The following is a 72,089-nucleotide window of genomic DNA, read 5'->3' as shown; positions in this document are numbered from 1 at the left end:
TTGATATAACTGAATATACGTCCTTTACTGCACTTACCAGATTTAAAATCAATAATAACAAAGAAAAGAAATTTCAACAAAAGTTCAATCCAATTTCAAATGACTTTCTATATGCTATTATTCTGTGTACAACCAAAACAGAACTTAATAATATTACCAAGGAAATTATCAGAAAGTTTCAAGATACCTACGAACGTACCTTCTTCAAAAGATCATCAATACCCATTATAAAAATCAACTGGTGACGAAAGAACTCCGCTAAGTCAAACACAAAACACGAGCATTACGAAGAAAACTGAAATCATTGCAAACTGATGAAGAACGACTCAACCTACTTCAAAAATACAAAAAACGAAAAGCCTCATATAAAAAGCAAATAATGTCTGCAAAGCTTTAAGCATGGTGCAACTATTGTTCAAACAACCAGTATACGTATGGCTCATTGTACAAAATTGAAACCAACAAAATCTTCCACCCAACGCAACTTACAGTCACTAATAGGGGAAATAATGATAAAAATGTTACGAAGATCACTTTAGAAAACATTCTAGATGTTATTCTACCAAAACAAAACATATATGATGATTTAACTGAACAAAGATTAATTCGTTGTAATCTACTTCCAAGAAAATGATAACACATTTACAGCCATGGAACTCAATCTATTTATTAAAAAACTCAATAATGAAAATGCTCCTGGACCAGATAGAATCTGCTATCAAATTATACATAAAAGTAATCCTAAGCTAATTCTAATCTGCAATAAATGTCTCCAACTTGGTATTTTTCAAGACTGCTATAAAACAAGTCAAATCATACTCTTCCTCAAAAAGAACAAAGCTCATGAAAATCCTAATTCCTATCGGCCAATTAACCTTCTACCAGCCCTTGGAGAAAATCTAAAAGTTGTACTATAGGAAGACTTGAATACCATTTTCACCATCATAAATTCATTAATGAAAATCAGTGTGGATTTAGGCAGCAAAAATCTACCATTCATGCAACCAGTGCAGTCCTAAACCAAATCTATGTTAATGAAATCAATAACCTACACTACGCAATAATCAGCTTAGGTCTCAAATCAGCCCTTGATTCATTATGGCGGCCCTCAATTAAAGAAGCACTTAGAAATATTGAATGTACTTATAATATCTATTAAATTATCAATAATTTCCTTGATAATCGGCATAGTCTCATTTTATATAATAATACTTTAATCAGAACAAAACAAGTTCGTGCATGTTCACAAGGCGCATGTATAAGCGCAGAATTATGGAATATTACATTTAATAAAATTATAAAAAGTGCTTGGCTTCCTTTTGCTAAAATTACTGCTTTCGCCGATGATGTCGCATTTGTTATGAGTGGAAGGTCCCATTTAATCCTTCGAAGAAATTGTCAAGAAATAATAGCCATATTCCAGCAAGAATGCAAGAAAATTAAACTTGAAATTTCATCCTCCAAATCTAGAATCATGACAAATAATAAACCTGGACAAAAACTTACTAACCAACTTTCTGTTAAAATAAATGGCGAAAAAAATCAAGCATACTAAATTCTTTTCTATTACTTTTAGATCTTCCCGTTGCTTCAAAAACTACCTTATATTCATCTAACTGATTTTCTCATTAATTCGTCGACATATTGTTAGGTAACAGAATTTCAAATTTAAAGGATGGTGGCAATTCATATCGGCCATCGGAAAGAAAATTTAATATCTCTTTGAATTGCTTAACTGTGTTGGTGTGAGCAAGTTCTAGTTTAACATCTTCGGTTGGGTCTGTTATGCCAATGGCATCTAAATTCCAGAGTTCGGTTACACAAGATTAGAGGAATGCAACGACACTATATTGTTGAACAAATTATTTTCCAGTAATGCTAGAATAGTAGCTGAAGTAGGTTCTTCAGATAAGCTGTTTACTTTACCAATCACAGAGTATCCGAATTCGGTTGCCACTTCAGACACACCCGAGTTCAGTTTCAGAGAGCTGCCAGCAATAATGTCCCCGATGGCATCTGCTCCTAAAAGTAATTCAATGTTATATTCCTTAGCTTGCAAATCAGACAAGGTGATATTTCTACCTTTTAATTTAGGGTATTGTGATCAACTATTTTTGGAACAGATTCGCATATTTTCTTATGAGTATGTACTTCAATGTTATGTTCATACGTTCCCTCAAAATTTTTTAAATTAACATCAAACACTAAATGGCAATTAGGACTTGTCTCTCTCTCCCCAAGAATGGTTTGTTTCGATTTGGGACGCAGTTGCAAAAACGTGATGACCCTTTCTGAAAGATAAGATTATGTGAAATACCGTCGAAAATCGTACGAACTGTAAGTTGTGTACCTTCGAAAACTATTTTTAAATCAAATGTTTGCAAACACACATTTTTATTAACAGTTGGTTGATTAGACAATGCATTACTTGAAAAAATAGTACTTTCAGTTTCATTTCGCTTTACAGTTTCGCTATTAGAGCACATATTGGTATAGTGAAATTTATACACATGTTAAACATTTTACTTTTTTTCTGAAGGCCTGTGAGCTATGTCCAACTCGTGAATTGTGGGATTTCTAACAAAAAATACAACCTAAATTATGCCTACCTGTATTGCCTTGGAAATTTACGAAGGCAGCAGCTGTAGATCAATAGGGAACATCAGAATGTGGACGTGAATGAGCAGAAAGGGAAGCTCCCGACCCGGTTACGTGCGAGCTTATTCCTTTCCTCCCTTTGCACTTGGTTTCGAAGAAAGCACAAACGTTTATCCAAAGACCCCGCACTATCTTGCTGGGACGAAGTATCATTCATTGAACATTTTCTGGTAAGCAGGACTCAACAAGTGGCTCCAAAAATTCAGCAAATTCTTCCTTAGTTCTACCTTTGAGCTTTCGAGGGCCATGAGCTTGCTCTCAAGTAAATCATAAAGTTCAGCTAAATCTCATTTAATCCGACCAGCAGCATTTTTCGTTACCATGGAAAATGGATCCCGTACATAAATCTGAACCAAAAGTTAATCTCTCTCTAAGCCATCTTTAAGTTGTGCAATTATCTTTGAATAGTTTTCATTAGTTGGCGGAAATCTTGTCACCAATCTTGCCGTTTTAAGATCTACTACCACACATTGTAACAGATATTGAGATTGGTCTTAATCCACAATAGCATCATCTTTGTGAAATTGTTTCAAACTTGGATTAAAAGGCAAGAATGTCTTTCGGTTCTCCACTAAATTTCCTCAATTCTAGTTTCGGAAGTTTCAATTTCCCTTTTTGCTCGCTTTTTGTTCCTTCCGTAGCCGAATTTCCCTTCTTTGCATTTTTTCAACAGCGAACCAAATTAAACAGAATTTGTCTCGGTATTCTTCCACTTTCGAAAGTTCTTCGGAATATTCATCTTGAAGCGTATTATCATTTAGCAACGAATTCGAAACTTATTCTTGAGTTGTTTGTTAAACGTGCGAATTTTCTCCTGAATTTGTTTAAACAACGTACTGACTTCGTCACTTTTAAAACTTTCGTTTTCAATCTTCTGAGCTATATCTGGGCGACTAATATCTGTAACCTAAATGCGATTTTATTCTAAATCTGCACCCTAAATACGACTGAGCTATTTCTGTACCCTAAATGCGACTTTCGTTTTGCTTTCAAAATTTTGGTATCCGTACTTAACGAAAAATAAAATCGCGGACTCTATGTTCTCGAGATTCAATATATTGCAAACCACTAGGTTACAAAGTGCAAGTTACTGTTGAAATAATCGGAGCACGGATCATTCAATGTCGAGACCTTTTTCGATATTTCACACAAGTGGAAATGTTACATTACTCTAATTTATAGATAGACATAAAAAGAGATTTCCCCGTTTTGTTCGCAGAAAAGAAAAAAATGATAATAATGAAAACTTATCGAGTCACAAGCCTCTCTCCTTCTGTCGAATCCTCCGAGCAGATCATCCGTAATTGTCTGTCCGAAGCAGCCGTTTCCAACATTTTGCTCTCAAATTTGCTCTCAGATTGGATTGGATTGGATTATTCAATTATGGCAAAGCACACGAGAGCTATCTGCCTAAAGTGAGGGATGCTTTCGTGGAGGACTTTCTAAGGGAAACTGGCTCGTATGCACGTTACACATGGGGAAAACCACGAAAACGCCCATGCAGCCAGCCCGTTCGCGGGATTTGAACCTTTAAATTTGCATCCGATTTTTTATTTTAAATTAACTTTACGAAACACTCGTTGAAGTAGCACTCGTTCATAGTAATCTCATTCCTAAATATTTTATTTCTAAATCTTTGCTTCTGTCAAATTTTTCCTATTCACCACTGCATCGATATTGAAGGTAGCTTTTCTTATTTGTTTCCGCTCGACCACAATGTTAAGTGACTGAATTTCACTGACAGTTTTAGTTGAAATGGGAAGGAATAAAAATAATGCTTTAAAACTGCAATACGAGAGGAGGAAACTGGAAAGTGTAATAGTACTAGTTATTTCACTTTGTAAGAAAATTTTATCCCGGAATAAAACTACATCAATTTTCTGCACAATTCCTTCTCGCTCTGCCACTTAGAATTTTGCATAAAAAATTCAGGTTTGCTGAATTATGCAATAAATAACTGCACCGGGATCCTGAATTTGGGAATAGTAAAGCATTCTTAAAGAAATTTAGTAGGAGTTTCATCTGTAAATTCAATGTCAGCGAAGATGTCAAAAATACGCTAGTAAACGGAAGTCGGCCGTTTGCAACACATCTCCCAAGGAATCTTTCACTGTTTATTCGGCTTCCCTCTTTCATGTAATTTTATTCAGATTTATGTTCATCCCATCATCTCTAATCTACACAGTTTAATTTTTCAGCGTCAATAAGCAAGGAAGAACAAGAACGGAGTCTAAATTGTGGGAGTGGAGAGTTCAAAATTAAGCAACTTTTATAGCAATTTATTGTCTGCCTTCTTCCTTTCCGCCATCGACACAACAGCTGCTTCACTGGGTTACGTGCTCATTAGCCTTCTTAATCCCCGTAAATGGAACAATAAAAAACTGGAGCTTGGTGCAATGTCCTCCGGGAAAGAACGTTTCGCAATAAAACGTTCAAATCGCTGAAATTTTTACTTCATGAAGCCGGTCGGGTTTACCCATACTTTTGAGAAAAATTTCCTTAGATAAGAATTTCGGAAGTTTCTTATAAGTTCACACATGTAACACTAAAAGGAGAAATGTCGGCACTCACCTTTCCAACAAGTTCGGATATATGTTACATAAAATTACTAATCACGGAAAAACATTTTCTCCACACCAAGACATTACAAAACCACCGGTTTACATCTAAGAAGCAATGCAGTTTCATTCAAAAAAGTAAAACAACTAAACTTAGAAACTAAATGTGTCCTGAGCAAGAAAGAGACAAACTTTTATACCGTATAGGCGGACGAGAAAACTGGTATGCAATAAGCGGGCAATACTTTCTATATATAGAGTACAAGATATGTTTATTTAATATTAAAATACAATGCGTCTACGCTGTCTTCAGAAATTCCCTGTGTTGCAAACTACGGCTTTATATTCTTCGACATCAACCTACGGATATTCACGGACACTTTACTTAAATTACCGTATTGGGTTTGGGGTGAGCCTGGATATAATAACTATAAAAATATGCATTCTCAGAAATAAAAGCAATGCAATTGTAGAGCCATATACTAAGGCAAAAGTTTTGTTATTAACTGCAAAGGAAAATTAAATATTTATATTAAAATATCAAACGTGTGGATGTTGATGTAAACAGCGGCATAAAATCTTGTTTATAAAAACCTATAATATTGATAATTTCCTATAAAGGAACACTACTAATATAGTAGTGTCGTTTCGATGACATCGATTTATTGCATCATCATCTAGTTTCTGATAAAGTTCACTTGAAGTGGAAAAATTAGAACACCATGAAATGAAAATGAACAATGCCTGGTTTCCTATTTGTGAATTTCGATATGAGAAATGAAAATTAAATGTTAATTTTATCGGAGTCAGAGAAGTGTTTAGCATTTTCTTAAATTCTTGACACTTCATTCGATCTTATCAAATCTATTTCAAAAAATTTTAATGAAATAATATAAGTTCCCATACAAAAGTTTTATAAAAGATCATTAAAGGAAAAATAATTAAAAACATGCATTGTCGACTGGTAAGCAATCTCTTTCTTTCATGATGCGGCTTAGTATGAAAAATGAAAACAAATTTAAACTATTTAACAGTACCTTAATAAACGGAAAAAGTTAAAATATCGACTTAGTAGCCTAAACGATAAAATGAATTTAACAAATATTAATTCCGCTTTGCTACAAACATTTATAAAATAGCATCTCTGAAGGCTACTAATTTTTCCAAGAGCACTCGATACGTATAATTCTAATGTTGATCTTTGCAAGGCCCCTCTCTAAATGCGCTGTGGCTCTAAAAATATATATTAAGTATTACGAAACCCATATTAATTTGGATATCAGACTTGCAAGTCAAGAAATACTCTTGTGAAACTGAAAGAGCCCTTTCCTGAAGAAACACTTTCATACCAAAAATCTTTTCGTATATTTCCGAAATTACTTAACTTATTGGTAAAATGTTTGCGAGTCGTTTGACACAAGGGACTGTTTAAATGATTAAATGCATTCTTGCACTGTTTACGAATTCTGCTTGTACAAATTGGATATTATACATACAACAATAGCTAATAACAGTTAATAAAGGAAATTTACCATTTCAAATATAAAAGTCAAAACATTCTCAACCTCGCCTGTAGCCTAATCACCTCCTCCGTAATTACACGTAATTTGGTGTCATCTCTTTTTGCGATTGAATCATTCTCTTTTTGCGATTGAATTCTCTACAATAGCTTTTTTTTTGCTAATTTTGCAATTGTTTCGCATATTGTACTTATTACCCCAAAATGGACGTTTATCATGAACGGGATATCAGTCTCGAAACGACAGTTTGATTCGAAACATTTAAATGCGCTGTATCAGTTTTCAGATTATTCCCACCAAATATTATCGTACTGTATTTTATTTAAAGGAATTCAATAAGAAGAATCTGCGTGGATGTACGTAGGTTTTCCGCACTGTGAAGAAACAACTGTTCCGATAACCATCAGATTTAGAGTAGCGCTGCCCTTCACCCCAGCAAGGCCCCATGGAAAGCCGAATTTGGAATTATTACCTATTTCATATTTTGTAAAACAAATTTTTTATTAACAAACCCAGCGAGCAGTGGCAACACTGTACCGAATAAAACATTTTTATTTCCAGCACGCGAGACCGTTTATCGGATATTCTAAATTTATGCTGCTGTGAAATATATTGTAATTTTGTAGTTGAATCCAATTTTAGGTGGTTTAAGGGGCAAAACGTATCATATTTAATAAATAAAGCAAACGCACAGAGTGTTAATATTAAGAAGGCAAAATAAGTTTTTAAAGCCATCTTAGTAAGAAAACTGAGCGTTGAGGTGATTAGCTGAAAAACGACTGAATAGAAAAATGAAAATATATATATATATATATATATATATATATATATATATATATATATATATGCCACCGGTTAAGACTGCATCGCGATTTTTAAACGCATGTTTTTATATATATATATTTTTTTTTTTTTTTGCAATTTAAAAGTAAGGTATTTCTATTAAAAAAATTAGCTAAATATTAAGTTAGCCCAAAGGCTGCAGAGAAATTATTAACGCGAAGTTCACTGAATCATATACGAGGAGGACAAGTACTGTTGCCAAGAATATACAACAATAAAGACAGACTGCTATCGTAGAATTTGAACTGGTAATGTGTCCTTCAGCAAGCCGTACACGTTCTAGTCTAAAACCTCCCTTAATACTACCTTTTTCTACCTCATTTAAATACGCACGAACTAAGGTTTACATTTTGACAGGGAAGAGGTAAGAGAGAACTCACAGTAAAGATGCGTAACCATAAAATACCTGGTAAATTAAAATGAATAAATATTTTACAACTTTCATCTATTTTACCGAATCCCATGTCGACAAAGTGACTATATCTAACAGATTATATTCTATCGTTTACAGATTAGGTCAAAAGTTTTCTTTGATGTAGAAAAAATTAGCTCTTGATTTAATGATTGACTTCAGTTTTTTCTCCTTTCCGAGAATCTGACAATTTCCATTTTCAGACAGCCATTTGGGTTCAGAATTACATTGGATTGGCCATGCCACCTGATCTGTAATAAACGTTTCCCGGAAAATTACGTTTGTTTCAACAATATTATATCTTGCCAATTTATATACATCCAGCTTCATTTATTTCACGCTCTGATATAACTTACGAGAGGTGAGTATCTAACTGCTACTGTTGATGACATGAGTAAATATGTTTAGGTCATATTTTGAGCTTGCTTTATTTCATGCTCTAAAGCCAATATACCAAAATATGAAAATGATGGAAGATTTTTCATCATCCAGTCCAATTAAACCAGTTATTACATTTTCTGTAAATGGTTACAAAGAAGTTATCTTTCGATTCTTGTCCTTCATTCGCTCGTTGCTTTCTACATTTCTTTAACGCATACAGATATTAATTTAAAGTGACCGCAACATATATTAAAAAATCGAGCGCATAGGTCAATGAATATTTTGAACGATACTTTTATATATTAACGTGTAATCTTAAAATATGGGCAGACAATGACCAATGTTTAGAAGAAAAAAATAAATGTAAAAGCCAGCCGTATTTACACGTAAATCATGTAAGAACCTGCCAAAAAGCACTAGCGGTATTTTTTAACAATGATCACTGTATTTTCCACGCCGTTGTGGAAGGTACGGCGGTTTCAGAGCCAAACATTAAAACAGTTTTCAAGTTTTAGTGAATATTAATTGTCATGCAATTACCAAAACCATTAGGTTTGTTAGGTAAACATTTAAATTTTCTTTCTTTGCAGCCAAAGTGAAATGGGCCAAATGTTATGCACACAGTTTTATTCTCTTATTAAGTTGCTTGCCATTGACATTAGCGGAATGATTGCTGAGGATATGTTTTGGATGCCAAGTTCTTTCTATTGCAAATCGAGCCCTTCAAATACGCCATGGAAACATTTCATTGCAATGGACATCTAAGTGTAAACAAGCCAACCACTGTACTGTTTCGAAAACTTGTTTTACAATTTGTGTTTGCAGGCTCTCAGTAATGTATTGTTGCGTGTGTACGAGTTCGTTATGAAATGAATGCACAAGTCCGATGAGAAATGAACAAAAATTTATTATTATCACAACAAAAATGCTTAATTTTTCTCAAATTATCATGCAGTATTACAATATCTCACAGTAGTTATCTTTTAACTACTCAAATGTCCAATAGAACGTAATTCAAAACAGCTAAAGAACGCTAATCCGCGAATTCGCTACAATCAACAAGAGCAGTTTTCTAAACAACAACAAACTAAGCAACTACTGCGAACTGAGACGTTTTCCTCCTTTTATAAGATTTTAAAATCACGCGCTAGAATTTTCCAGTACTTTCTCGAAATCAAAAAGAGATATTTATTTATTTAATGCACGCGCTCTTGTATTTTCAATTTTCCTGCTTAGCTTTCTTTTAATATTCGTCACGCGCTGCACTGCGCGAGAAATAAAACCATTTAATTTATAATTGAACTACCATTAGCTTTTTAAATACCAAATTCGTAACACTGCTCCCTTCCCAAGGACTGCACGTCCCGGGCAGTACAATCCCTGGACAGGAAGCTAAACTTACAACTGTGGCATACATGCATTAATAAGCATTACATTAGAATAATGAACAACATGAACAATAAATGCAATAAATAAAATAAATCAAATGCTCTCAAATACAAATCAAATACTAAATGCAAATCAAATACTAAATGCAAATCAAATACTAAATGCAAATCAAATACTAAATGCAAATCAAATACTAAATGCAAATCAAATACTAAATACAAATGAAATCAAATATACATTTAAAAACAAAAAGGACCATGGTCTTATACTATTTACAATTATTTACATTACGTGCTATGGCCATAGTATTGAGCTAACCTGTCGTAATGAACGACTTTAGAGTTCGAAGGTTTTTTAGGTTTAGAGTTCGAAGACTTACGAATCCGAACCACGACATCATTCAGCCTATTTAGGACTGTGTACGGGCCATCCCAAGGTGACTGTAATTTCGGACAAAGTCCTTTCCGTCGAGTCGGATTCCACAACCACACCTTGTCTCCTTCGTGGAATTGATGTTCAGTAGCTCTTGTGTCGTAGCGGGTCTTAATCTTCTCTGTCGCCAATTTTACTCTCTCTCGTGCAAAGTTGTGCATCACTTCAAACCGGGCCTGGATATCTTGAATATATTCCTCAGACGATGAAGGAGAATCCGGAGGGCGACCAAACAATAGATCACAAGGCAGGTCACGACCGAAGGGCATCTGTGATGGGGAATAGCCGGTAGTCTCGTGAGCAGCACTGCGGTAAGCCAGTAAAAAGAGTGGTAATTTCTTGTCCCAGTCCTGCTGGTTTCTGGAAACCACTAATGAGAGGTTATTAAGGATGGTTCGATTGAACCTCTCTACCATGCCGTCCGACTGGGGATGGAATGGCGTCGTTTGGGTTTTGTCAATGCCGAGTAGTTTGCATAGTTCTTTGATTACTACCGAGGTAAAATTCCTTCCCTGATCGGAATGTAACTGAAGAGGCACCCCGAACCTGGAAATCGAGTGCTGTATCATCACCTCAGCTACTGTAACAGCCTCTTGATCAGGAATAGGATACGCTTCAGGCCACTTGGTGAAGTAATCAATGACAACGAGTATGTATTTGTTACCATCAGCAGTTCGTGGCAGAGGTCCCAAGATGTCAAAGGCGATACGTTCAAACGGCGCACCTACGTTGTAACGTTGCAGCTTGCTTCGGCTGCGTTTCCTTGGTCCTTTCCGACCAAGGAAAGAGAGATAACAAATGGAAGTGAGTGTTTATTTTCAAAGTCATATCTCCGCTGCTAATTACTTTAGCGCTTCCAAGCTAATTTTCCCATAAACAGCATATCGAGTGGAACCGAAGTTTCTAAAATTGAAGAAATTCGGACTGTTAGTTCGAAAACTCCAAGTCTAGCTTTTTATACAGTTTCGTTCGAACTTTTTACACAGCGAAGGACACCACCAACTCAAAATTCAAATTTGACGAAATAGTAAGTTAATTGGTTTTAGTGATTTAAGCAAATTTTTCAATGACAAGCAATTATTTTTCAACACTTCTAAATTTACGTTTACATCTGTGCGGGAAGAGTGTTCTAGTCTGAATTTTGCAAGCCGATCTATACATACAACTAATAAACTTCAGTTAAATTAGTGACTACATCTGTGTGTACAGCGTTATAGAGTGAATTTAGGCAAGGCCATCCCGTGTTCCGCTACTAGATAATACCCAGTCAATTCGGGTAATTACATTAGTGTCTGTGTTTTCAGTGTTAACATTTGTATCTGCGTGTTTTATCTGTGGATTCTTATGAAGAGAAGAATAGATGTATATTATCATAAGGTAGGATTTTAAAATTGTTTATTGCATTGGAGCATTTTTGAGTTTTCATCTTGCATGCGACAGTTTACTATCTCTCTGCTAAAATCTACAGTGTCGCAAATTTTGCAATAACTCCGCAACGTACGTTCAGTGGTCTCGTCCGTCTTGTATTATTGTACCTTTATTATTCTACATTACATAGTCATTTTAATTCTCAAACATTGTGCTTATCGAATATTATAATTTTAATTATTGTATTCTTTGAATATCCCTAGTATATGTTGCACTTATCATAATTTAAACATATTAATTCTCAAATATTGTGCTTATCGGTCATCGTAATTTTAATTTCAGTGTTATTTGAATATGCCTAGTATACGCTGAAACCATCATAATTTAAACATTTCAATTCTGAAACATTGTGCCTATCGGATATTATAATTTTATTTTCTGTATTATTTGAATATTCCTAGCATATGTTGCCCATCATAACTCGTGTTAATACTCGTGTAAACACACTCGTGTAAATAACACGAGTTGAGTACGTGTTGAGTGTAAATTGTGTATCTCAGTTCTCCGTAGTTTTCTCTCATTTCATTGTACTTTGTATAATTGAATTAATTCTTTGTTTTGATATTTTTTTGGTATTGGGTTATCTTATATGTAGCTGTTTAATAATTTATTAACGCTGTGCATTTCCCCTATGTTTTGTTCTGAGCTATTAGCTCATACTTATTATGCAATTTTTATAATAGTATTTAGTGTGTTCAGTTAAGTTAAGTTACTTCCAACTGTTTAATTCTTAGATTACCTGTATATGCTTTTTTAAAGGGGCTGGCGGTCGAGGCTCTGTACCCTACTGAGAGGATCTCTCAGTGCGACGGTGCATATAATTCTACGCAATTACCATCCTAGTGCTGAGTTATACCTACTTGTATTATATTACTTGATGAGTTAAACCTACTTGTATTGTTTATGCATGATAATTTCTAGTCACAAGAATGTGCTCGCAAACTCCAAAATCCCAAGCAAACTCAGATGGTGCTATGATTAATGTGAACGCTTCCCCTCCAGCTGAGACGCGTACCACTACTATCAATTCACCAGCTTCCAGAATCGAGACCATCAATCATCTTAGCGACCAGCTACATTCATTTTTAATGCAAACAAGAGACAGCCGCAAATTCAGCGTGAGCGAGAAAAAACTGCTTGGTTCATTAATTACCTCTATCCGCAATACTTTTGCAGAACAAGAAGTGCACTGTGCAAGTCTGCAAGGAAAAATTCAGCTGCTGCAACAGCAACTCAGCGTGAATGATAATCGTTCTTTAACAGTTCCGGCCACACCAGAAGACATTCCAGAACCGACGGAAACAGAAGAAACCCCATTTACCGAAGTCAAAAAGAGAAAAAGAAAAGCACGAACTGCGCAACTTAACAAACAGTTATCAGACCACGTCCTCCTATTAAAAGCAAAAGAAACAGATAGAACTCCAGAACAGGTCAGAACACAACTGACTACTGAACTTAGTGCCGGGGAACTGGGCATTACTGTTGAAGAAGTGCGGCCCACACGCTCTAACGAACTTTTAATTAGGTGCAGCCACAGACAAAATATAGAAACTCTCAGGAAAGCGATTGAGGAAAAGCCCTCACTCTCAGCAGCAGTCACGCTCAGAGAGCCCTCTTTCAGAAAGTTCACAATAATAGTCTTTGGTACCCCCCCATCCGCAACAGCAGACGACATACGTGAAGCTTTTGCGAGCCTGGTGCCCTCAGCAAGTGAAGAACAAATACATCCAAGAAATCCTATTCGCACAACTATCGGCTCACTTGGATCGTCGACCTACAGCAGAATCTGTACGAGGATTTTAAGGACCTTAGAAGAATTCTTATAGGATTCAGCTCTTGTGCTTTCAGAAAATACTTTCAAGTTTCAAGGTGTTTTAATTGTCAGCGGCTAGGACACTTGAGTCATTCTTGTAAAGCAGCATTGGCCTGTGTAAACTGTGGACAAGCTCATAGCCAGGATAACTGCAAAGCAAAGACTCCACACTGCGTCAACTCACAATAAATCCAAAGGCACTAGCTTCGACACCACACACCCGTCTAGTGCAAGACAATGTCAAGCCTACAAGGCAGAACTGTTCAGAATGAAATCAACGGCGCAGTGGTAGCTGAACAGCAGGCTATTGCATATCCAAGTACAGTACATGGTTTTGCAATTCTTCAAAGCAACTTGCAACGCAGCCAAGCCGCAACTGTCCATGCAGCCCAGGTTATTCTAGAAAACAATGTAGATCCAGCCGCACTACAAGAGTTTCATTCCATTAACAACAGGATCACAGGATTCAGCAACTTCAAAACTTACCATTCAGTAGGCAATCAAGCAGCCATCGCCTACAATGGTCCACTCACGCCCCTGCTAATGCATAAAGGAGATTACACAGTTACTGTACAACTGGAAGGGCCTTATGGTCAAATTGCCATCACCAGCGTGTATTTTCCTCCTTCGCACGACATTGTCACTGCACTCCAGGAGCTGGAACAAGTCATGATGATTCCGACTAGGAATAAGATAATCGCTGGGGACTTTAACGCTGCTAGCCCTCTATGGGGTGCGCCAGAGGAAAACAGGCGTGCTTGCCCTGTCCTTGACTTCATCACTTCTCATAACCTTGCAGTCGTCAACCCCACCGACAGCCCTCCTACATACTGGACTACCAGGGCTCAGGGGTGGCCTGATATCACTTTAGCCACCACTGGTATTCTTAATAATATTCACAATTGGAAGGTTAGCGAAACTCCCTCGTTCAGTGACCATCGCTACATTGAGTTCAGAATAGATTCGGAGCACCAATTTATAACAAAGAACAGATGGAAAACGAAGTATATAAACCTGAACAAATTTAAAGATGCACTTTCAACCCATATTGAAAGTCTCGTGGCACAATGTAACAATTGCAACAGTAGTAAAGACATCGACGCCATGCATGAAGATCTTATGCAAACACTGCTCTCAGTGTGCGAAAAAGTCTTGAAAAGGAAACATTACGCAGCCCCGAAATGCACTCCTTGGTGGAGCACCACGCTGACTGCTGAACGCAGCAAAGTCCGTGCCCTAAGGCGCAAAATGCAAGCATGCAAGGATCCCTTAGAAAGATAGACACACTCGCTAATTTTTCGAAAGCACAGAGCTGCTTACAAAAGACAGATTGCAAAAGCGAAGTTTTCATCCTGGAAAGAGTACTGTACCAACACTGCGAATAAGTTCGGAACTGTCTTCCGTATTGCACATGACAAGATGTTTACACCTACTAATCTTACTGCCACAATAAGCCACGGAGCAACAACTAGCACAGAAGTAGTTGCGCACATTCTGGACAATATCTTTAGACCTGATAACGCAGACACAGATAATCCCGCACAAAGAAATATCAGAGCCAGCGTCGAGCAATATTACAATACCAAGAAAACAGATTTTGAACCACTGCCTAACGCCAAAGAAATAAGCGACATTGTTAAAGCGTTAAACACCAATAAAGCACCAGGTCCTGATGGGATAGATAATGGCATTCTGCAAGCCATTAACAGTATGCATCCGGAGTTACTGCATGCCTACATCACTGCATGTTGGCGCAACAGATATTTCCCAGCTGGCACGAAACTTGGTGGGGTGGTGCTCTTCCTCAAAGCGAAAAAAGACCCTAATGTACCAACGTCTTACCGGCCTATTTGCCTTCTTCCTGGCTTGGGTAAAGTACTAGAAAGAGTCGTCCTTCAAAGACTTAAGCACTATATCCTGTCTGGACAAAGCATAAATGACAAACAATACGGCTTCATTCCTGGCAAATCGGTGGATCACGCGCTGCAGCACCTACGAAAATTAATAGCAAATAACAGAATAAATAACCAACATAGTCTCATTATCTCTGTGGATATACAGGGCGCTTTCGACTCGTTGTGGTGGCCCGATGTACTGAAGAGATTACAGGACATGGGTAGCCCTAAGATTCTCTTTGACCTTATTTACAGCTACCTAAGTGATCACCGCTTACAAGCCACTACGGACGCAGGAGTACACTCACGTTCCATCAATAGAGGCTGTCCTCAAGGATCCTGTCTGGGTCCACTGCTCTGGAATCTTGTAGCGGACACAGCGCTGACCCTCTTTAACACAGATCCTCACACGGAAATATTGGCTTATGCGGATGACTTTTTGCTGGTAACCAAAGGGCACAGCCGCAACGCATATGAGACTAGGGCACAACAAGCAATGGACAAGATGGCCAAATGGGCCAATGACCATAAGTTAACTATTGCCAACTCAAAAACCCAAGGTATGCTTATCTGTCCAGGTAAGCGCCATCGAAGAACCCCGTGCATCAACCTTCATGGGAAAAATATTAAAATAGTCAGAAACTTGAGGTACCTTGGAGTTATAATTGACGACACATTGACTTGGATGCCACATTTAAAGGAGGTCAAGGCACGACTTCACAGGATATTTCATTCCATGCTCAGAACAGCAGCACCAACATGGGGAGTTTCTTCGAGGATGCTTAAGACGTGGTACTCTGTAGTTGCTGAACGTATTGCACTACATGGAGCCTCCATGTGGGGCATAACGATCACTACTAAAATGGAGAATCTGCTACGCTCAGCACAAAGACCATTCCTCCTGAGCATTACCCGAGGATATAAAACCTCGCCCACTAATGCTCTAAACGTGATTTCAGGACTACCGCCTCTGCATCTCTTAGCTCAGCTCGAAAGTGCAATAGTGCGAGTGCTCCGACTCAAAGAGACAATAAGTTTATGGGAGAGGATTTATGTTTATACTGACTATGAGCAAAGCATTCCCGAGCCACCTTGCCACCCGGCCGAATTCAATATCTCGATTAACTGCAGGTCACCAACGTGGTTCAACGCCACTGCAATCTACACCGATGGTTCCAAAGGAGAATGTGGCACCGGTAGCGGATACTGTGTTCTACTTGGGAACCAGATCTTAAAGACCTGGGAAAGAAAGCTTAAGCACCACAACTCAGTTTTTCAGGCTGAACTGATTGCATTAAAAGCTGCACTTGTCTACGCACTGGAAAATAACTATTCCAGTATATATTCAGACTCAGCCTCTAGCCTCCAGGCAATCCAAGGCAAATGTAGTAAAAATCCACTCGTCAGGGCCATACAAAAACTCTTACTAAGAACACCTAAATACTATAGGCCTGAACTCCAGTGGGTACCTGCCCACACTGGAATACTGGGTAATGAAATTGCAGATGCAATAGCCAAAAGAGCAGCAACTGACCCCCACGTTCGCACACTTGACGTGCCTCTCCCGGGTTCGTTCTTAAAAGCTGAGCTCGAGAGAGAATTACTCAAACGTTGGCAACATCTGTGGGAGACAGAAACCACCGGCAGAAGAGTTTACAGATTTTTTCCAAAAGTCTGCCGGCTTCTAAAATCTGGCTCGTCTCACTTCACTCAGTATCTAACAGGACATGGTCCCTTCATGACTTACCTGCATCGCTTCAGACGACGCGAAAACGAGCATTGCTCATGCGGGATGGTAGGAGATCCGGACCACTATCTGTTCGCTTGCAGAGAGACCGCTAAATATCATCTTAGGCAACCAGTAGCAAACCACATCCATGCATGGGCCGAAGCTACTTCAAAAAATCGCAATGCATTGAAACGCATATGCGATTGCATAAACATTGCACGCATAATCTCAGACAGGCTGGAGTAATTCTCAGCCACCATCCTCGTCACCATCACAGCCCCTGTATGCTCTGTACCTGTAGCGAACTAATTTTATCTTAAGTTAGCTTATTCGGCTTTTCTTATTCCCTGTATATATTTATCTTCTTGAACTGTAAACCTTGAATTATGAACCTTGAACTATGTATTTTGCCTTATTTTATGTATTGTTTCCACTGTCTTCCTTTTTTTTATTTTATGCATTGTTTTACTTTCTAGTATTTTACTTCTTATTACTTTTAGTATTTGTAACCACCTATCCATTACTCTGTAAATATGTAACTGGAATTGTTCTTCACGCCCGCAATGCACCCTTCTTCCATCAAGCACTATCGTCTTCGTCCAGCATTTGTTTGCACTGCCCCCAGCAGTCGTCTTGAGCACAATATGTATTTATAAGTGTGTCTTTTGTTCAAGTTATTTCCGTCAGCGGGGCTACCTGGCCGATATGCTAACTACCCAGTGGACCGGCTGCCTCGCTGTCGGTGGAAAGAAAGAAAGGTCCTTTCCGACCTGCACAGGCATCGCGAGATCGGCACCACTTTTGCACGTCATTTTTTGCATTATTCCAGTAAAAGCGCTCACGAACTCTCTGTAAGGTCTTCATAATTCCAAAGTGACCTCCTGTAGGGCTGTTATGTAGTTCTTTGAGGACATCAGGAATCCGGGATCTTCGAAGTATCAGTTGCCATCGGAGCGTCTTCCCATCATCCGACTCGAATTCCCGGTATAAGACGCCGTTTCGAAAGGGAAGTGAATCCCAGAGTGCCCAGTATTGTTTTGTTGTAGGACTACAGATAGAAATGTCCTGCCATGTAGGTTTTCTGTTTGATGACTCTATTAAATCAAGTATGGGTTTAATGTCATGGTCTTCCAGCTGGTCTTTCCTGACTTCATCATCACTCCACGAGTCTCGATCAGCCGATGTTGATGTTGTAATTTGTCTTGCGACCGGAGTCAGCAGCTCGTATTTCGCTTCCACCCTGGAACAATATCGGCAGCTTTCTGGGCAAGGTCTTCTAGACAGGGCGTCGGCGTTCCCGTGTGATGATCTCTTTCGATGACGGATAGTGATGTCATATTCTTGGAGTCTCTGTATCCACCCGGCTATTTGACTCTCAAGATTCTTGAAATTTAAAAGCCAGGCAAATGAGGCATGGTCCGTGCAGAGGAGGAATTTTCTGCCGTATAGATAATGATGGAAATGTTCTACAGCTTTGACTATGGCGAGCAACTCTTTCCTGCCCAGGCAGCACGTCTCCAAAAATATACGTATAATTTTGGTGAAATAAGGGTATGGTATTTTTTGCACGTTATTTTTACGAAATTTATACGAATGAAAAAGGCTGAAGTTACTGTTGACTCTTTATCGTTATTTTCCATACGTTATTTTTACGAAAATTATACGAATCCGAATGTACTGAAAAAACTACCGCCATAATGGTATATTTTATTCGTGACTTTTACGCATATTATACGAATCCGAATGTTCTGAAAGAAACTACTGCCTTTATGGTATATTTCATTCGTCACTTTTACGGATATTATACAAAGTCTAAAAAGATTGAAAATGAAGTTTATTAATTCAAAATATTTAGTGCATTTTTGGCATTTCACTTTGTTTTCCTTTTCCACGAACATGAAAAAAGGGGCATTCATATATGAGGCTAAAATTTTTCTATGAATTTTAACATGTGAGCTAAATTTTTACGTGCATTTTTGCAAAAAATTATATTTTCTTAATTGAACGATTTCAAAATAACTTATTTATTTTCTTATATCAAATTTGTTATTTTTATTCATATCAACACTTACATTGATTTACATAATTTAATTTCTTTTATGAAAATCCTATTGCCCATTTAACTGGAATAACCTGTATATTAAATTTGTGTACTTACTGAGTTTGGTACAATACTCGCCTTATTTAATTTATGAAATGTGGGCAATTAAATTGGAATAATCTAGCAAATCTTTCATGTCGAGGAATAGAATGATAAATAGAGCAGAAGATGCTTGGAAATGTTTAACTTCTTGAACAATAGTTTAATAATCAAAGATATACTAATATTTTTGTTTAATAATAATAATAATAACTCTACGAAATTGCAAGCTGACTCCTGATATTTTGCATATATATCAATTCCTTTGATCTTTGTTATAAAAATCACATGAGGCTAACATTTTTTAATTTTGTTTAATGTACGGGGAAAATGATATAGCGATTTTAATAATTTTTATATAAGTGAAAAATAAATAAATAATGTAAATAAAAAATTATATTACATTTTATATTTTTCCTGAAACAGTTAAAGACATTCTTAATATGGAGATCTACAGAATAAGTACAAGGGTCCAGTTAAATGAACTCAAAATTTGCATAGTTAATTTTACGTTAACATAAAAATTAACCGGATTTACGTTTATACACTGAGCATGCGCATACACAGACATTTCTATTTTTCGTAGAAAAATTGAATTATTACCTTAATACAGAGATGCTGTGAATATAAATTTATATAATGCTAAAGTAAGTGTATTTCATATGCTAATTTAGAGGCTTTCTTAATATGTTTAATTATAAAGAAAAAAAAAGCGTTTCAATTCTTGTTCACTGACCAATGGCAAAGCAGACACTTTCTACTTCCGGTTGTGGCGGGATATTTGTGAAGTCAGCAATGGCGGTCGAAAAGAATGGTAAAGTCGCAAAGAATACTGTTTGTTCGTGGATTGGCGTTTGTGACTGAATCCATCGATGTTACTAATTATTTGAAGAAAGTAAGTGAATATTTTATATTTTCAGTGTTTAATACTCGTACTTTCTTCACTTATATAAAATTTTATAAATAGCGTCTGTGTAGGGAATGTGATTTTCCATGTGTTGTTCTTTTGTGTACGTGCCTAATGATTAATTTTCAGGATTTGGTACTGTTAATGACATAGAATACCAAATCAATAAATTGAAAAAATGTTGCACTAGTCTGTTTCTTACTGTTTGTGTCACTCCTGTTTGTATGTGTCTCACCTTTTTATAGTTATATTATTTTTACTCAAACGTTTTAATATTTATCTTAAAGCATACTGTAATTAAGCAGGAAATAGCTTTTAATGGAAAAAGGAAGGCAATATTAACATGACTAATTGTTCAGAAATCTGTTCTGGAAATTATTATCTACCTTATGCCAAAAAATAAAGCATGTAACTTTCATTTATTTATGAAATTCAAAATTTTTTTATTTGCTTAGTGTTTTCCCTAAAAATAATTTAATTCCTTATTTTTGAATTTAGTTTTATAAATTTGCTTTAATATATAATCTTTAACTCAAAGATATTGTGCTATTAAAACAGGAAATTTTATGCAATAGAAACACAGGTACTTTGTTCCAAATCTACTGAATTTTCATGCACTTGTAATTACTGAAATATATCCTTTCATGAATAATAAGTAAGTCCTAAGTCCTTTCATGAATGCATTTCTTTTTTGTTTGTTTGATTTTGTTGTTTTAAAAGATTAAAAAAAAAGAAAGAAAATAATAGTTAAAGTAAGAATGCTTTACTTTCAGTTTTGAATAAATTTATTACTATTACTGCAGCTCTAAACATAATTTTCGAAGTCAAAACTTGATAGATATGTTGACTATTAGATTTGCATGAAACAATTTATTGAAAAATTAGTATTTGATCTAAAATACCTTAAATTATTTGAATTATATTTTACTAAATCATGTATTTTGATATAACTAGATAGTTAAAAAAATTAAAATTTTAAATGTGCAGAAATGCTTATATAAACCAAGAAATTGTTTATATTTTTGTTGCTTTTTCCCTTGTAAATTTATATATATATATATATATTACAGTCTGGGCAGTCAGCACCCTGCTGAATTGTAGTAAACGAGACGTCCAATCTACTAGACCATCAAAGATGCAGATTTGGATTTTCTATTTCATAATTATTGAAATCATAATGGTATGTTTGTTTAAATTAGTACTGTTTATAAATGTGATAAAAATAAATTCTGATAAACTAAGAAATGATTTATTTTCTATTAATTATGAACTGTAAATAATGTAACCAATTTTCTTCATAGTATTTACTAAACATTTTTTTTTTAAAAAGGGAGGTAGTCTTATTTATATAATTCTTGCACAGTGAGATACCAAGAAATAAAACATTTCAGGAATTTTCACTTAGTATATCTTGATGTGTTAAATCATGTTGTTCAACTCCATATTACTTTTTCACAGGAAAGTAATTTTATTGATCTAACATCTGCATAAATCAAACTTTTTTAAGAATGATTACAGTTTCTAAGCTAACTTAAAATTTTCAGATTTAGAAAATATATGTTTAATGTAGCATTAGTTTTCCATGGAATAGAAAAGGTTTTAAAAATGTTCAGTTCTTAGAGGGAAATAATATAAATGAGATTGTCCTGATATAGTTTCATCTGGAAATGAAACTGAATTTTCGGATAGTGAAGATGAAATTCTCTGCATTTAAGAATTCTAATAAAACTGATTAATGTAAATCCTATGATTCATGTAGGTATTCTTCTGTTATCAGGACCAGATTCAGAAATGTGTGTTTATATGCATGCATTTTTAAATGTAGGTGCTCGTGTGTGTATGTGTATATTCTTTATGTATGTATGTGTATATTCATGCACATATATGCGCATACATGCATATACACATGCTTACATATCTACAGTGGAACTTTGAGATACGAGTTTAATTCGTTCCAGCATTCAACTGGTATAGCAAATTTCTCGTATCTAGAAACGAGCTTCCCCATTGAAAATAATGGAAATTCAGTTAACCCATTCCACACCCCAAAATATATCAACATTTTAATATCAAATCAATTTTTCCTAATAAATAACACTGGTAAATAATATAACCATAGTTTAACTTTCTTACCAACCTTTTAACTCCTCATTAATCCACACCAACAACAGCTTCTCAACATTTAGGAGTACTTTTATGGTGCTTAGAAGCAACGATAATTCCTTTGGCTAAATCAAGTTTCTTAATTTCTTCCTGCTTCTTCAGAATAGTGTAGATTTTCGATGTTGAAAGGCTGCAAGTCTTCGCCAATTCCGTCACTATGCTTATGTTTATCTATAATTTCTTTCTTGATATTGACGGCCATGGTCTTCTTATTTTTCTTTGCAGCACTATCCGAGGCAACAATCTTCTTGCGAGGCATCTTGAAATAATTATTTTCACGTTAAATGTCAAAACAATTAACTTGCAAGTGCACAAACACATATATAAAAGAACACTGAATGATCTGACGAGGGGATTCCTTGAGTTGAGCCGGATAATGAAATGGCACCACCCATACCAATAGCCTGGCTCATTGCTCGTTACTCGAGGTTTCATTGTACATTTCTGAATCCCGTCCTAATAACAGAGGAGTACCTTTGCCAGTATTGTAACAGAGCTAGAATGAATTGCGTTAAATATGTGGAAAATGCATGCTTAAAGTACTGTTATTTTCTAAAAATATTCTGTATGTCTATTTTTTACAAGAAGAAAAAATAGCTAAAAGTTGTTAATTTATTTATTATTCCAAATGGGCTTTGTCCCTAAAGGACTATTGTTTTTGTTTTGCATTGGTTCACTATAAATATCCGTTTCACTTTTCAAACTGTTCCCACTAAATGTTAGAGTCCCTAGTGTGGGATTAATACTTTCTATTTTAGTGCCCTCTATAACCTACGTTAGGGTTAACCTGTATAACCTACAAGGATTGCCAGTTTAGGGGAGATATCTAGGTAGTCATCGTAATACGTACCTTATTTTTTTATTATTTTTAAATTAAATTGAAAGTAATAAACTAGTTTTCAAGCATGGAGTTAAACTAGATTTGCATTCAACTCTGGTTTATTGTGTTAATGATGTTTTGCTGTAACAAATATGAATTTTTTATTTAAGTATAATAATTTAAAATGTTTTTTTCTAGAGAATGAAGTACTGCCACTAAGTCGTATTGGATATGTTGCAAGGTAATTTTCTATTCTACATTAACTCAATATTTATGTCCTGTTACAGATATATTGGCAGAAATAATGAAAACCTGACATTCAAAAAGAAAAATAATAACGTTGAATGTAGTATATTAGATGGTTAACTGCGATTTGGCAGCTCATTAATAATCGTACACATATTGAATACGAATAATTTTGACAATTACCGGTATTTTCAATAGTATAAAATTGGGCAAGAAAGCAGCTTTAGTTTAAAACCGATTTTAAATACAACTCTCTTAATTTCGAAGGTGATCCTGCACACACAGGTCCTGTGTAATAGAAGGCTCGCCAACGGCCCAGCGGTAAAGTCGCTGAACACTGGTAGTTCGGTTCGACGTTCGAATCCCACAAACAATCTGGCTGCATGGCCGTTTCCGTGGTTTTACCCATGTGTAACATGTATACGAGCCAGTTTCCCTTAGAAAGTCCTTCACGAAGGCATTCCTCACCTTAGGCAGATAGCCCTATTGTGCTTTGCAGTAATCAAATAAACCTAAACCAAACCTGTTACAGATGTATTTTTATGTTACTAAAATAGTAAAACTTAAAACTAAACTGGATGGCACAAACAGCCCTTAGAGAGCCATGGCTGGCAATGCCTTGATATCTACTTTCTAGATAGTGAGCTCTGTGGTGTTTTTGCATAAGTGGTCAGCTTGTTCAGGCCCCCTGGTATTAAGTCCCAAATGGAACTTGGTACTAATTTTATCGACCCACTCAAGGGATGAAAGGCTATTTCAACTTTGCCTGGCCTGGGAATCAAACGCCGGACCTCTGGTGCTGCTGCGTGATACACTAGCCACTGTGCTACGAAGCCTCCCTAAAATAGTTAATTTATGAAAATTAAAAATATCAGGGTACTTTTCTGTTTCGCCGGCGCAAATCTTGTCAAGCAGACTTTATTGGCGACAACACACAGTATACACGTAAAAAATTTTAAGAAATGTTAGTTCTAAGAAATTTTTATTTTAAAAGCATAAACATTTTAATATCGTTTAAAATTTTGTAAAATGATAATAAATAAAGGCAATGAATTTGTAGAAAGACATTAATTTGTATTTGCAAAAAGAGATTAATTTAAGAATATACTATGCTTTCATGGTACAACATTCTGATTCGCCGTTTCATATCACGTGACCTCAAGTGATCTCATCTCATGTTAAACTACGCTAATTCTCTCAGTAATTATCTACATTAATTTCAAGTTAAATCTTAATTTGGAATACAAGTTTAAATGCAAGAATTATTTCATTTCGTATGAATAGCTTACTCAGAAATTATGTAAAATCGCAGTGCTTTACTTTGCTAGTGCGTTCTCATTAGAATTGATGAATTTAACCCTTGATTTTGCCTTTTCTATAATTTTGGGTGAGAGTGTGATTGCATCCTAATCGATTTAATTACCACGTATGGCCTTAGGACATAAAATTAAACTATCTGGTAAAAATTCGATGTAATTGTATCCCAGTATTGAAAGAAACATTCAATCTGATAGAAATAGCTGCAACGTGTTTTGAAAATGAAACGTAAAAGGTTACCAGCGAGGATAATCTGTTTGGCATCGGTTGTACCATTTTGGGCGACTTTATCGCTTGCACCGGCAAAATGGAAAAGTACCAATATTGGTTTGACAAAGGTAAGATGTAATTGAATTTAATAAGTTGGAAATACTGTCTGTCTTTCCATGAGTTAAAAAATAATTTCAAATAAAATTTCTTTTTTCAGTTTTTCATGTTATTTGTTTAATGTTATTGTAATCTGATTTATCATATTTAGTCACATATTCCATCTCTCTTTGCACTATAGTATATAATTCAAAGGACTTATCAGTTTCAGCAATATTTTTTTAACCATAACTCTGTTTCTAAATCATATCCTGAAAAATTAAGGAGTAAAGTACACAAAGAATTAAAATATGCAAGTAAATAATGGCGTTTAGTGCTGTGTATGTGTCTAATATTTGTACTAGATTGTAAAAGTTATAAAATTCTATTAGCTTTTATTCTTTTTTTAAATTGAGATGCTTCTTTGCACCCAAATTGTTAAAGCCTTCCAGAACTGGTACTTTGATCTAACTTCTATTCCTAATAAATAATCCAGCTGCATACAGTTTACTCAATTTCTGCCATGTGTAAGGTAAACAGTATTAGCTTTTTTTAAATATATCTTTTACAACTATTACATCAGGTAGATTTCTTTCATATTTTGCCTTAATCAAATCATCCTGCTAATTAAGAATTTATTAAAGTTATTATGTTACGTTAAGTTTTTGTGTGTATAATTCATTTTAAGTATATGCAAGCAAATGCATACATTAACAGTTACGTAGAATTATGTTTTGGGTATCAAATTCAGAAATTTTTGGGCTGTTTTTAGAAGAAATGATTTATACCATATTAATATTGGTAAAAAAATTCTGTGGCTTTTATATGAGAGTATATATTTTGAAATAGCTGCATGATATGGTAGAGGTAAAAAGCTTCATGTGGATCATAAATTAATATTATGTGGGAATTTTTCATTTATTTAATAAAGAAAATATTCAAGCCACAATTAAATTTTTTTCACTGGATTATTTGCATACAAAGTTTGCAGCAAATATTTCCTGCAACAGAAGTGACAATTTTTATTTTGCCAAGACAGGAAATTTAGTTAGTGAAACAGTAACCCTATTTTGGGATGTTAAACAGGAAGGCAAATTTTTGAATTTAAATTGATTTTTGAAGGAAGACTTTATTTAGTCTTGCTATCATTCTATGTGGCTTTTAACTTTTTTATGGTATTTATAATTTTATTGTTATTCAGCTTTCTGTTTGCTTAGAATGCACATGAATGTAGACTTGAAATATTTTATATTGCAAACTGAGATGCCATTGTTATCATAATTAAAGATTTATGTTCTTATTTTGGAGGAAACTTGATTGTGTATTAGTTTCTGGTTTATTGAAATGTGTAAAATAGCCTGTTAATGCATATACATATGTTAATGACATGTATAAGTTTTTGAAGTATTCTGTTATATGTATATAGTGTTGTGATTAGTTTTCTGATTACTCTTATTTAAGAAAAAGTTATCTGTAAGAAAGCGAATATTCTTTACTATATGTAGGAGTAAAATTGGAAAGGCTAATGTAATATAATTAATAAAAAATTAAGTTTTTTCTCATGTACTTAAATACAAACATAGCCATTAAAGACTTTCTTAACTTTGCAATTCTAAGCAAATCTTTAGATATTTTTTACTTGAAATTATAGGCATTGTGTAAGGTATATAATTGAAGTTTACTGTGTGATAGTATGAACTTAAATTTTTAATTACTGAAATGTAAATTTTTAAATATGAAATACTCAGTGCATTTTATATGCATCTTTTAATACTTCAACTATATTTAAAAACTGAAAACATCTGAAGTTTGAAATTATTACAAATTTTTCTTTTTCTTGTTTAGGAGCTGTTTTCAAAACATTGGGTGACAAAGAATTCACTTTTACAAAAATCGAGCAGGATATTAAAGACAGCGAACTATAGAACAAATATGGCGAAACTGAATGAAATTTATGTTGAATTTATTATTGAAAAAAAATTATGCTCTTCAGATTTAATCTTGGTTTTTATTGTTTAACAGTAATTGCAGTTTTCGAAAACCTGTAAAATAAACCTAATTCTTAAATTAATTTCATGTGTATTTCTTTTGCAAGTATTACAGCTCATAATACTTCAAACAACTTGAAATTTGATACTTGTTAATTTATGTGGGATATGTCCATAATAATTTTATAATTTAAATAACTCATTGTCATCATATGAGCATAATTTAAAATGCACAGCATTTGACAACAAATTAATAAAATAGCCAACTTCTAATTGCTTTCTTTTGTCCAGTTGCCTCCTTTTAAATCATTTAATACCATAAAGCTATTTGATGAAAAAAATAATTGGTATGTCCACATCAACACACCACATAATAATGTTATAGAAAAAGTCACGAGATAAATATTAAAAAATTCAATATTCCTAAACCAATTAACTTTTTAAAATTTTATCTGGTATATAAGATAAAATAAAGAACATATTTAGGTAATTTTGAATTTTCATAATTTTATGAACGTATTTATGAAATTAACAGTTACATTGTAAAAGGGAACTTTTTAAAAATGCCTCGATAAAGCATTTCTTTTGTAGAGGTGAACGTTTAGTACTGATCTAATATATTTATAAGATTTTAAACTGAGAAAGACAACAATAATAGATTACAATACATTGCAAGATTGGCTGATAAATGTAAAATTTTTACATATCATAATTATGTGTATAATTAAAACAGAAGTTACTCGATTAACTTACATCCAAATTAATATTTTCTTTAACATGTTTTGGATAAACTTAATTTTAATAAATAAATATGTATATATTTGTGTATTATCTGAATATATGAATGCAATATTTGTGACATTAAACATTCATCTTCAAGGAAAATAACAAAGTCAACTTCATAATTATTGGAAAAGGTAAGATTTCTACAATTTCCTGATTATATTTAACAATTTTAAAATTTAGCACATTCAAATAATCTAAATGTATGATGTTTACTGAATTTGGTAATTAACTATATTGTACTTTAGATAGAAATTAACGTAGATATTCCCTGTATTTTACGGTATAAAAACTTATATATTTGATAATAATTTACTTAAATCTTCCCTATGTTTTCTTTGCATATGTGAATAACTGGTAAAAATTTAGTCCGATGTCTTCTCTTTACTGTGTATAAGTGCACATTTTTGGTAAAAAATTTGCATAAATCTCCAATTACCTATTTACTGCATTTTTCATAAAATGTGCTTATTTTAATCTCATATTTTTTATATGAATCTATGCAAAAATGTTCTTCATATTATGATTAAAAGATAAAATGTTAATTTGATATCAAATTTTTACATATCCACCTTTTAGTTATGTACAGCAATATGGAATATATATAACTGGAAAATTTAAATGCAAAAAAATTAATTTCTAATCAAAAATTATGTAACACTTAAAGGCTGAAAATCACTTAATATTTCATTTCAAAGTGACTATAATATGCAATAAATTTTGTAAACCTGAGTTCTATGTTTTAAATCAATTAATGCTATTGTTCATTTACATGGCATAAGAAAATGTCCTTCGGAAAAGCAAATAATTTATTTGAAGTGTTATTTAGTAAACAACTGTTTGCTACAGTTGTTTACTAAATTTAAATTTATGAAATGAATTTAGTAAACAAAAATGTAAATGAACGATAGCATTAATTGATTTAAAACAGAATTGATGTTTACGATATTTATTGCATATTTTGTAGTCACTTTGAAATGAAATATTAAAAGTGATTTTCAGCCTTTAAGTGTTACATAATTTTTTAATAGAAATTTAATTTTTTCTTTTGGCATTTATTAGTGCATTTAAATTTTCCAGTTATATATATTCCATATTGCTGTACATAACTAAAAGGCAGATATGTAAGAATTTGTTATAAAAATGACATTTTACCTTTTAATCTTAGCATGCAGAAAGTTTTTGCATAGATTTATATAACAAATATGAGATTAAAATAAGTACATTTTACGAAAAATGCAGTGAAAAGGTAACTGGAGATTTATGCAAATTTTTTACCAAAAATGCATTTATACACAGTAAAGTGGAGAAGACATCGGATTAAATTTTTACCAGACATTCGCATATGCAAAGAAAACATAGGGAAGATTTAGGTTAATTACTATCAAATATATAAGTTTTTGTACCGTAAAATACGGGAAATATATACGTTAATTTCTATCAAATATATACGTTTTTGTACCGTAAAATACGGGAAATATGTACGTTAATTTCTATCAAATATATACGTTTTTGTACCGTAAATTACGGGGAATATCTACCTTAATTTTTACCTAATATATACGTTTATATACAGTAAAAAATCGGGGAAATTTACGTAAAATTTACTAAATATATACGTAATACGTGAAGCAAAAAATTGAGATTTACGTACATGCGATAAATATACGTAAATTTTTACTAAAAATATACGCAAATCCCTGAAAATTACGTATATTATACGTAAAAGTTTCGAATGAACAGCAGTCTCTCGCGTAAATATACCTAAATTTTACGTAAAATTTACGTATTGTATAACGTAAAAATATACGTAAATATATAGTAATTGCCACTGGACACTTTTTATGATATTTTTACGTTCAACTTGAACGTTTTTTATACGAAAGGCCATTCGTAAATTGCACGTATTTTTCTCGTTCAATTTACGAATGCATGCTGCCTGGGTGGTGACACGGTAATTCCTCACCGGTTTAGTCAGGCACTTGCTCCAGTACGCTACTACACGTTCTTGGCCGTCTATTTCTTGGGACAAAACCGCACCGACACTTTCATTGCTCGCGTCCGTGTCGAGAATAAATGGTCTGTCGAGCTGAGGATACGTCAGGATTGGAGCAGATGTTAAAGTTTCCTTTAAGTTGTTAAATGCATCCTCGCATTCTTTTGTCCACAAGAACGTTTGCTTGCTCTCTGTCAGCTTGTGAAGGGGTCTTGCGATGGAAGAAAAGTCCTTCACGAATCTCCTATAGTAGGTGCACAGCCCTAGGAAGCTTCACAGCTGATGGACATTTTCGGGACGTGTCCAGGATTTAACCGCTGACACTTTTTCAGGATCCGTGCGTACACCTTCTGCAGAGATGACATGTCCCAGATAAGTCACTTCCTTTCGGAACAATTTGCATTTAGAGGGACTCAGCTTCAGATTGGCTTCTTTCAGTTTCTGAAGCACCTTCCTAAAATTTTCTAAATGTTCTTCAAAACTCTTTCCGACGATGATGATGTCGTCCAGGTATATCAGGCAGGCTTCGTAGGAAAGGCCTTTCAAAACAGTCTCCATAAGACGTTCGAATGTTGCCGGCGCATTACACAGTCCAAACGGCATCACCTTGAATTGCCAAAGCCCTTGTCCCGTAGTAAATGCCGTCTTTTCTCGGTCATCAGGGTGTATTTCTACCTGCCAATACCCACTCTTTAAATCAAGTGTTGAGAACCACTTGCTTCCAGAAAGAGTGTCCAAAATGTCGTCAATTCTAGGAAGAGGGTAACTGTCTTTCTTCGTAACCTCATTCAACCGGCGATAGTCGACGCAAAATCTTGTTGAGCCGTCTTTCGTTCTGACAAGAACGATGGGAGATGCCCATGGACTTGCTGAAGGCTCGATAACATAGCTTTCTTCCATATCCTTTAAAAGTGTTCGTACCTCTTTCTGTTTAACAAACGGTAGGCGTCTTGGATGTTGCTTGATCGGGTGATGATCGCCTGTATCGATTCTATGTTGCGTCAAACTAGTTCGACCCACGTCAGAAGACGAGCGGGAGAAAACAACTTGAAGATCTTTAATGACGCGATCGGCAGCATTCTTCTCTTTATCGTTTAATTGCGCATTCTGCAATAACTCCGATGTAATGCTCTCTGAGGACACGGGTTCTGGGATGTTGCTCTTTCTTTCAACGCTGGTTACTGGAGTACATGCTGCAACCACGTCGCCTTTCTTAATAACTCTCGCCTTCTCAGTTACATTGGCAACTCTCACAGGAATAACCATTCTCGATAAGTCGACGAGTGTTGAGGCTACTAGTACTCCTTTCGGGGTATTACAGTTATTGGGATATTCTATGATGCCGTAGCGAAAATCTCTGTTTTCGGCTATAGATCCAGGGAGTAAAATTTCTGTTCTTGCCGGTGTTGCGATATTGTCTTGTGCTATGATTCTGTGGACAGATTTAACTTCTGCATTATTAATTCCAAATAGCGTTATGTCCTCAGACGCAGAATGCAATTCATTATTTTTAAAGTCCAAGGAAAAATTATATTTCTTTAATAGTCTAATCCGAGTATGCTAGGATCTGTAACGTCTGCTACATATGCTATGTGATGGTAAGCGGCACTTCCAAACCTGATATTAACGTTCACTTTCCCCGCGATATCGATCTTCTCACCGGACACAGTCTGGAGGGTAATGCAGGGCGGCGTCCAGATAAGTTTGCTTCCCAATTGTTGAGCCAAATCTTTTCGGATGATGGTAACGTTGGCTCCTGTATCTATTGTCATATTGCAGGGAACTCCATTAATATGTCCTATTACAAAAAGTCCATTACTGCCGCCTCTCACTGCAGAAATCTGAAGCGCTTTAAACTGGGGCTTTTCATTATCTGGCAACCTCCGCCCCTCGAGATGGCCACTAATTAGTTTCCCTGCTGCTTGCTAGGAGCGGTCTTAACATCCGTGCCCTGGGGTGTTCTGAAGTTTCGTCGTATGTGTCCTTCAGCACCGCAGTTCCAGCACTTAACGGTCGGTTTCTTATCACCAATATTCCGTCTCAAGGCGTTGAGTTGTCTAGTTAAATCGAATTTCATGGCGTACACTAAAGCGCTTTTCAAATCTTTAACATCCGCTATTCGTAGAGCCTTCTGTATTTCGGGATCCCGGATGACATCGATAAAGTACTGCAGGGACAGGATTTCCCTCGTTTCTCTCGGGCACTCCGTAAAGGCGAGGTGGGACAGCTTTTCAACATCTGTGGCGAGTTCCTGGAGTGATTCGGTGGGCTTCTGTTGACGGGATTTTAATTGAAGCCTGCTGTAGTCTTTTAAACATTTCTCGCCAAAGCGCAGTTCCAATGCCCCGGGTAAAGCTTCGAAGTCAAGTCTTTGGTTTTCTGGAAGCGTCTGCAGGATATCCGCTGCGTCTGCTCTCAGAGAAGCGGCGAGATGGCAGGCCTTAGTTTGGGAATCCCATCCATTCGCATCCTAAACGATAGAAAATTGTGTTTTATACACTTGCCAGGATGTCTTCCCATCATATGTGGATATCTTCAGAGATGGACGAGCAGGCATCGGTAAGAATTTTAAACCCTCAGAATTGCTTCTTTCGTTCGCTATGCTCTTCTTTAAAGTGTTAACTTATTTCGCAACGGCTGAAACCCTATCATCAATTTGTTTCTCGACGGCAGAAACTCGCTCTTCTATATGGTCTTTTACAGAAGAAACTCTTTCTTCTATTTCTTTTTTCACCGAAGAAACTCTTTCTTCAATTTGACCTTTTACGAAAGAAACTTTTTCTTCAATTTGCCCAACTTTATTTTCAACCACATCTATTCTGCCTTCCATAGCATCGAATTTGGTTTCCATTATGCAGGCAATTTCTCTTTTCATTTCGTATTGACTTTCTTCAATCTTTACTTGTACGGCTTTTATTTCATCTTTAAATTTAATTGACGAGCTTGAATGGCCGTTATCTCCTCCTTAACGGATTCTTGTCCCGCTTCAGTCCTTTCCTGATTAGATTTCATATCTTCTTTCAACGAGGTAAAGGCTGAGATCAACTGCCTTAATTGCTCTTCCATCGCTCTTGTTATTGGCATTCAAATCCCACTTCTGACACCAAAAATTGTTGCGTGCGTACGAGTTCGTTATGAAATGAATGCACAAGTCCGATGAAAAATGAACAAAAATTTATTATTATCACAACAAAAATGCTTAAATTTTCTCAAATTATCATGCAGTATTATAATATCTCACAGTAGTTATCTTTTAACTACTCAAATGTCCAATAGAACGTAATTCAAAACAGCTAAAGAACGCTAATCCGCGAATTCGCTACAATCAACAAGAGCAGTTTTCTAAACAACAACAAACTAAGCAACTACTGCGAACTAAGATTTTAAAATCACGCGCTAGAATTTTCCAGTACTTTCTCGAAATCAAAAAGAGATATTTATTTATTTAATGCACGCGCTCTTGTATTTTCAATTTTCCTTCTTATCTTTCTTTTAATATTCGTCACGCGCTGCACTGGGCGAGAAATAAAACCATTTAATTTATAATTGAACTAACATTAGCTTTTTAAATACTTTTTTAAATACTTTGGTCAATTTACTGACTTGAGAAAATGTCAGCATAATCGACCATGACTATAACGATCTCACCTTAGTTGAGCAGTCTCGCGACTTATTTATATAAATATTCAAAAAGGATGCTTCAATGTAATAAATGCTACCTTCGAACCATATATACCAAAATCAGTCCAAAATTTTGACAAATAATTTCGTATACTGGTCATGATTTTAATATAATTACATCACTTTACCATCATGATTATAACGTAAATCCTACGATAATCGTAATCCTGCTTTATTTTGCCTACTCACCACAAAAAACTTGAAAATATTTTCCGCTTAGCGGTTTTCTGGCATGGAGATAGGAAAGCCGGTTTCCACAACCTTCGTATTCGTCCTCGAATCTTAGGATTCTAGCTTCGGTGCTCGACAAGTGTTTAGTCTGTCTGTGCCACACAGGCAATTCTGGTGTTTGGTTTGATTTAGTTAAATATAACGAAGCACACTTGCGCTATCTGCCTAGGATGAAGGATGCCTTCGTGGAGAACATTCTAAGGGAATCTCGCTAATATACACGTTACACATAGGAAAAACTCCGAAACCTCCCATGCAGTCAACCTATTCGCCTAGAATCGAAACCAGTTTGAAACTACCAGTGCTCAGCGATTTTACCCCTCCGCCACTGTTGGGCGACAACTGCTGTCGAGCCGAAATTCTTCTAGAGAGCGTGATCTTAGGTCTTGGGAATGTGGGAGAAAGTTGTAGAGTGCGTGGATAAAAATCAACGCGAAAAAGTAGCAACTAGTCGTGCATCCTTGGCACGAAGGAAGAAACAAACCTCCTTCGACAGTTTTTTAAACGATCTGAGGGTGAAATTGAGCAGAGCATGACGAAAAAAGCGAAGACCAGAGACAAAAATTAAGCGCTTCCGTAGGCACTTCACTTTTTCTTTTAATTATGTTTTTATAGAATATGTATTTGTTATTTATAAATAATTGTTTCTTCTTGTTTTTGAATAAGAAAATACATATTTCTTATTCTTGTTTTTCAATAAGAAAATACATTTTCCTTATTCGAAAACACTTAACAAAAACAACTGAGGTCGTGATTTGAGAGCTGGCACAGATTAATGGCATTTCGAAATATTTCAATGGGGAAAATTGCTTTGAGATACGAGCAAGGTTACGAAACGAATTAAACTCGTATGTCGAGGTACCACTGTACGTAATTATATAATAGTTAGCAAGCAGATAGTAATAAATAATTTTTAAAGTCTGATGCTATCAATATATAAATTATGTTGACTAGTATAATTAATTTAGAATTATGCGCCTACATATAATAAGATGATGTATGTTACTACAGATACGTATTAATATATACATATATAAGTCTGTGCATATATATGAAATCATAATTCGATTTAAACCAGTTAACAGTTAGAATTACTGAACAACCATGAAAGATTCCTCAAGAATGAAATATGGTGTAACAATGAACACTTCATTGTAAGAGTGAAAATTCTTCATTCTGCCTTAATGCGATTTTTTGCGTTTAATGCGTTGTTTGGAGATTTTATGATCCAGAATTATATTGATGTGATATATTAATACTGCATTTGTAGGTAAACGTTTTTGAGAAACGAGTCAAAGCGATTGATTTTTTGTGAAAATTTGGATTTATCCTTATTTTATTGACGTGCAGCAGCACTGAATTGAGAATGGCTTGTGCTATGCTTCGATGGATGAAAAAGCGTTTGTAAGTAATGAATATTATGAAAGTTTCAGCATATTTAAATGAGTAGTATTAAAAGTATATATTTACTAATATCATATATTAATACTTTATGGTAAATTTTTCATTATAAATCTCATCATAGTTTCATTTCTCATTCTATTGCATTTCTATAGCGGAACCTAAATTTTTTGGTTTACATATTGTAGATTGCATCAGTTTTGCCGCGCAATTTATTCCTCGGTATGTTACTTGTAGTGTTATTAGAAATTCCATTATTTCTGTCTTTTTTCTGCAATTGGTAGAATCTGATTAGGAAATTTATGTTTTTCTTTCAAGATGTATATGAAATTGGTTATATCAAGTGTTAAATAAACATTGTTATTCGGGCAATAGCGTTAGCTTTATCCAGATTGATAAATGCATTTCTTATTTCTTAAATTCTCAAGACATAAAGACACACTCGGATAGGACAGGACAGGACAGGAACAAGTACAGGGGGCACCACGCCATCGCCATTGACAAAAATGGTATAGCCCCCATGTACTAGCTCTCTGGACACAGGGGACCTGATTACAGTAAACATAGGACATAGCACTAACAACGTTTAGGACATAGCGCAACATACTGTTACAACATACTTCAACACATAGGACATAGCATTATCATACTATTACAGATTATTTACAATGCAAGAAGTTATGTTCATAGGACATACCATTATCATACTATTACAGATTATTTACAATGCAAGAAGTTATGTTCATAGGACATAGCATTATCATACTATTACAGATTATTTACAATGCAAAACGTTATGTTCATACGACATAGCATTTTCATAATATTACAGATTATTTACAATGCAAGAAGTTATGTTCATACGACATACCATTATCATACTATTACACACTCGGATAGTAGATTCACTCACTTTACGTTTTTTAAGGGTTATATATATATATACATTAAGGGCGCGTTCAAAACAACCATTGACGGGTAGTCTTGGCGTAATTCGGATTCATACCAAGATTATCCATTTCTCAAGGCAATAATTTTTGTTATTTTTGCTAAACCGTTTACGAAAATATAATTTTCCGAATGCTGAACTCTAATGCATGAAAAGGCAGATTTTAAGATATTTGTTTTGCAATTTGATGCAAAATTCGTATTTTTAAAACACTGATGTATATGTTCTTATTTTAAAACTCTGCCAGTATATAACATTAAATACCATTCTTGTGTTATCACCATTTATACATGTCGCTTGCTGTACAGCCTGCTGAATACATTTTACTTTCTAGCTATCTACAATTGCATCGTGTTGTTTCGGTATGAACAGGGGCGAAGTTTTCATTACTTAGATACATTTAAAGATAATTAATTAAATTTGTCTGATTTTGATATATTTAATATATAGACAGGATTACTGATAAAAAATTTAAGGAAATAGAAAATGAAGAAGTAAATAGAAAAATTTCGTTCAGGTATTGTGAGATACCAATATAAACTTCATACATTTTACTAGGGGGCTGTTGCCAAAGCAAAATCTTTACTATATATGTCTACCAGTTCTATGTATACAGTGTGTTGCTCAAAGTAAACTTCCTGCATTGTGAAGAGTACTTAATGCGTTCTTGCGAAGCTTGTTTTCTCGTACAAGCTCTGCCTCTTCGAACCGAAATTGTTCGTAATCTGCAGCGTCTTGAGTTGTTTATGCAGGTTCTTGAGCTGTTCTGGTATTTCCTGTCGAATCTTACGGTGACGCGGAGAGTCGTGTATCCTTCGTTTACTTGCAACGGATCTTCATCGCGCAACTTATCTTCATCGCTTCTCTTCATCGCGCATATTCTGTTGACGTTCCACTTATCTAATGGGCCTCCGTTTCGCTTCGGCTTCCCTTTCCGGAGCACGCAGTGTTTCTTGTTTTTCTGAATGTCTTTTGTGTGTTCTACTAGTTTCTGATAAAGTTTTAGCACGCGAAGTTTCTTGAGTTGCTGCTTGTCTGCTGGAACTCCTATTCGTTTCTTCTTCACTTTCTTGAATGTGTAAGCTTTCTTGTCACTATGCTTGCCTGCTGAGTTTCTAGTTGTATCTTCATTCATTTTTGAAGCTCGCAAGTTTTCTTGTACTTGCCTGCTGAGTTTCCTAGTGTTTCTTACTTCATTTTATGTAACTCGCTGTAACATTTGTGCTGTCTTCTTGCGTTCAGGCATTTTAGTAAATTGAAAAAAAAAAATTATGTAACTGTAGTAAAGTAACATTACATCTAAATTACGTTAAATACCTACAGAAGTTTAAACTTCTACTCAGAAATTAACTATACAATAAAAGAAATTAAATTTTTATAAATAAAATTAGAATAGCATAAACTGCATAGAAACATTTCATTATGAAGAAAATGTATTCATTCTTTCCAAGCAACCAGCGATTCGTAAATAAATTTTTCTTGCCAACTCAGGAAACAAAGACCTTTGACACTTCAGGTAATACATTAGAGTTTATGATTTAAATTTATTTCAATATAACAAAATTTCAAAATCTCAATAAAGGAATTAACATAGCGATAGCATATCGTGTCACGTATCCAAAGGTGAAACATAAAAGTTGCCAAAAGCAGCTATTCATTTAAAATACTGATATTAACGAAAGATTTTCGACATACAATGACGTTATATTCAGTTTCCTTTAAAAACATTAAGCTTCATTTAAACAAAAGGAAATTAAATTCAGACATTTTTCCTAGCTTTCAAGCTTTTATTGTATTTTAAAATCTTCTTTTTGTCACATTTGCGCAAGTTTTCCTCGGCGTCATTAGGAGCCGTAAGTCGAAATCATTTAAGAATCATTCCTGTAAATAATAATCATATGATAAATTGCAATACATATTCGATTGTTTTCTTGAGAATTTGAGTACAATTCTTTATACATCAGCTATTATGCCCCTTTATGTAACGACAAAGATTATTTTCAATGATTATCCGATGAGAATAATTCTTTACAATGATTATACGATGACAATGATTATTTGCAACGAATATTAAAAGCTGATGACTATGATTACTTAAATAGAATATGCATGTCATTCGATGACAGCGATTATTTCCAAAGAATCTTCGATCATGTCACTATTGTATATCGCTATACCCCTGGGTTTGGGGCCGGTTGGGAATTGTACTACGGCCCTATAATTAAGCGTTTTAAATGACGTCAAAAAGTCACTGATCCAGATATTTTACTAGTAACTGCTGTGTATTGTGATCGAAACCGTTATTTAAATCTTCTGAATAAAATTTGGGATAATTCATTTTACATAAGAGAATAAAGCAATTTGTAACACGAATTTCAACAAAACTACATGCATCGAATAACAAGAATTATATAAACGGAAGTATCAGTACTACAAATCGCTCTTTCCAGCTCCGCTTTAGTCCGACACTTGTTTTTCAGCTATCGTATCTACCCATTTGAAGATACCATGTGAAGAATACTTTTTTTAAGTGTGTAAATTAATTACATGTATGTTATGTATATATATGGAGATATTTTTTGAATTAGGAAAGCACCAACTTCTTTTAACGAAAACAACCGAGACATTATCTCCAGTCCAATTTAATTTTTCATCTAAATCATTTCTTAATTACAAAAGTTAATATTAATTTTCTTTGCAAAGGAGACTAGGTGTTGCTGGAAGCAAATGAAATACCAAACATCATTAAATTCATTGAAGTCAACAGCAGAAAACTGTTAAACAATTAATAGATCACTTCAAGGAAATGTAATTGCATTTAAACGTATTAAATTGTTTTCAGCAGATGTAATAATCAGGAACATAAGAAGATCCGAAGAGATATTGTGCGTTTAAATACTTTTTTTGTTTTCGCTAATTTTTTATACCTTTCAGTTAACGTGTAAATCTGTGTTTTGAACGCATGGCCCGTTATGTGAAGAAGTCTGTAGGAAGGCAATTTTTAATCCTGTGCGGAAATTGTCCAAATGAATGATCAGTCATCGACTCAGCATACGCAGCCATCAGGTTGAGATCCCAAACATTGATTAATTGCGCTCGACTGGAAATTTCATCAGCATGGTCAACGGAAGCCACCGTTTAAAAAATTTTCTTGTTCTTAAATATATGCTTATTCACTTTTTTAATATGATTAGATACATATAATCACAGTTCCTTCACTTTCAATAATATATTTCATAAATTGTTGAAGTGCAGACACACACTTCATATTGTAGAAACACGTTTCTCTGGAATGTTTGATGCAAATCCTGGTTATTTTTTCTAAGAAGGGAAAGTAAGGGAGAGTGCCATTTATAAAGCTTAGGTTTTCTAGATTTGCAGGATTTTCGCGCTCGCATTTTACGTGCTTCTTAAGAATCTCTGGTAATAAAATGGGAACTTTAAATGACTTGTTGCCAATCTAATTGGAGAAAAAAATTTATTCTTTATAGGGATACTTGCGGGAGGTAACCGTCGAGCAATCTTCTTGTATCTGTCTCGTCCCATCCTGTTTGTTATTTTATTAAAACGTGTTTGGAAAATTTTTTCCTGATTGCATGGTTTGATTTGAGATGATAGATGTCAATCAGACCTTTTAATATGGCATCCTGAGCTGTTGGTGACAGCAGCTTCATTTCCTATTATACCTGTATATTCTCATAATGAATTTAGGCTAATAAGAGGAATATTCATTTCCATATTTATTGTTTTTAAAAGATTTTGAATAAGTAAAGATATTTTCTTCGTGGAACATTGAGCGTTTAAAAATCTTTGACAATCTGTAAAAATGCTCGCAAACTCTAACTTAGTACTTTTGATAAAAAACGTATAAGTAATTATTTATTAAATTAATGAATTCAAACATATGAACATATATATTTAATAAAATAAAAATATTTCAGCGCAAATAATTATCGACGTCTATTTGAAGAAGAAGAAGGAGAAGCAGAAATATACTACAGCGAACAACTACTAGAAGAATTGGATCCCCAATGTTTAAGATTGCAATACGTGTCGGAGACGTAAGTCTTTTCGGAAAAAATAATAAAACAAAACATAATGTTTCAGGTCCAGTTTAATTATACATTTAATAATTTTTTGACAAAAACGCTGGTCTGGAAAATAATACGTTTTCAGATTTATAATGCTTAATGTTTTTTTCATTCCTTCATTACAAAAATATATTATAAATGTTTAAGTTGGAAAATCATATTGTGAAGAATTCAAATTTATTGTCATACCTTTTGATTATGAGGAAACGTTATTGCATTAACTAATGAAATATCTAAACAGGAAGCTAATATAGAAAATACACGTGTTTAAACGGCCAGTTTGTAAAATTTGTGAATGAGAAGTTGTTATGAAGTTAGTTGTTGAATGTCAAATAGTTGATATAATTAGAGTAACAAAGACAAAAAGGCCTTTATGTTTATAAATAAATATGACTTTATGTTTATAAATATATGTATGTAAAACAAATTAAGTAAACACTGAAATCTATCCTATACTCTATTCGGAACCAATCTAATATAAATTGTTCTCTTCATCTGTTTCTGTTAGACTATATATTTCTAGATTTACAGAGATTTATAATATTAGTTAGCTCGAGTTTTGAGAATGTACTTATCAAACATAATAAAAATTTTGAGATTCCAACTTTTCATTGCAATTATTTTTTAATGTATAATATTAAATAATTTTGAATTAATAGAAAATTAAAAAATAAAAATTAATTAATTAAAATATATTTATGTAGATATATATATACCCATCACATGATTTTTACATAACGATGATGACCTAGCTAAGTGGGAATATAAAATTTCCTGAATCAAATATTTCTCTTACTAAGCCACAATGTTGTCGAACTATGCACATTTTTTCTATCTCTGTCACGTCTGACACGACGTCGTGCTACATTCTTTCTATTTCAACAATATGAGATATATAAATATTCTAGAAATAGGTAGGTTAAGAATTTCAAATGAATTGGGGCTGCAAATGTGAACTGAAATAAATCTGAATACTTTACCTTATTCATCTGCCAAATTTGCTCTGTATTATAGATCAATATGTGCGATCAGAATTCCTAACATTAATTCACACACAGACACATATACATATATATCTATATATATACGTTTATCGTATATATGTTATGGTGAAACGCCGAAATCTGGAGAATGTCGTCTTTCACCGGTGAATGTCAACATTCACATAGTCGCTTGTTGTATGTCCGAAATATTTTCCAAATACTCTTATTTCTGACTTACACCGGGAAATGTCAACATTCACCATCTACTAATGGTGAATGTTGAACACATAAGAATATTATATTTTCTCCGTAATTCGGTCACGAAAAAACGCACTTAAATTAAGAACTTAAGAATATAAGAACTTAAAACACACTGTTCATTCAAAATGAGAAAGGAAAATAATAGGAGTTTAAAACTTACTAAATTACGTGATTCAAATCTTATTTATTGTAAAAACTTAAATTCTTATGACATTTTCAATTGCACAAGAGGCCCTTGCTTTTACAACAGCATTTATTTGTGGAACACTTCCTTTTGCAATGACAGCGTGTACATATACTCCTCTCTTTTCAACCTACACCAGAACACATCCGTGAGTGTCGACATACACCGGTGAGGGTCCGAATGTACAAGAATGTAATGCAATATTCGATCTTTCACCGACGTATTTGGTGAATGTTGACATTCTCCGGTGAAAGTCGACATTCTCCAATTTCGGTCTTTCACGGTAACATATATATATATATATATATATGATTTTCCTTTTACAATTGAAATTTTATTCTTCATGATGATTTAACTCTAGTCCCCGTTAAAACATTAATTACATTTTGCTTTCAAATTACTTCAAAACATCTTTCGAAATATAACTTACCAGTATGGATTCACTCTTTTAAAATAATTCTACTTTAATTAAACTTAGGAGATAATATAATCAATTAATCAATATTGTTTAGGAAATAAATTATTATTAACTAACTTTGCAGCAATTGCGCAAGTAATTGTAACTTCTTTTCGTACTTAATGAATTTAAGATCATACAACATTGGATATGCTAAATAGCAGCTATTAGCGCTATTTATCTCTTGCCTAATGTACCCACTTTATATATTACCTCCATTCTTCTTTTTTAATATTTTAATTTTTAAGTTTTATAAAGTTCTTATACAAAAACTTTACTGTATTGAAGGTTAGCAGCCTCCTTACTTTTATATCTTGCTAGTTTATCTGAAATTGAAATCATTAAATGTCATTCCACTAGATGAAAAACTTGAAAATTTAACGCCATGCCTGCTACAGATAAACCCAAAAAACAATTTTTATGAAAAACATTTAACTGTATTTACATGATTACATGCGGCACTTGACATATAAAATATATAGGACAGACTAAAAACAATCTTAACTTTCGAATCAATAACCATAGAGCTTAAATCAAAAGATTCAACGCACAAAAAATAGCATTAAAATAAGTACACCATCACAACTCAATACAGCAGAATTAGAGCACTTTAAACACCATGACTTCACCTCTGTTCAACTTCAGATATTAGATATAATACCCAATCAGAAAACACGAATTTTTCAGGAATCTCTCTATATACTAAAACAACGTTCACTTTATCCATATGGACTTAACACTTATATACATAGTCATAGAGATACTTCTAAGAAGTCTATTTTCAGCCAATTTAAGCACTACAGCAACAAAACGCAGAGAGGAATAAGAGGAAGCAAAATAAAAAATAATGCGAGATTTTTATCCACTTTGGATACAGTTGCATTGAAAAAACAATTGAAATGTTTCTTTGACTCAGACAACTTTCCCAAGAAACTTCTCAACTGTTACACTCCTGTACTAATAAATCCTTATCAAACTAAAAAAATTCATTTAATAAAGCTCCGACGACATACAAATCATTAAAGACATGATTCTCGATTTTAGGTTTTTCGGACTCTCTAATAGTCTCACTCAACGCAAAATTTATTTTAAAGTCAATTTTCTACATCCGCAGTTTGACAATATTCATTTCTCAAGAATCATCAGAGATTGTAAAGATTACTTCCCCGCAGTTGATACATTACCTATGGTTGCATTTAAATATCAAAGGACCTTAAGCAACTTGCTGACTAACCACCATGAAATAGATGAAACAGCAGAATGACATTGTAAGACACCAATTTACAGCAATTACGTGGATTCTCATCACCAGCACATAATTACTGGCAACCTGAATATCATACAAAACCATCAACTTAAAACACTAATGAGTTATGCTACAAAATTTAGACCAGTCAGAAACATGACTACAAATTTCTGTTACAAGACTTTCGAAAACAACATCAACAAAGTTATAGTTAAAGCAAGCTATCAACTGAATTTACCCATAGATACCTTCTAAAAATTGAAAGCCAAATTTCTTCAACGCATATCCACCGAAATCAGTCACCTCAAGTTTAAAAGTACACTGAATTGGTCGCAACTTACATCAGATATTAAAAAATTAAAACAGCTTTTTACTATTACAAAAATAGTTAAACAACTAATAACTTTAGCATTATATGAAAACAATTCTACGCAGAAATTATTCATAAAGAACTTCTCAACGCAACTACTTATCAATTAGCCAACCTTACAGAAACATCTATAATAAACAGGTTTAAAACTTTTCATAAGAAACTCAATATTACTTTCATTGCAAACTACAACAGATTTACTAATCTTTATGCGATTCCCAAATTACATAAAACACAATTAAAATTCAGATTTATTGCTAATGAATTACAAGAACTAATAAATTACAAGAAAATTGTAGACTATTATTTTTCAATTCAACTTAATAAAATCTGTAAATTTATTTTCAATGATTGTAACACTAATCATAACAATCCTGGATCATTCATAATAACACTCCTGTCATTATTACTATTCAAACCATTAACATCCAAAACATTAATTGCTATGACTTTGAAAACTTATATACCTCACTTCCTCTAGAAGAAATCTATACCAGTCTACTTGATCTAACTAAACTCTTCCCTGATATGCTCAATATCATGACTCTTGACAAATGGGAAACCTACCTAAAATGCTCACTTTTTCATAACTACATCAAGTTTCAAAATCAAATTTTTAAACAAGTCAGAGGATTGCCAATGGGCTTACATTCCAGCACCTCGATCTGTAATATCTTTTTATTTGTCAAAGACTTTAACTTCCAAAAAAATCTACAACCACAAGAGTTAAATTACTACAAACACACCTACAGATATATTGATGACCTTATTACAATTAATAATTTTGATAAAATTGAACACTCCGAGATTTATAGGACGCGAGAGATGTGATACCTGCATCAGGGTGCAGGTCGTAATTTCGAACGCCTTCTTTGAGGTCCATAAGTGTCTAATTTTGTTCCTATTTTTTAATTTCTCTTGTGCTAAGCATAATTGGTGTCCGTTCTGTCTTGTGTTTTGTGTTGTTTGTACCGGCCAGGAAAGTTGTTTCGGCCCTGTTTTGCCATTTCATTTTTCCTCGATGTCGTCTCTCTCATATATGTGCATAATTACTTATGACTCAAGTGTTGCTACTATATGATGAAATTTACAAACACGGTGTTTACAATGCTACATATTCCCATCCGAAAATATCTTTTTTTTTTCCTCTTGCCCTTCAAATTAGAAATGTGTGTCCTTCATTGTAAAATCTCCTGGAACTTTAATACTTCTTTTTTCGAGGACAATGGAGAAAATATTTCAGTATAGGCAGCTGTCAATATTCAAACATCACATTGTGAAAGCCATTAAAGTGATTTCGGCCATTAGCCGAAACGCTCAGAAAGGCTTAATTCGCATAAGGATTTAGGAAATACATTTTGAAAAACTTAGCAAATTTTCCTTCAATAAATTTAATGGAACAGGCAAAAGAAATTACAGGGAACAATAAATATAGGAGAAAACAGAAATTTCTTTTTCTCATTTGTTTTACTGTGTTTGATTTCTTTTTTCTTCCTGTATAAATAATTAAAACTTAAAGAATGTAACTGATGAATGAGAATAAAATTTTCAATTGAAAACAAATGGTGGCAAAACTCCTAGTCCTGCTCTGCTGGACGACGAAATAGATGAGCAATATTTTCCGAATTTGGAATAACGAGAGAAAATTTGAAACCTGTGCAGCCAGCGATGCAAAGGGATTGTTCTGAGAGAAAGATGACTTAAATGAGGAAACTCGGAGATAATGTAATGATGTGTAAGTTTACCTCTACTGGGATAATAATAAGAAAAGGTTAAAATACAAAATACGTAAGAAAATTATACAAAAATTGAAGAAATTTAAAATATCTAGCAAGCGTAAGAAATAGTAATTGATTCAAAAACTAAATGAATCTAAAGCTCTCGTACTTATACTCGTTTAAATACAGGATTTTCTGATTCAGAAAGAACGTTACGTGTATATCTTCTAAGATGCTTTTTCCATCCTTTTTTTGTAGTTGTTTCATTTTTTTCTCCTATTTTGCAATTTTCCCCATTGTTTCCCTCTGTTTTTAAGCCACCTGTTTATTATTACTATTATTATTATTACAACTTATGTAAAAATTAAGTACGGAAAAGTAAGGCACAGAAACTTTGCAAATTATCACACTCTACGTGAGATTCATGGTGGTCGCTTATTGCATACAAATCACGCCAAATTCTTTAACTTCTCTGCTTGGCTTTAGGTCCTTATAACGAAAACAACAAATTCGCCCTTTGTAGAAAAATATTCTGTCAGGCAATAAATCTACGGGGAGATTTTTCCCTATGAAACTGAGCCCAAAGTGTTATATAGTATCTAAATATTAAAGTGTTGTACATGTTAAACGTGATCGTCGTTGCATTACTTTCACTTTTTTACTACTGAAATAAAGATATACTGATTATTTTGTAGATTGGAAAACCCTCCTTGTGATCATGAAAAGGAGCAAAAACTGGAAAACGAGAGAGAACTAGAAAAGAAGCGAGAACCGGAAAAGATGCAAGAACTGGAAAAGAAACAAGAACTGAATAAAAAGGAAGAACCGGAAAAGAAGGAGAAACTGGAGAAGAAACAAGAACTGAATAAAAAGGAAGAACCGGAAAAGAAGGAGAAACTGGAAAAGAAGCAAGAACTGAAAAACAAGAAAAAACTGGAACTGACACAAAAACTAGAAAAGAAGCAAGAAATGAAAAAGAAGCAAAAGCTGGAAAAGATACAAAAACTAGAAAAGAAGCAAGAACCGGAGAAGATACAAGAACTGGAAAAGAAGCAAGAACTGAAAAAGAAGCAAGAGCAGGAAGCGAAGCAAAAACTGGAAAAGAAGCAAGAACTGAAAATGAAACAAGAGCAGAAAAAGAAGCAAAAACTGGAAAAGAAGGAAGAACTGAAAAACAAACAAAAACTGGAGAAGCAACAGAAACTAGAAAAGAAGCAAGAACTGAAAAAGAAGCAAACACTGGAATGGATTCAAAAACTATAAAAGAAAGAAGAACTGAAAAACAAGAAAAAACTGGAAGAGATACAAAAACTAGAAAAGAAAGAAGAACTGAAAATGGAGAAACTACTTGAAGAGATACAAAAACAAGTGAACAAAGAAGAACTGAAAAGGCAGAAGGAACTGGAAAAAATGCAAAAGCTAAAAAACAAAGAACTGAAAAAGCAGAAAAAGAAGCAAAAACTGGAAAAGAAGGAAGAACTGAAAAACAAACAAAAACTGGAGAAGCAACAGAAACTAGAAAAGAAGGAAGAACTGAAAAACAAACAAAAACTGGAGAAGCAACAGAAACTAGAAAAGAAGCAAGAACTGAAAAAGAAGCAAACACTGGAATGGATTCAAAAACTAGAAAAGAAAGAAGAACTGAAAAACAAGAAAAAACTGGAAGAGATACAAAAACTAGAAAAGAAAGAAGAACTGAAAATAGAGAAACAACTGGAAGAGATACAAAAACAAGTGAACAAAAAAGAACTGAAAAGGCAGAACAAACTGGAAAAAATGCAAAAACTAAAAAACAAAGAACTGAAAAAGAAGAAGAAACTGGAAAAAATGCAAAAAATGGAAAAGAAGCAAGAGCCGGAAAAGATGGCAGAACTGGAAAGATAGATGAGTCAGAAAAGACGCAATACCTGGAAAAGAAGCAAAAAACGGAAAAGAATCCAAATCTGCAAAACCAGCAGGAACCGGAAAAGAACTGTCAAACCCGAAAAGGAAACCGGATGAACTGCGAAAAGAGCCAGAACTGGATAACGACTGTAGAACGATTGATTTAATGACCAAACGAAGCAAGACCCGAAAAAAAAAATAGAACAAATAAATCATATACCACTGCATATAATACCACTGCAAGCATTAAATATCAACGTCAAAAGAATAAACACCTTTCTTCAAGGAAGCCTTGCAATACACTGTCATAACCCAGAAGGTATAGAAAAAATCAGCTATAACCTCATTGGCAAAACAGTTGCAAAAGATATAGTTAACGTAAAACTTCCGGAAGCCACAATACCAAAATGCACAATTCATAATACTTCCAAAATTTTATGAGTAAAAAACAAATATATATTGGATGGCGCACCAATAAAATTACCGAGTTTATCGGTGTACGCAGATGTCAAGTCTGTCAGGATTTCTCTCATAAGACAAACCAACCAAAATGCTCATTCTACGGCGGAAAATATCATGTTTCTTGCTGTTATTCCCAAACTCCGTACTGCATAAACTGTTGGATTAACAATGAAAAGTATATGAAACAAAATTTTACTGTAAACATCCAGCTTTAGCTATTTCCTGGTCCACATGTCAAACAGAAGTTAGACGAGTAAAATCCAATACATATTATCAACAATAATGCAAGATTCTGCAGACTATCTATAGAGACTTTCCATCAATAAAAAGAATAACAATGGCATCCGCTTTCTCAAAATAAATCTTCAAAGAGCAAAGACCGCCACCGACCAACTATGTCAGTATCAAGTAGATTATCTGGGAGGTTTTATTATAAAACAAGAACATTATTGCATCACTGGCAAATTAGGAAGAAGTCCAAATAACTGGGCAATTATTCAACGTCATGCTTCAAGGGGTGTTTTATCTCCTCGTACAGCCATATTCATTCCAAACAATAAATGGAATTCTACAATAATTATTAATAGTCGAGATATAATCACAATTTCAATCAATACTAGTGGATCTCAGCTTCTTATTACTAGTATCTATATATCTCCGTCAAAAATCCAAATCAAACCTTATCCATACTAAATGAAATCTTACAACAATAATAATAGTCCGCATGTTATTAGTGGAGACTTTAACTCGCAAAGTACTTAATGGGGATACTTACAAACCGATCACAGAGGAGGAATACTTGAAGAATTTTTAAATTCAAACAATCTCATTCTACATAATCATTTTACTGACCGACCTACCTTTGATAATACCTACAATAAATATTGGACTGATCTTCTTATTTCTACAACACATCATGATAATAAAATTAACAACAGATCAATACTAGATGAACATACCGAATCTTATAACAAATATATCTCTTTTGATATAACTGAATATACGTCCTTTACTGCACTTACCAGATTTAAAATCAATAATAACAATAAAAAGAAATTTCAACAAAAGTTCAATCCAATTTCAAATGACTTTCTAAATGCTATTATTCTGTGTACAACCAAAACAGAACTTAATAATATTACCAAGGAACTTATCAGAAAGTTTCAAGATACCTACGAACGTACCTTCTTCAAAAGATCATCAATACCCATTATAAAAATCAACTGGTGACGAAAGAACTCCGCTAAGTCAAACACAAAACACGAGCATTACGAAGAAAACTGAAATCATCGCAAACTGAAGAAGAACGACTTAACCTACTTCAAAAATACAAAAAACGAAAAGCCTCATATAAAAAGCAAATAATGTCTGCAAAGCTTTAAGCATGGTGCAACTATTGTTCAAACAACCAGTATACGTATGGCTCATTGTACAAAATTGAAACCAAGTAAATCTTCAACCCAACGCAACTTACAGTCACTAATGGGGAAAATAATGATAAAAATGCTACGAAGATCACTTTAGAAAACATTCTAGATGTTATTCTACCAAAAGAAAACATATATGATGATTTAACTGAACAAAGATTAATTCGTTGTAATCTACTTCCAAGAAAATGATAACACATTTACAGACATGGAACTCAATCTATTTATAAAAAAACTCAACAACGAAAATGCTCCTGGACCAAATAGAATCTGCTATCAAATTATACATAAAAGTAATCCTAAGCTAATTCTAATCTGCAATAAATGTCTCCAACTTGGTATTTTTCAAGACTGCTATAAAACAAGACAAATCATACTCTTCCTCAAAAAGAGCAAAGCTCATGAAAATCCTAATTCCTATCGGCCAATTAACCTTCTACTAGCCCTTGGAGAAAATCTGAAAGTTGTATTATAGGAAGACTTGAATACAATTTTTACCATCATAAATTCATTAATGAAAATCAGTGTGGATTTAGGCAGCAAAAATCTACCATTCATGCAACCAGTGCAGCCCTAAACCAAATCCATGTTAATAAAATCAATAACCTACGCTTCGCAATAATCAGCTTAGGTCTCAAATCAGCCTTTGATTCATTATGGCGGCCCTCAATTAAAGAGCACTTAGAAATATTGAATGTACTTATAATATCTATTAAATTATCAATAATTTCCTTGATAATCGGCATTGTCCTATTTTATATAATAATACTTTAATCAGAAGAAAACAAGTTCGTGCATGTTCACAAGGCGCATGTATAAGCGCAGAATTATGGAATATTACATTTAATAAAATTATAAAAAGTGCTTAGCTTCCTTTTGCTAAAATTACTGCTTTCGCCGATCATGTCGCATTTGTTATGAGTGGAAGGTCCCATTTAATCCTTCGAAGAAATTGTCAAGAAATAATAGCCATATTCCAGCAAGAATGCAAGAAAATTAAACTTGAAATTTCATCCTCCAAATCTAGAATCATGACAAATAATAAACCTGGAGAAAATCTTACTAAGCAACTTTCTGTTAAATTAAATGGCGAAAAAAATCAAGCATACTAAATTCTTTTCTATTACTTTTAGATCTTCCCGTTGCTTCAAAAACTACCTTATATTTATCAAACTGATTTTCTCATTAATTCGTCGACACATTCTTTTGTGACTTTTAAAGGTCATAGACTTATTGTTAGGTAACAGAATTTCAAATTTAAAAGATGGTGGCAAATCATATCGGCCATCGGAAAGAAAATTTAATATCTCTTTGAATTGCTTAACTGTGTTGGTGTGAGCAAGTTCTAGTTTAACATCTTCGGTTGGGTCTGTTATGCCAATGGCATCTAAATTCCAGAGTTCGGTTACACAAGATTGTTCGGTTACACATGATTAGAGGAATGCAACGACACTATATTGTTGAACAAATTATTTTCCAGTAATGCTAGAATAGTAGCTGAAGTAGGTTCTTCAGATAAGCTGTTTACTTTACCAATCACAGTGTATCCGAATTCAGTCGCCACTACAGACACACCCGAGTTCAGTTTCAGAGAGCTGCCAGCAATAATGTCCCCGATGGCATCTGCTCCTAAAAGTAATTCAATGTTATATTCCTTAGCTTGCAAATCAGACAAGGTGATATTTCTACCTTTTAATTTAGGGTATTGTGATCAACTATTTTTGGAACAGATTCGCATATTTTGTTATGAGTAAGTACTTCAAAGTTATGTTCATACGTTCCCTTAAAATTTCTTAAATTAACAGCAAACACTAAATGGCAATTAGGACTTGTCTCTCTCTCCCCAAGAATGGTTTGTTACGATTTGGGACGCAGTTGCAAAAACGTGATGACCCTTTCTGAAAGATAAGATTATGTGAACTACTGTCGAAAATCGTACGAACTGTAAGTTGTGTACCTTCGAAAAATATTTTTAAATCAAATGTTTGCAAATACACATTTTTATTAACAGTTGGCTGATTAGACAATGCATTACTTGAAAAAACAGTACTTTCAGTTTCATTTCGCTTTACAGTTTCGCTATTAGAGCACATATTGGTATAGTGAAATTTATACACATGTTAAACATTTTACTTTTTTCTGAAGGCCTGTGAGCTATGTCTAACTCGTAGGCGGCGAAAATAGACAGGCGTTTGCACCAAAGGCTTTAGTTTATCTTCTAAACACATTTTGCGAGCAGAAAAACATTCGGCAGAATTGTGGGATTTCTAACAAAAAATACAACCTAAATTCCGCCTACTTGTATTGCCTTGGAAATTTACGAAGGCAGCAGCTGTAGAGCAATAGGGAACATCAGAATGTGGACGTGAATGAGCAGAAAGGGAAGCTCCCGACCCGGTTACGTGCGAGCATAATCCTTTGCTCCCTTTGCACTTGGTTTCGATGAAAGCACAAACGTTTATCCAAAGAGCGCGCACTATCTTGCTGGGACGAAGTATCATCCATTGAACAGTTTCTCGTAAGCAGGACTCAACACGTGGCTCCAAAAATTCAGCAAATTCTTCCTTAGTTCTACCTATAAATATTTATATTAAATATTTGAGCTTTCGAGGGCCATGAGCTTGCTCTCAAGTAAATCATAAAGTCCAGATAAATCTCATTTAATCCGACCAGCTGCATTTTTCGTGGAAAATGGATCCCGTACATAAATCTGAACCAAAAGTTAATCTCTCTCTAAGCCATCTTTAAGTTGTGCAATTATCTTTGAATAGTTTTCATTAGTTGGCGGAAAACTTGTTACCAATCTTGCCGTTTTAAGATCTACTACCACACATTGTAACAGATATTGAGATTGGTCTTAATCCACAATAGCATCATCTTTGTGAAATTGTTTCAAACTTGGATTAATAGGCAAGAATGTCTTTCGGTTCTCCAGTAAATTTCCTCAATTCTAGTTTCGGAAGTTTGAATTTCCCTTTTTGCTCGCTTTTTGTTCCTTCCGTAGCCGAATTTCCCTTCTTTGCATTTTTTCAACAGCGAACCAAATTAAACAGAATTTGTCTCGGAATTCTTCCACTTTCGAAAGTTCTTCAGAATATTCATCTTGAAGCGTATTATCATTTAGCAACGAATTCGAAATTTATTCTTGAGTTGTTTGTTAAACGTGCGAATTTTGTCCTGAATTTGTTTAAACAACGTACTGACTTCGTCACTTTTAAAACTTTCGTTTTCAATCTTCTGAGCTATATCTGGGCGACTAATATCTGTAACCTAAATGCGATTTTATTCTAAATCTGCACCCTAAATACGACTGAGCTATTTCTGTACCCTAAATGCGACTTTCGTTTTGCTTTCAAAATTTTGGTATCCGTACTTAACGAAAAATAAAATCGCGGACTCTATGTTCTCGAGATTCAATATATTGCAACCCACTAGGTTACAAAGTGCACGTTACAGTTGAAATAATCGGAGCACGGATCATTCAATGTCGAGATCTTTTTCGATATTTCACACAAGTGGAAATGTTACATTACTCTAATTTATACATAGACATAAAAAGGGATTTCCCCGTTTTGTTCGCAGAAAAGAAAAAAATGATAATAATGAAAACTAATCGAGTCACAAGCCTCTCTCCTTCTGTCGAATCCTCCGAGCAGATCATCCGTAATTGTCTGTCCGAAGCAGCCGTTTCCAACATTTTGCTCTCAAATTTGCTCTCAGATTGGACTGGATTGGATTATTCAATTATGGCAAAGCACACGAGAGCTATCTGCCTAAAGGGAGGGATGCCTTCGTGGAGGACTTTCTAAGGGAAACTGGCTCGTATGCACGTTACACATGGGGAAAACCACGAAAACGCCCATGCAGCCAGCCCGATCGCGGGATTTGAACCTTTAAATTTGCATCCGAGTTTTTATTTGAAATTAACTTTACGAAACACTCGTTGAAGTAGCACTCGTTCATAGTAATCTCATTCCTAAATATTTTATTTCTAAATCTTTGCTTCTGTCAAATTTTTCCTATTCACCACTGCATCGATATTGAAGGTAGCTTTTCTTATTTGTTTCCGCTCGACCACAATGTTTAGTGACTGAATTTCACTGACAGTTTTAGTTGAAATGGGAAGGAATAAAAATAATGCTTTAAAACTGCAATACGAGAGGAGGAAACTGGAAAGTGTAATAGTACTAGCTATTTCACTTTGTAAGAAAATTTTATCCCGGAATAAAACTACATCAATTTTCTGCACAATTCCTGCTCGCTCTGCCACTTAGAATTTTGCATAAAAAATTCAGGTTTCCTGAATTATGCAATAAATAACTGCACCGGGATCCTGAATTTGGGAATAGTAAAGCATTCTTAAAGAAATCTAGTAGGAGTTTCATCTGTAAATTCAATGTCAGCGAAGATGTCAAAAATACGCTAGTAAACGGAAGTAGGCCGTTTGCAACACATCTCCCAAGGAATCTTTCACTGTTTATTCGGCTTCCCTCTTTCATGTAATTTTATTCAGATTTATGTTCATCCTATCATCTCTAATCTACACAGTTTAATTTTTAAGCGTCAATAAGCAAGGAAGAACAAGCACGGAGTCTGAATCGTGGGAGTGGAGAGTTCAAAATTAAGCAACTTTTATAGCAATTTATTGTCTACCTTCTTCCTTTTCGCCATCGACACAACAGCTGGTTCACTGAGTTACGTGCTCATTAGCCTTCTTAATCCCCGTAAATGGAACAATAAAAAACTGGAGCTTGGTGCAATGTCCTCCGGGAAAGAACGTTTCGCAATAAAACGTTCAAATTGCTGAAATTTTTACTTCATGAAGCCGGTCTGGTTTACCCATATTTTTGAGAAAAATTTCCTAAGATAAGAATTTCGGAAGTTTCTTATAAGTTCACACATGTAACACTAAAAGGAAAAATGTCGGCACTCACCATTCCAAAAAGTTCGGATATATGTTACATAAAATTAGTAATCACAGAAAAACATTTTCTCCACACCAAGACATTACAAAACCACCGCTTTACATCTAAGAAGCAATGCAGTTTCATTCAAAAAAGTAAAACAACTAAACTTAGAAACTAAATGTGTCCTGAGCAAGAAAGAGACAAATTTTATACCGTATAGCCGGACGAGAAAACTGGTATGCAATAAGCGGGCAATACTTTCTATATATAGAGTACAAGATTTGTTTATTTAATATTAAAATACAATGCGTCTACGCTGTCTTCAGAAATTCCCTGTGTTGCAAACTACGGCTTTATATTCTTCGACATCAACCTACAGATATTCACGGACACTTTACTTAAATTACCGTATTGGGTTTGGGGTGAGCCTGGATATAATAACTATAAAAATATGCATTCTCAGAAATAAAAGCAAAGCAATTGTAGAGCCATATACTAAGGCAAAAGTTTTGTTATTAACAGCAAAGGAAAATTAAATATTTATATTAAAATTTCAAACGTGTGGATGTTGATGTAAACAGCGGCATAAAATCTTGTTTATAAAAACCTATAATATTGATAATTTCCTATAAAGGAACACTACTAATATAGTAGTGTCGTTTCGATGACATCGATTTATTGCATCATCATCTAGTTTCTGATAAAGTTCAGTTGAAGTGGAAAAATTAGAACACCATGAAATGAAAAAGAACAATGCCTGGTTTCCTATTTGTGAATTTCGATATGAGAAATGAAAATTAAATGTTAATTTTATCGGAGTCAGAGAAGTGTTTAGCATTTTCTTAAATTCTTGACACTTCATTGGATCTTATCAAATCTATTTCAAAAAATTTTAATGAAATAATATAAGTTCCCATACAAAAGTTTTAAAAAAGATCATTAAAGGAAAAATAATTAAAAACATGCATTGTCGACTGGTAAGCAATCTCTTTCTTTCATGATGCGGCTTAGTATGAAAAATGAAAACAAATTTAAACTATTTAACAGTACCTTAATAAACGGAAAAAGTTAAAATATCGACTTAGTAGCCTAAACGATAAAATGAATTTAACAAATATTAATTCCCCTTTGCTACAAACATTTATAAAATAGCATCTCTGAAGCCTACTAATTTTTCCAACAGCACTCGATACGTATAATTCTAATGTTGATCTTTGCAAGGCCCCTCTCTAAATGCGCTGTGGCTCTAAAAATATTTATTAAGTATTACGAAACCCATATTAATTTGGATATCAGACTTGTTAGTCAAGAAATACTCTTGTGAAACTGAAAGAGCACTTTCCTGAAGAAACACTTTCATACCAAAAATCTTTTCGTATATTTCCGAAATTACTTAACTTATTGGTAAAATATTTGCGAGTCGTTTGACACAAGGGACTGTTTAAATGATTAAATGCATTCTTGCATTGTTTACGAATTCTGCTTGTACAGATTGGATATTATACATACAACAATAGCTAATAACAGTTAATAAAGGAAATTTACCATTTCAAATATAAAAGTCAAAACATTCTCAACCTCGCCTGTAGCCTAATCACCTCCTCCGTAATTACACGTAATTTGGTGTCATCTCTTTTTGCGATTGAATCATTCTCTTTTTGCGATTGAATTTTATACAATAGCTTTTTTTTGTTAATTTTGCAGTTGTTTCGCATATTGTACTTATTACCCCAAAATGGACGTTTATCTTGAACGGGATATCAGTCTCGAAACGACAGTTTGATTCGAAACATTTAAATCAACTTTATCAGTTTTCAGATTATTCCCACCAAATATTATCGCACTGTATTTTATTTAAAGGAATTCAATAAGAAGAATCTGCGTGGATGTATGTAGGTTTTTCGCACTGTGAAGAAACAACTGTTCCGATAACCATCAGATTTAGAGTAGCGCTGCCCTTCACCCCAGCAAGGCCCCATGGAAAGCCGAATTTGGAATTATTACCTATTTCATATTTTGTAAAACAAATTTTTTATTAACAAACCCAGCGAGCAGTGGCAACACTGTACCGAATAAAACATTTTTATTTCCAGCACGCGAGACCGTTTATCGGATATTCTAAATTTATGCTGCTGTGAAATATATTGTAATTTTGTTGTTGAATCCAATTTTAGGTGGTTTAAGGGGCAAAAAGTATCATATTTAATAAATAAAGTAAACGCACAGAGTGTTAATATTAAGAAGGCAAAATAAGTTTTTAAAGCCATCTTAGTAAGAAAACTGAGCGTTGAGGTGATTAGCTGAAAAACGACTGAATAGAAAAATGAAAAAAAAAAAAAAAATATATATATATATATGCCACCAGTTAAGACTGCATCGCGATTTTTAAACGCATGTTTTTATATTTTTTTTGCAATTTAAAAGTAAGGTATTTCTATTAAAAAAATTAGCTAAATATTAAGCTAGCCCAAAGGCTACAGAGAAATTATTAACGCGAAGTTCACTGAATCATATACGAGGAGGACAAGTACTATTGCCAAGAATATACAACAATAAAGACAGACTGCTATCGTAGAATTTGAACTGGTAATGTGTCCTTCAGCAAGCCGTACACGTTCTAGTCTAAAACCTCCCTTAATACTACCTTTTTCTACCTCATTTAAATACGCACGAACTAAGGTTTACATTTTGACAGGGAAGAGGTAAGAGAGAACTCACAGTAAAGATGCGTAACCGTAAAATACCTGGTAAATTAAAATGAATAAATATTTTACAACTTTCATCTATTTTACCGAATCCCATGTCGACAAAGTGACTATATCTAACAGATTATATTCTATCGTTTACAGATTAGGTCAAAAGTTTTTTTTGATGTAGAAAAAATTAGCTCTTGATTTAATGATTGACTTCAGTTTTCTGTTCTTTCCGAGAATCTGACAATTTCCATTTTCAGACAGCCATTTGGGTTCAGAATTACATTGGATTGGCCATGCCACCTGATCTGTAATAAAAGTTTCCCGGAAAATTACGTTTGTTTCAACGATATTATATCTTGCCAATTTATATACATCCAGCTTCATTTATTTCACGCTCTGATATAACTTCCGAGAGGTGAGTATCTAACTGCTACTGTTGATGACATGAGTAAATAAGTTTAGGTCATATTTTGAGCTTGCTTTATTTCATGCTCTAATGCCAATATACCAAAATATGAAAATGATGGAAGATTTTTCATCACCCAGTCCAATTAAACCAGTTATTACATTTTCTGTAAATGGTTACAAAGAAGTTATCTTTCGATTCTTGTCCTTCATTCGCTCGTTGCTTTCTACATTTCTTTAACTCATACAGATATTAATTTAAAGTGACCGCAACATATATTAAAAAATCGAGCGCATATGTCAATGAATATTTTGAACGATACTTTTATATATTAACTTGTAATCTTAAAATATGGGCAGACAATGACCAATGTTTAGAAGAAAAAAATAAATGTAAAAGCCAGCCGTATTTACACGTAAATCATGTAAGAACCTGCCAATAAGTACTAGCGGTATTTTTTAACAATGATCACTGTCTTTTCCACGCCGTTGTGGAAGGTACGGCGGTTTCAGAGCCAAACATTAAAACAGTTTTCGAGTTTTAGTGAATATTTAGTTGTCATGCAATTACCAAAACCGTTAGGTTTGTTAGGTAAACATTTAAATTTTCTTTCTTTGCAGCCAAAGTGAAATGGGCCAAATGTTATGCACACAGTTTTATTCTCTTATTAAGTTGCTTGCCATTGACATTAGCGGAATGATTGCTGAGGATATGTTTTGGATGCCAAGTTCTTGCTATTTCAAATCGAGCCCTTCAAATACGGCATGGAAACATTTCATTGCAATGGACATCTAAGTGTAAACAAGCCAACCACTGTACTGTTTCGAAAACTTGTTCTACAATTTGTGTTTCCAGGCTCTCAGTAATGTATTGTTGCTTGCGTACGAGTTCGTTATGAAATGAATGCACAAGTCCGATGAAAAATGAACAAAAATTTATTATTATCACAACAAAAATGCTTAAATTTTCTCAAATTATCATGCAGTATTACAATATCTCACAGTAGTTATCTTTTAACTACTCAAATGTGAAATAGAACGTAATTCAAAACAGCTAAAGAACGCTAATCCGCGAATTCGCTACAATCAACAAGAGCAGTTTTCTAAACAACAACAAACTAAGCAACTACTGCGAACTGAGATGTTTTTCTCCTTTTATAAGATTTTAAAATCACGCGCTAGAATTTTCCAGTACTTTCCCGAAATCAAAAAGAGATATTTATTTATTTAATGCTCGCGCTCTTGTATTTTCAATTTTCCTGCTTAGCTTTCTTTTAATATTCGTCTCGCGCTCCACTGCGCGAGAAATAAAACCATTTAATTTATAATTGAACTAACATTAGCTTTTTAAATACCAAGTCTTTGGTTTTCTGGAAGCGTCTGCAGGATATCCGCTGCGTCTGCTCTCAGAGAAGCGGCGAGATGGCAGGCCTTAGTTTGGGAATCCCATCCATTCGCATCCTAAACGATAGAAAATTGTGTTTTATACACTTGCCAGGATGTCTTCCCATCATATGTGGATATCTTCAGAGATGGACGAGCAGGCATCGGTAAGAATTTAAAACCCTCAGAATTGCTTCTTTCGTTTGCTATGCTCTTCTTTAAAGTGTCAACTTCTTTCGCAACGGCTGAAACCCTATCATCAATTTGTTGCTCGACGGCAGAAACTCGCTCTACTATATGGTCTTTTACAGAAGAAACTCTTTCTTCTATTTCTTCTTTCACCGAAGAAACTTTTTCTTCAATTTGACCTTTTACGGAAGAAACTTTTTTTTCAATTTGCCCAACTTTATTTTCAACCACATCTAATCTGCCTTCCATAGCATAGAATTTGGTTTCCATTATGCAGGCAATTTCTCTTTTCATTTCGTATTGACTTTCTTCAATCTTTACTTATACGGCTTTTATTTCGTCTTTAAAAGTTAATTGACCAGCTTGAATGGCCTTTATCTCTTCCTTAACGGATTCTTGTCCCGGTTCAATCCTTTCCTGATTAGATTTCATATCTTTTTTCAACGAGGTAAAGGCTGAGATCAACTGCCTTAATTGCTCTTCCATCGCTCTTGTTATTGGCATTCAAATCCCACTTCTGACACCAAAAATTGTTGCGTGCGTACGAATTCGTTATGAAATGAATGCACAAGTCCGATGAAAAATGAACAAAAATTTATTATTATCACAACAAAAATGCTTACATTTTCTCAAATTATCATGCAGTATTACAATATCTCACAGTAGTTATCTTTTAACTACTCAAATGTCCAATAGAACGTAATTCAAAACAGCTAAAGAACGCTAATCCGCGAATTCGCTACAATGAACAAGAGCAGTTTTCTAAACAACAACAAACTAAGCAACTACTGCGAACTGAGATGTTTTCCTCCTTTTATAAGATTTTAAAATCTCGCGCTAGAATTTTCCAGTACTTTCTCGAAATTAAAAAGAGATATTTATTTATTATTATTATTATTATTTATTATTATTATTATTTATTATTATTATTTGGGAGCATATTTTATTTAGTTTTTTATTATTACCTCATATCTATTTTTCATTTCGTATACATGTAAATATGCTACTTCACAAAAATGTAAATATGTTAGCTTTTTAAATACCAAATTCGTAACACTGCCCCCTTCCCAAGGACTGCTCGTCCCGGGCAGTACAATCCCTGGACAGGAAGCTAAACTTACAACTGTGGCATACATGCATTAATAAGCATTCCATTACAATAATGAACAACATGAACAATAAATGCAATAAATAAAACAAATCAAATGCTATCAAATACAAATCAAATACTAAATACAAATCAAATCAAATATACATTTAAAAACAAAAAGGACCATGGTCTTATACTATTTACAATTATTTACATTACGTACTATGGGCATAGTAATGAGCTAACCTGTCGTAATGAACGACTTTAGAGTTCGAAGGTTTTTTAGGTTTAGAGTTCGAAGACTTACGAATCCGAACCACGATGTCATTCAGCCTATTTAGGACTGTGTACGGGCCATCCCAAGGTGACTGTAATTTCGGACAAAGTCCTTTCCGTCGAGTCGGATTTCACAACCACACCTTGTCTCCTTCGTGGTATTGATGTTCAGTAGCTCTTGTGTCGTAGTGGGTCTTAATCTTCTCTGTCGCGAATTTGACTCTCTCTCGTGCAAAGTTGTGCATCACTTCAAACCGGGCCTGGATATCTTGAATATATTCCTCAGACGATGAAGGAGAATCCGGAGGGCGACCAAACAGTAGATCACAAGACAGACGAAGGTCACGACCGAAGAGCATCTGTGATGGGGAATAGCCGGTAGTCTCGTGAACAGCACTGCGGTAAGCCAGTAAAAAGAGTGGTAATTTTTTGTCCCACTCTTGCTGGTTTCTGGAAACCACTAATGAGAGGTTATTAAGGATGGTTCGATTGAACCTCTCTACCATGCCGTCCGACTGGGGATGTAATGGCGTCGTTTGGGTTTTGTCAATGCGGAGTAGTTTGCATAGTCCTTTGATTACTACCGAGGTAAAATTCCTTCCCTGATCGGAATGTAACTGAAGAGGCACACCGAACCTGGAAATCCAGTGCTGTATCATCACCTCAGCTACTGTAACAGCCTCTTGATCAGGAGTAGGATACGCTTCAGGCCACTTGGTGAAGTAATCAATGACAACGAGTATGTATTTGTTACCATCAGCAGTTCGTGGCAGAGGTCCCAAGATGTCAAAGGCGATACGTTCAAACGGCGCACCTACGTTGTAACGTTGCAGCTTGCCTCGGCTGCGTTTCCTTGGTCCTTTCCGACCTGCACAGGCATCGCAAGATCGGCACCACTTTTGCACGTCATCCTTTGCATTATTCCAGTAAAAGCGCTCACGAACTCTCTGTAAGGTCTTCATAATTCCAAAGTGACCTCCTGTAGGGCTGTTATGTAGTTCTTTGAGGACATCAGGAATCCGGGATCTTGGAAGTATCAGTTGCCATCGGAACGTCTTCCCATCATCCGACTCGAATTTCCGGTATAAGACGCCGTTTCGAATGTGAAGGGAATCCCAGAGTGCCCAGTATTGTTTTCTTGTAGGACTACAGATAGAAATGTCCTGCCATGTAGGTTTTCTGTTTGATGACTCTTTTAAATCAAGTATGGGTTTAATATCACGGTCTTCCAGCTGGTCTTTCCTGACTTCATCATCACTCCACGAGTCTCGATCAGCCGATGTTGATGTTGTAATTTGTCTTGCGACCGGAGTCAGCAGCTCGTATTTCGCTTCCACCCTGGAACAATATCGGCAGCTTTCTGGGCAAGGTCTTCTAGACAGGGCGTCGGCGTTCCCGTGTGATGATCCCTTTCGATGACGGATAGTGATGTCATATTCTTGGAGTCTCTGTATCCACCTGGCTATTTGACCCTCACGATTTTTGAAATTTAAAAGCCAGGCTAATGAGGCATGGTCCGTGCGGAGCAGGAATTTTCTGCCGTATAGATAATGATGGAAATGTTCTACAGCTTTGACTATGGCGAGCAACTCTTTCCTGGTGACACAGTAATTCCTCTCCGGTTTAGACAGGCACTTGCTCCAGTACGCTACTACACGTTCTTGGCCGTCTATTTCTTGGGACAAAAACCGCACCGACAATTTCATTGCTCGCGTCCGTGTCGAGAATAAATGGTCTGTCGAGCTGAGGATACGTCAGGATTGGAGCAGATGTTAAAGCTTCCTTTAAGTTGTTAAATGCAACCTCGTATTCTTTTGTCCACAAGAACGTTTGCTTGCTCTCTGTCAGCTTGTGAAGGGGGTCTTGCGATGGAAGAAAATCCTTCACGAATCTCCTATAGTAGGTGCAAAGCCCTAGGAAGCTTCTCAGCTGATGGACATTTTCGGGACGTGTCCAGGATTTAACCGCTGATACCTTTTCAGGATCCGTGCGTACACCTTCTGCAGAGATGACATGTCCCAGATAAGTCACTTCCTTTCGGAACAATTTGCATTTAGCGGGACTCAGCTTCAGATTGGCTTCTTTCAGTTTCTGAAGCACCTTCCTAAAATTTTCTAAATGTTCTTCAAAACTCTTTCCGACGATGATGATGTCGTCCAGGTATATCAGGCAGGCTTCGTAGGAAAGGCCTTTTAAAACAGTCTCCATAAGACGTTCGAATGTTGCCGGCGCATTACACAGTCCAAACGGCATCACCTCGAATTGCCAAAGCCCTTGTCCCGTAGTAAATGCCGTCTTTTCTCGGTCACCAGGCTGTATTTCTACCTGCCAATACCCGCTCTTTAAATCAAGTGTTGAGAACCACTTGCTTCCAGAAAGAGTGTCCAAAATGTCGTCAATTCTAGGATGAGGGTAACTGTCTTTCTTCGTAACCTCATTCAACCGGCGATAGTCAACGCAAAATCTTGTTGAGCCGTCTTTCGTTCTGACAAGAACGATGGGAGATGCCCATGGACTTGCTGAAGGCTCGATAACATCGCTTTCTTCCATATCCTTTAAAAGTGTTCGTACCTCTTCCTGTTTAGCAAACGGTAGGCGTCTTGGATGTTGCTTGATCGGGTGATGATCGCCTGTATCGATTCTATGTTGCGTCAAACTAGTTCGACCCACGTCAGAAGACGAGCGGGAGAAAACAACTTGAAGATCTTTAATGACGGAATCGGCAGCATTTTCTCTTCATCGTTTAATTGCGCATTCTGCAATAACTCCGATGTAATGCTCTCTGAGGACACGGGTTCTGGGATGTTGCTCTTTCTTTCAACGCTGGTTACTGGAGTACATGCTGCAACCACGTCGCCTTTCTTAATAACTCTCGCCTTCTCAGTTACATTGGCAACTCTCACAGGAATAACCATTCTCGATAAGTCGACGAGTGTTGAGGCTACTAGTACTCCTTTCGGAGTATTACAGTTATTGGGATATTCTATGATGCCGTAGCGAAAATCTCTGTTTTCGGCTATAGATCCAGGGAGTAAAATTTGTGTTCTTGCCGGTATTGTGATATTGTCGTGCTATGATTCTGTGGACAGATTTAACTTCTGCATTATTAATTCCAAATAACGTTATGTCCTCAGACGCAGAATGCAATTCATTATTTTTAAAGTCCAAGGAAAAATTATATTTCCTTAAAAAGTCTAATCCGAGTATGCAAGGATCTGTAACGTCTGCTACATATGCTATGTGATGGTAAGCGGCACTTCCAAACCCGATATTAACGTTCACTTTCCCCGCGATATCGATCATCTCACCGGACACAGTCTGGAGGGTAACGCGGGGCGGCGTCCAGATAAGTTTGCTTCCCAATTGTTGAGCCAAATCTTTTCGGATGATGGTAACGTTGGCTCCCGTATCTATTGTCATATTGCAGGGAACTCCATTAATATGTCCTATTACAAAAAGTCCATTACTGCCGCCTCTCACTGCAGAAATCTGAGCGCTTTAAACTGGGGCTTTTCATTATCTGGCAACCTCCGCCCCACGAGATGGCCACTAATTAGTTCCCCTGCTGCTTGCTAGGAGCGGCCTTAACATCCGTGCCCTGGGGTGTTCTGAAGTTTCGTCGTATGTGTCCTTCAGCACAGCAGTTCCAGCACTTAACGGTCGGTTTCTTATCACCAATATTCCGTCTCAAGGCGTTGAGTTGTCTAGTTAAATCGTCTAGACGAGCAGTGACTTGATTCTCTGGCTGCTGGACTTGAGCAGCTCTCACGGGGTGGCGTTCTCGACGAGTGGCTTGCTGGACTGCCTCGAATTTCATGGCGTACACTAAAGCGCTTTTCAAATCTTTAACATACGCCATTCGTAGAGCCTTCTGTATTTCGGGATCCCGGATGCCATCGATAAAATACTGCAGGGACAGGATTTCCCTCGTTTCTCTCGGGCACTCCGTAAAGGCGAGGTGGGACAGCTTTTCAACATCTCTGGCGAGTTCCTGGAGTGATTCGGTGTGCTTGTGTTCACGGAATTTTGATTGAAGCCTGCTGTAGTCTTTTAAACATTTCTCGCCAAAGCGCAGTTCCAATGCGCCGGATAAAGCTTCGAAGTCAAGTCTTTGGTTTTCTGGAAGCGTCTGCAGGATATCCGCTGCGTCTGCTCTCAGAGAAGCGGCGAGATGGCAGGCCTTAGTTTGGGAATCCCATGCATTCGCATCCTAAACGATAGAAAATTGTGTTTCATACACTTGCCAGGATGTATTCCCATCATATGTGGATATCTTCAGAGATCGACGAGCAGGCATCGGTAAGAATTTAAAACCCTCAGAATTGCTTCTTTCGTTCGCTATGCTCTTCTTTAAAGTGTCAACTTCTTTCGCAACGGCTGAAACCCTATCATCAATTTGTTGCTCGACGGCAGAAATTCGCTCTTCTATATTGTCTTTTACAGAAGAAACTATTTCTTCTATTTCTTCTTTCACCGAAGAAACTCTTTCTTCAATTTGACCTTTTACGGAAGAAACGTTTTCTTCAATTTGCCCAACTTTATTTTCAACCATATCTATTCTGCCTTCCATAGCATCGACTTGCTATGGAATTATTCCATAGCTATGATTTCCATTATGCAGGCAATTTCTCTTTTCATTTCGTATTGACTTTCTTCAATCTTTACTTATACGGCTTTTATTTCGTCTTTAAAAGTTAATTGACCAGCTTGAATGGCCTTTATCTCTTCCTTAACGGATTCTTGTCCCGCTTTAATCCTTTCCTGATTAGATTTCATATCTTCTTTCAACGAGGTAAAGGCTGAGATCAACTGCCTTAATTGCTCTTCCATCGCTCTTGTCATTGGCATTCAAATCCCACTTCTGACACCAAAAATTGTTGCGTGCGTACGAGTTCGTTATGAAATGAATGGGCCAAATGTTATGCACACAGTTTTATTCTCTTATTTATTAAGTTGCTTGCCATTGACATTAGCGGAATGATTGCTGAGGATATGTTTTGGATGCCATGTTTTTGCTATTGCAAATCGAGCCCTTCAAATACGCCATAGAAACATTTCATTGCAATGGACATCTAAGTGTAAACAAGCCAACCACTGTACTGTTTCGAAAACTTGTTTTACAATTTGTGTTTTCAGGCTCTCAGTAATGTATTGTTGCGTGCGTACGAGTTCGTTATGAAATGAATGCACAAGTCCGATGAAAAATGAACAAAAATTTATTATTATCACAACAAAAATGCTTAAATTTTCTCAAATTATCATGCAGTATTACAATATCTCACAGTAGTTTTCTTTTAACTTCTCAAATGTCCAATAGAACGTAATTCAAAACAGCTAAAGAACGCTAATCCGCGAATTCGCTACAATCAACAAGAGCAGTTTTCTAAACAACAACAAACTAAGCAACTACTGCGAACTGAGATGTTTTCCTCCTTTTATAAGATTTTAAAATCACGCGCTAGAATTTTCCAGTACTTTCTCGAAATCAAAAAGAGATATTTATTTATTTAATGCACGCGCTCTTGTATTTTCAATCCATAGTTTCATTTCTCATTCTTTTGCATTTCTATAGCGGAACCTAAATTTTTTGGTTTACATATTGTAGATTGCATCAGTTTTCCCGCGCAATTTCTTCCTCGGTATGTTACTTGTAGTGTTATTAGAAATTCTATTATTTCTGTCTTTTTTCTGCAATTGGTAGAATCTGGTTAGGAAATTTATGTTTTTCTTTCAAGATGTATATGAAATTGGTTATATCAAGTGTTAAATAAACGTTGTTATTCGGGCAATAGCGTTAGCTTTATCCAGATTGATAAATGCATTTCTTATTTCTTAAATTCTCAAGACATAAAGACACACTCGGATAGGACAGGACAGGACAGGAACAAGTACAGGGGGCACCACGCCATCGCCATTGACAAAAATGGTATAGCCCCCATGTACTAGCTCTCTGGACACAGGGGACCTGATTACAGTAAACATAGGACATAGCACTAACAACGTTTAGGACATAGCGCAACATTTTCCGAATGCTGAACTCTTATGCATGAAAAGGCAGATTTTAAGATATTTGTTTTGCAATTTGATGCAAAATTCGTATTTTTAAAACACTGATGTATATGTTCTTATTTTAAAACTCTGCCAGTATATAACATTAAATACCATTCTTGTGTTATCACCATTTATACATGTCGCTTGCTGTACAGCCTGCTGAATACATTTTACTATCTAGCTATCTACAATTACATCGTGTTGTTTCGGTATGAACAGGGGCGAAGTTTTCATTACTTAGATACATTTAAAGATAATTAATTAAATTTTTCTGATTTTGATATCTATAATATATAGACAGGATTACTGATAAAAAATTTAAGAAAATAATAAATGAAGAAGTAAATGGAAACATTTCGTTCAGGTATTGTGAGATACCAATATAAACTTCATACATTTTACTAGGGGGCTGTTGCCAAAGCAAAATCTTTACTATATATGTCTACCAGTTCTATGTATACAGTGTGTTGCTCAAAGTAAACTTCCTGCATTCTGAAGAGTACTTAATGCGTTCTTGCGAAGCTTGTTTTCTCGTACAAGCTCTGCCTCTTCGAACCGAAATTGTTCGTAATCTGCAGCGTCTTGAATTGTTTATGCAGGTTCTTGAGCAGTTCTGGTATTTCCTGTCGAATCTTACGGTGACGCGGAGAGTCTTGTATCCTTCGTTTACTTGCAACGTATCTTCATCGCGCAACTTATCTTCATCGCTTCTCTTCATCGCGCATATTCTGTTGACGTTCCACTTATCTAATGGGCCTCCGTTTCGCTTCGGCTTCCCTTTCCGGAGCACGCAGTGTTTCTTGGTTTTCTGAATGTCTTTTGTGTGTTCTACTAGTTTCTGATACAGTTTTAGCACGCGAAGTTTCTTTAGTTGCTGCTTGTCTGCTGGAACTCCTATTCGTTTCTTCTTCACTTTCTTGAATGTGTAAGCTTTCTTGTCACCATGCTTGCCTGCTGAGTTTCTAGTTGTATCTTCATTTATTTTTGAAGCTCGCAAGTTTTCTTGTACTTGCCTGCTGAGTTTCCTAGTGTTTCTTACTTCATTTTTATGTAGCTCGCTGTAACATTTGTGCTGTCTTCTTGCGTTCAGGCATTTTAGTAAATTGAAAAAAAAAATTATGTAACTGTAGTAAAGTAACATTGCATCTAAATTACGTTAAATACCTACAGAAGTTTAAACTTCTACTCAGAAAGGAACTATACAATAAAAGAAATTAAATTTTTATAAATAAAATTAGAATAACATAAACTGCATAGAAACATTTCATTATGAAGAAAATGTATTCATTCTTTCCAAGCAACCAGCGATTCGTAAATAAATTTTTCTTGCCAACTCAGGAAACAAAGACCTTTGACACTTCAGGTAATACATTAGAGTTTATGATTTAAATTTATTTCAATATAACAAAATTTCAAAATCTCAATAAAGGAATTAACGTAGCGATAGCATATCGTGTCACGTATCCAAAGGTGAAACATAAAAGTTGCGAAAAGCAGCTATTCATTTAAAATACTGATATTAACGAAAGATTTTCGACACACAATGACGTTATATTCAGTTTCCTTTAAAAACATTAAGCTTCATTTAAACAAAAGGAAATTAAATTCAGACATTTTTCCTAGCTTTCAAGCTTTTATTGTATTTTAAAATCTTCTTTTTGTCACAGTTGCGCAAGTTTTCCTCGGCGTCATTAGGAGCCGTAGGTCGAAATCATTTAAGAATCATTCCTGTAAATAATGATCATATGATAAATTGCAATTCATATTCGATTGTTTTATTGAGAATTTGAGTACAATTCTTTATACATCAGCTATTATGCCCCTTTATGTAACGACAAAGATTATTTTCAATGATTATCCGATGAGAATAATTCTTTACAATGATTATTCGATGACAATGATTATTTGCAACGAATATTAAAAGCTGATGACTATGATTACTTAAATAGAATATGCATGTCATTCGATGACAGCGATTATTTCCAAAGAATCTTCGATCATGTCAATATTGTATATCGCTATACTCCTGGGTTTGGGGCCGGTTGGGAATTGTACTACGGCACTGTAATTAAGCGTTTTAAATGACGTCAAAAAGTCACTGATCCAGATATTTTACTAGTAACTGCTGTGTATTGTGATCGAATGTCGACTTTCACCGGTGAATGTCAAGATTCACATAGTCGCTTGTTGTATGTCCGAAATATTTTCCAAATACTCTTATTTCTGACTTACACCGGTAAATGTCAACATTCACCATCTACTAATGGTGAATGTTGAACACATAAGAATATTGTATTTTCTCCGTAATTCGGTCATGAAAAAACGCACTTAAATTAAGAACTTAAGAATATAAGAACTTAAAACACACTGTACATTCAAAATGAGAAAGGAAAATAATAGAAGTTTAAAACTTATTAAATTACGTGATTCAAATCTTATTTATTGCAAAAACTTAAACTCTTATGACACTTTCAATTGCACAAGAGGCCCTTGCTTTTACAACAGCATTTATTTGTGGAACACTTCCTTTTGCAATGACAGCGTGTACATATACTCCTCTCTTTTCAACCCACACCAGAACACATCCGTGAGTGTCGACATACACCGGTGAGGGTCCGAATGTACAAGAATGTAATGCAATATTCGATCTTTCACCGACGTATTTGGTGAATGTTGACATTCTCCGGTGAAAGTCCACATTCTCCAATTTCGGTCTTTCACGGTAACATATATATATATATATATATATATATATATATATATATATATATATATATTTATATAACTGTTATATATATATATATATATATGATTTTCCTTTTACAATTGAATTTTATTCTTCATGATGATTTAACTCTTTTCCCCGTTAAACATTATTAACATTTTGGTTTCAAATTACTTCAAAACATCTTTCGAAATATAACTTACCAGTATGGATTCACTCTAATTAAACTTAGGAGATAATATAATCAATTAATCAATATTGTTTAGGAAATAAATTATTATTAACTAACTTTGCAGCAATTGCGAAAGTAATTGTAACTTCTTTTCGCACTTAATGAATTTAAGATCATACAACATTGGATATGCTAAATAGCAGCTATTAGCGCTATTTATCTCTTGCCTAATGTACCCATTTTATATATTACCACCATTCTTCTTTTTTAATATTTTAATTTTTAAGTTTTATAAAGTTTTTATACAAAAACTTTACTGTATTGAAGGTTAGCAGCCTCCTTACTTTTATATCTTGCTAGTTTATCTGAAATTGAAATCATTAAATGTCATTCCACTAGATGAAAAACTTGAAAATTTAACGCCGTGCCTGCTACAGATAAACCCAAAATACAATTTTTATGAAAACCATTTAACTGTATTTACATGATTACATGCGGCACTTGACATATAAAATATATAGGACAGACTAAAAACAATCTTAACTTTCGAATCAATAACCATAGAGCTTAAATCAAAAAATTCAACGCACAAAAAATAGCATTAATATAAGTACACCATCACAACTCAATACAGCAGAATTAGAGCACTTTAAACACCATGACTTCAACTCTGTTCAACTTCAGATACTAGATATAATACCCAATCACAAAACACGAAATTTTCAGGAATCTCTCTATATACTAAAACAACGTTCACTTTATCCATATGGACTTAACACTTATATACATAGTCATAGAGATACTACTAAGAAGTCTATTTTCAGCCAATTTAAGCACTACAGCAACAAAACGCAGAGAGGAATAAGAGGAAGCAAAATAAAAAATAATGCGAGATTTTTATCCACTTTGGATACATTTGCATTGAAAAAACAATTGAAATGTTTCTTTGACTCAGACAACTTTCCCAAGAAACTTCTCAACTGTTACACTCCTGTACTAATAAATTCCTTATCAAACTAAAAAAATTCATTCAATAAAGCTACGACGACATACAAATCATTAAAGACATGATTCTCGATTTTAGTTTTTTCGGACTCTCTAATAGTCTCACTCAACGCAAAATTTATTTTAAAGTCAATTTTCTACATCCGCAGTTTGGCAATATTCATTTCTCAAGAATCATCAGAGATTGTAAAGATTACTTCCCCGCAGTTGATACATTAACTATGGTTGCATTTAAATATCAAAGGACCTTAAGCAACTTGCTGACTAACCACCATGAAATAGATGAAACAGCAGAATGACATTGTAAGACACCAATTTACAGCAAATACGTGGATTCTCATCACCAGCACATAATTACTGGCAACCTGAATATCATACAAAACCATCAACTTAAAACACTAATGAGTTATGGTACAAAATTTAGACCAGTCAAAAACATGACTACAAATTTCTGTTACAAGACTTTCGAAAACAACATCAACAAAGTTATAGTTAAAGCAAGCTATCAACTGAATTTACCCATAGATACCTTCTAAAAATGGAAAGCCAAAATTCTTCAACGCATATCCACCGAAATTAGTCACCTCAAGTTTAAAAGTACACTGAATTGGTCGCAACTTACATCAGATATTAAAAAATTAAAAGAGCTTTTTACTATTACAAAAATAGTTAAACAACTAATAACTTTAGCATTATATGAAAACAATTCTACGCAGAAATTATGCATAAAGAACTTCTCAACGCAACTACTTATCAATTAGCCAAGCTTACAGAAACATCTATAATAAACAGGTTTAAAACTTTTCATAAGAAACTCAATATTACTTTCAATGCAAACTACAACAGATTTACTAATCTTTATGCGATTCCCAAATTACATAAAGCACAATTAAAATTCAGATTTATTGCTAATGAATTACAAGAACTAATAAATTACAAGAAAATTGTAGACTATTATTTTTCAATTCAACTTAATAAAATCTGTAAATTTATTTTCAATGATTGTAACACTAATCATAACAATCCTGGATCATTCATAATAACACTCCTGTCATTATTACTATTCAAACCATTAACATCCAAAACATTAATTGCTATGACTTTGAAAACTTATATACCTCACTTCCTCTAGAAGAAATCTATACCAGTCTACTTGATCTAACTAAACTCTTCCCTGATATGCTCAATATCATGACTCTTGACAAATGGGAAACCTACCTAAAATGCTCACTTTTTCATAACTACATCAAGTTTCAAAATCAAATTTTTAAACAAGTCAGAGGATTGCCAATGGGCTTACATTCCAGCACCTCGATCTGTAATATCTTTTTATTTGTCAAAGACTTTAACTTCCAAAAAAATCTACAACCACAAGAGTTAAATTACTACAAACACACCTAAATATATATTAATGACCTTATTACAATTAATAATTTTGATAAAATTGAACACTCCGAGATTTATCCGAATTGCCTTACACTTAATAAAACTAATAATTCACAAAATAGCATAGACTTTCTAGATCTTCAAATCATTAACTACAAAAAAATTTTACTTTTTGACAAAACAAGAAACTTCAATTTCAGTACTAACAAATTAATAAATTGGAACTCCAACATATCCAAAAAAGTAATTAACAATACTATAATTAATCAAATACAACGAATTAAAATTATATGCACAGATACAATAGATTTACAACGCGAAATTTTGCTCCTTATTAAAATTCTCAAAAATAATCTAATACCCATTCAATTTATCAACCATTGCCTTAAAAGAGCAGGCGTTAAATACTCACTCTAAATCATGTAACTGATAGGGATATGATAACTTGTTCCTAAACCTGAGAAGGCGGTATAAGTTGGATGACTATCAGTTGAAGGATTTGTATATAGTGTAATTACTCAATTGTATATATTGTAAAAACCTAATTGTCTTCAGACTCATGCTGTTACTATACTGTTACTAAAAAAATGGGCCTATTTCATGACTTTAGTCTGTCTAATAGCTCTTGGACAGTGAAAATTCCTTTTTTCCTTTCTTAAATTCTTAATCATTGCGACACGACAATTAGCCAGAAATTAATTAATTTCCATTCACTAGTATTTTCAAAAAAATCTT

At 34.5% G+C, this 72,089-nt stretch overlaps 1 long non-coding RNA gene across 1 annotated transcript; it reads left to right on the top strand.

Annotated features, from left to right (window-relative positions):
* The first annotated feature begins 19,900 nt into the window (after positions 1 to 19,900).
* Positions 19,901 to 27,022, top strand: LOC146994211 (uncharacterized). The gene is made up of 4 exons (XR_015043849.1): positions 19,901 to 20,093; positions 21,176 to 21,285; positions 23,287 to 23,329; positions 26,803 to 27,022. It is a non-coding gene; the product is annotated as an uncharacterized LOC146994211 (long non-coding RNA).
* The last annotated feature ends 45,067 nt before the right edge of the window (positions 27,023 to 72,089 follow it).

The sequence above is a fragment of the Stegodyphus dumicola genome, chromosome 11 (assembly GCF_044657685.1).
Source record: "Stegodyphus dumicola isolate Sdum_Otavi_A_Nest chromosome 11, ASM4465768v1".
Lineage (NCBI taxonomy): Eukaryota > Metazoa > Arthropoda > Arachnida > Araneae > Eresidae > Stegodyphus > Stegodyphus dumicola.
This window is presented reverse-complemented; position numbering and strand designations above follow the sequence as displayed.